Source organism: Bos indicus x Bos taurus, chromosome 7 (genome assembly GCF_003369695.1).
Source record: "Bos indicus x Bos taurus breed Angus x Brahman F1 hybrid chromosome 7, Bos_hybrid_MaternalHap_v2.0, whole genome shotgun sequence".
Lineage (NCBI taxonomy): Eukaryota > Metazoa > Chordata > Mammalia > Artiodactyla > Bovidae > Bos > Bos indicus x Bos taurus.
In genome coordinates this window covers 100,476,805-100,537,752 of record NC_040082.1, presented here as the reverse complement: position 1 = coordinate 100,537,752, position 60,948 = coordinate 100,476,805, and the positions used below count along the sequence as shown (strand labels likewise).

Here is a 60,948-nt window from a genome sequence, read left to right as displayed (position 1 = left end):
TGAAATATATATAAATTCCAATTTATCTCATGAGACTTCACCCATTTCTTAAGAATAAATTCTTCTGAAATGATCTACTTTTTACTGAGTAAATTTTATTTCATTTTACTAAAGAATTATCATGAATTTTGCTACTTCTATGGAAAAAAACTGTATACCCAAACCTATTACATAATATCATAGAAGAGAAAAATATGAAACTACATTTTATCACATTTTGGTTCTTCATACCTTGGAACATCGCCACTGTAATTGCTCTTTCTGAAAATGTAGACATTAACAAATAGTGTGTTTCATAGTATGTCATCTGCTTTTACACCCTCACAGTGTACTGTTATCCATGTAGCTCAATGTCCACTTTACCTACATGAATCACTGGCAAAGTGAGCATCAAAATCATACCTCTAATTGGTGTGTATGTGAAACAAAAATTTCAATAATGAGTTTGGCATTATAAGATGTGGACTCAGAGGGGACCTTAAGTATGATGTAGCACAAATTCATGTCAGATTATTTCTATGCAAACTGTTTTTCATGGTCCCATTTACTTATTGGTGTATGTGATTTCCTTGTTTGTGTGTAAAGAGATTTATCACTGGAGCAAAGGATTGTTTGGTGTAATTATATCTTTGTGCTTCTGCTTGAAGAAATTCCATTGCTGCTGCCTATGAATATGATTCTTTCCAATTCTCTAAATGAAATATTTCCCCCTTCTAATTTCTTTCATAATCAATAAAAGTCAATGGATAATATAAATATCATATTTAAATGATATATGTGATATAAACTATATAAATAAAACACTTTGACACTTTTCTTTCTTCCTAAAAGAGCTATCTCAATCACTTTTAGGTGTGACTCAACTACCTGTGCTTAGCATATTACCCTAAACCATGCAGCATGGTTTAATTCAGAAATGTTTAATTTTTAGCTAATTCATTAACATGTAATTACATACAGTAAACTGCACATTTTTAAAATATACAGTTTTTTTATTTCAAAAATTAAGAGTATATTACATGGTTCCATTTGTGAATAATTTAAAAAGGTGCACACATCAATATAGTATACTAACGCATATATATGGAATTTAGAAAGATGGTAACAATAACCCGGTGTACGAGACAGCAAAAGAGACACTGATGTATAGAACAGTCTTATGGACTCTGTGGGAGAGGGAGAGGGTGGGAAGATTTGGGAGAATGGCAATGAAACATGTAAAATATCATGTAGGAAACGAGTTGCCAGTCCAGGTTTGATGCACGATGCTGGATGCTTGGGGCTGGGGCACTGGGACGGCCCAGAGGGATGGTATGGGGAGGGAGGAGGGAGGAGGGTTCGGGATGGGGAACACATGTATACCTGTGGCGGATTCATTTTGATATTTGGCAAAACTAATACAATTATGTAAAGTTTAAAAATAAAATAAAATTAGAAAAAATAAAAAATAAAAAGGTGCACAATAAGTTTTAATTTCTTTGTAATGTTGTTAACAATATAATTGCCCTGAGTCTCAGTTTTCATTTCATAAGGAAATATGAGATGATAAATTCTAGCTTCACTTGGATGTTGTGAGGTATGGATGCTGCAATGCATAGAAATATTTGCTGAGTCCACAAACCATGTTCAAGGTTAGGAGTACATATATGTTTATATGTGCCTTCATCTGTATCCACCAGTCTCTGAAATAAACCCACTCACACATATATATATATATTGCACACAGTCTCATTAGTAATTTCACCCATTGTGTTGAAGGAAAACTTGAGAGAAAGTTGGAAGGATAGAGTAAGAAAAAAAAAAAGAATGCTGGAATTAACACAAACTAGAAAGAATGTAGAAATGTTAACACAAAGATTTAAAGTAGGATATTAATTTCAATAATGAGGTACTTTTTCTATCTTAAATTTCAAAGGCCTCAAAATCAGAGCCACATTTACATTTAGATAAATAAAAATTCTCTGTATAAATTAATGGGAAAAACATCTTTAAATTGACTCTGATTTCCTCCTATATATGGTAGGAGTTCAACACAAAATGCCCTATTTAAGAGAAGCTTATTGTGTGAATTGAAAATCTTTAGCTCAGGTCCTAGAAACAGTAGATGATTGAACAAATATATTTTAGATTCCTATTGATGAAAGTGAAAGTGGAGAGTGAAAAAGTTGGCTTAAAGCTCAACATTCAGAAAATGAAGATCATGGCATCTGGTCCCATCACTTCATGGGAAATAGATGGGGAAACAGTGGAAACTGTGTCAGACTTTATTTTTCTGGGCTCCAAAATCATGGCAGATGGTGATTGCAGCCATGAAATTAAAAGATGCTTACTCTTTGGAAGGAAAGTTATGACCGACCTAGGTAGCATATTCACAAGCAGAGACATTACTTTGCCAACAAAGGTCCGTCTAGTCAAGGCTATGGTTTTTCCTGTGGTCATGTATGGATGTGAAAGTTGGACTGTGAAGGCTGAGCACCGAAAAATTGATGGTTTTGAACTGTGGTGTTGGAGAAGACTCTTGAGAGTCCCTTGGACTACAAGGAGATCCAACCAGTCCATTCTGAAGATCAGCCCTGGGATTTCTTTGGAAGGAATGATGCTAAAGCTGAAACTCCAGTACTTTGGCCACCTCATGCGAAGAGTTGACTCATTGGAAAAGACTCTGATGCTGGGAGGCATTGGGGGCAGGAGGAGAAGGGGACGACAGAGGATGAGATGGCTGGATGGCATCACTAACTCGATGGCTGTGAGTTTCAGTGAACTCCGGGAGTTGGTGATGGACAGGGAGGCCTGGCGTGCTGCGATTCATGGGGTCACAAAGAGTTGGACATGACTGAGCGACTGATCTGATCTGATCTGATCTGTTTGCTCCAATAACAAATTACCATACCAGTAGGTAAAAAAGTACCTGTCATAAAATTATGTAAGGTCAGAGGCCTGAAGTCTAATTGAGCAAAAATTTAGATATCTACAAGGCTGTGATCCTTAAGGATATCCAGAACAGGTTGCATTCAATTTCCTGTTTTACTTCTAGTGGCTACCACCATTCCATAGTTCACGGTCCTTCCTCCATATTCAAATCCAGGTGTATGGCATTTTAACCCCCTCTCTAATTCCAATTCTTCCCCTCTCTTGAATGGTTAGAAAAATCATCATAATTGTATAAGTTTGACCTGGATATCTGTGCTAATATTCTTTTTTGTGTGTGTGATGCTTTCTTTTTTTTTCAGTGTTTTATTTATTATTATTATTATTTTAATTTAAATTTATTTATTTTAATTAGAGGCTAATTACTTTAAAATATTGTATTGGTTTTGCCATACATCAACATGAAATGGAATATTACTTGGCCATTAAAAAGAATACATTTGAATCAATTCTAATGAGGTGGATGAAACTGGAGCCAATTATACAGAGTGAAGTGAGCCAGAAAGAAAAACACCAATACAGTATACTAACGCATATATATGGAATTTAGAAAGATGGTAACGATAACCCTGTATGTGAGACAGCAAAAGAGACACAAATGTATAGAACAGTCTTTTGGACTCTGTGGGAGAGGGAGCAGGGGATAATTTGGGAGAATGGCATTGGAACATGTATAATATCATATAAGAAATGAATTGCCAGTCCAGGTTTGATGCAGGATACAGGAAGCTTGTGGCTGGTGTACTGGGGTGTGCTAATATTCTTATATCAAGATAAATGATCAGCAACCTTATTTCCTCTGCTATTGTAATTAAACTAGTTATGTAAACTAGGCTATTCCAAAGTTCTTGAGATTTTTCTGTAGAAATCTTTTGGAGGATCTTATTGTGACTACTGCAAAATATTATCCTAATAGAAATTATTTGATGTCACTTTGGTGGCTCAGAGGTTAAAGTGTCTGCCTGCAATGCGGGAGACCTGGGTTTGATCCCTGGGTTGGGAAGATCCCCTGGAGAAGGAAATGGCAACCCACTCCAGTATTCTTGCCTGGAGAAACCCATGGACAGAGGAGCCTGCTGGGCTACAGTCCATGGGGTCGCAAAGAGTTGGACACGACTGAGTGACTTAACTAATACTTTTATAAAAAATCAAACACAAATTTATCACAACCTAACAGGTGACCAAAAATCTTTTCTTTCAAAATTAAGAAAGATTGGAGGATTCTGGGTGAAGGCCTAAAACTACTTACACCTGATCTAACACAGACCACTTTCTTGCTACTCAAATTGTCATCCACAGGCCAGGACCTGTACTATCAAATAACACTTAGAGTCTTGTTAGAAACACAGGTCCCTGGGCCCCTGATCTGGCCTGCTGCTGCTGCTAAGTCGCTTCAGTAGTGTCCGACTCTGTTGGACCCCATAGACGGCAGCCCACCAGGCTCCCCCATCCCTGGGATTCTCCAGGCAAGAACACTGGAGTGGGTTGCCATTTCATTCTCCAGATCTGGCCTACTGAATAATAATTTACATTTGAAATACAATCCTTGGTAATTTGTAGAAGCAGTGGATTTAGAGAAGTGCTAGTCTAGAATAGGTTTCATCACTTTCTCAGTGTTGATACTTGGGAAGTATGATTACTTGCATTGGATGATGTCCTGTATGTCAGAAGAGTTCAGTAGGACCCCTTCAAATATTGCCAAATATCTTTAATTGCAAAATCACTCTTGGTTGAGAATCACTGCTCCAGTGTTTGAAAACTGGGAGCCTCCTGAGAGATTCCAATCAAGACTCCATCTCTTATTTGGTTTAAAATATTGAGCACTTCCCCAGTGGCTTAGATGGTAAGGTGTCTGCCTACAATGCCAGAGACCTGGATTCAATCCCTGGATTGGGAAGATCCCCTGGAGGAGGAAATGGCAACCCACTCCAGTACTCTTGCCTGGAAAATCCCATGGACAGAGGAGCCTGGTAGGCTACAGTCCATGGGGTCCCAAAGAGCTGGGCATGACTGAACCACTTCATTTTCACTTTTATTGAGCATAACATTAAAGCCTTCTGAGTATCATTAACATAATGGGGAATGAAGTGCATAAGGGGACTACATCATAAATGTAGTATGAGAACTACATTTATTTATGACTACATCATAAATAAATTTTTTTGCAATCACTATAATGTTCTAAGGTAGGTTATGGTATGTTGTTACTCTTGTTCACTCACTAAGTCGAGTGCTTGGTTTTCATATTAATTAGAAAGATCCTGACCAAGTTGTTCAATCCCACAGTCATGTCTGGCTCTTTGAGACCCCATGGACTGCAGCAACCCAGGCTTTCCTGTCCTTCATCATCTCCTGGAGCTTGCTCAAAGTCATGTCCATTGAGTCAGTGATGCCATCCAACCATCTCATCTTCTGTTGTTCCCTTTTCCTCCTGTCTTCAATCTTTCCCTTCTGCTTCTGTTAAGTCCATACCATTTCTGTCCTTTACTGAGCCCATCTTTGCACAAAATGTTCCCTCAATATCTCTACTTTTCTTGAAGAGATCTCTAGTCTTTCCTATTCTATTGTTGTCCTCTATTTCTTTGCATTGATCAATGAGGAAGGCTTTCTTATCTCTCCTTGCTCTTCTTTGGAAATCTGCATTCAAATGGATATATCTTTCCTTTTCTGTTTTGCCTTTTGTGTCTCTTCATTTTTCAGCTATTTGTAAGGCCTCTTCAGACAACCATTTTGCCTTATTACATTTCCTTTTCTTGGGGATGGTTTTGATCACTACCTGGTGAACAATGTTATGAAGCTCCATCCATAGTTCTTCAGGCACTCTGTCTATCAGATCTAATCCCTTGAATCTATTTATCACTTTCATTGTGTAATCTTAAGGGATTTGATTTAGGTTGTACCTCAATGGTTTAGTGGTTTTCCCTACATTCTTGTATTTAAATCTGAATTTTACAATAAGGATTGCAAAAATAAATCCTGACCAAGGGATTTATGCAAATACATGCCTACTGCAGCATTACTTGGAATTTATATATCTCAGTATCTTTTCTATCTCTGGATATTCACATAAAAAATGTTTTATGTGAAAATGGGCACACTAAAGAGCTTTAATTATTACTAATTATAATACTTGCAATTATTTTATTACCAATGATGTTATATATATATTTCCATTTTTTAGTCATTTACTTTCTTGATAAAATATATTGTCTGTGAGAGTCTTTTGTTTTGTATGTTCTGGTTGGATTGGTTGGATTCCCATGTTTGATCCTACTTTTCAACAAAAATTTGATGTTTCATTTATTCACAATTTTTTTTCCTTTTTTTTAAATTTGGTTCTATTATTTATTTATTTATTTTATTTTTTACTTTACAATATTGTATTTGTTTTGCCACACATCAGCATCTACCATGGGTGTACACGTGTTCCCCATCCTGAACCCCACTCCCACCTCCCTCTCCATACCATCCCTCTGGGTCATCCCAGTGCACCAGCCCCAATCCTCCTGCATCCTGCATCAAATCTGGACTGGCGATTCGTTTCCTGTATATTATACATGTTTCAATGCCATTCTCCTAAATCATCCCCCGCCTCCCTCTCCCACAAAGTCCAAAAGACTGTTGTATACATCTGTGTCTCCCTTGCTGTCCCGCATACAGGCTTGTCATTACCATCTTTCTAAATTCCATATATATGCGTTAGTTTACTGTATTGGTGTTTTTCTTTCTGGCTTACTTCAGTATGTATAATAGGCTCCAGTTTCATCCACTGCATTAAAACTGATTCAAATGTATTCTTTTTAATAGCTGAGTAATACTCCATTATGTATATGTACCACAGCCTTCTTATCCATTCATCTGCTGATGGACGTCTAGGTCGCTTCCATGTCCTGGCTATTATACACAGTGCTGCGATGAACAATGGGGTACACGTGTCTATTTCAGTTCTGGTTTCGTCATTGTGTATGCCCAGCAGTGGGATTGCTGGGTCATATGGCAGTTCTATTTCCAGTTTTTTAAGGAATCTCCACATTGTTATCCATAGTGGCTGTACTAGTTTGCATTCCCACCAACAGTGTAAGAGGGTTCCCTTTTCTCCACATCCTCTCCAGCATTTATTGCTTGTAGACTTTTGAATCACAGCCATTCTGACTGGTGTGAAATGGGACCTCATCAGATCAGATCAGTCACTCAGTCATGTCCGACTCTTTGTGACCCCATGAATCGCAGCACGCCAGGCCTCCCTGTCCATCACCAACTCCCAGAGTTCACTCAGACTCATGTCCATCGAGTCAGTGATGCCATCCAGCCATCTCATCCTCTGTCGTCCCCTTCTCCTCTTGCCCCCAATCCCTCCCAGCATCAGAGTCTTTTCCAATGAGTCCACTCTTCGCATGAGGTGGTCAAAGTACTGGAGTTTCAGCTTTAGCATCATTCCTTCCAAAGAAATCCCAGGGCTGATCTCCTTCAGAATGGACTGGTTGGATCTCCTTGTAGTCCAAGGGACTCTCAAGAGTCTTCTACAACACCACAGTTCAAAACCATCAATTTTTCGGTGCTCAGCCTTCTTCACAGTCCAACTCTCACATCCATACATGACCACAGGAAAAACCATATCCTTGACTAGATGAACCTTTGTTGGCAAAGTAATGTCTCTGCTTTTGAATATGCTATCTAGATTGGTCATAACTTTCCTTCCAAGGAGTAAGCGTCTTTTAATTTCATGGCTGCAATCACCATCTGCAGTGATTTTGGAGGCCAGAAAAATAAAGTCTGACACAGTTTCCACTGTTTCCCCATCTAGTTCCCATGAAGTGATGGGACCGGTTGCCATGATCTTCGTTTTCCGAATGTTGAGCTTTAATCCAACATTTTCACTCTCCTCTTTAAATTTCATCAAGAGGCTTTTGAGTTCCTCTTCACTTTCTGCCATAAGGGTGGTGTCATCTGCATATCTGAGGTTACTGATATTTCTCCCAGCAATCTTGATTCCAGCTTGTGTTTCTTCCAGTCCAGCGTTTCTCATGTTATGGTACCTCATATTGGTTTTGATTTGCATTACTCTGATAATGAGTGATGTTGAGCATCTTTTCATGTGCTTGTTAGCCATCTGTATGTCTTCTTTGGAGAAATGTCTATTCAGTTCTTTAGCCCATTTTTTTATTGGGTCGTTTGCTTTTCTGGAATTGAGCTGCAGGTGTTGCTTGTATATTTTTGAGATTAGTTGGTTGTCAGTTGCGTCATTTGCTATTATTTTCTCCCATTCTGAAGGCTGTCTTTTCACCTCACTTATAGTTTCTTTTGTGGTGCAGAAGCTTTTAATTTTAATTAGATCCCATTTTTTTATTTTTGCTTTCAACACATTAAAAAGATCATACACCGTGACCAAGTGGGCTTTATCCCAGGGATGCAAGGATTCTTGAATATCCACAAATCAATCAATGTAATATACCACATTAACAAATTGAAAAATAAAAGCCATATGATTATCTCCATAGGTGCAGAGAAAGCCTTTGATAAAACTCAACATCCATTTATGATAAAAACTCTCCAGAAAGCAGGAATAGAAGGAACATATCTCAACATAATAAAAGCTATATATGACAAAACTGCAGCAAACATTATCCTCAATGGTGTTCCTAAAGTCAGGAACAAAACAAGGGTGCCAACTCTCACCACTACCATTCACAAAATTATTGCATGCAATTTTATTATTTTAAGTATGTAGATATATTAGAATGTTTGATAACATATACTCAGTCATATGTTGTTCTTTATATTACTCAGTTCAGCTAAGTCACTCAGTCGTGTCCAACTCTTTGCAACCCCATGGACTGCAGCAACCCAGGCATCCCTGTCGATCATCAGCTCCAGGAGCTTGCTCAAACTCATGTCCATTGAGTTGGTGATGCCATCCAACCACCTCATCTTCTGTCATCCTCTTCTCCACCTGTTTTCAATCTTTCCCAGCTTTTCTAAGGACTCAGTTCCTTGCATCAGCTGGCCAAAGTATTGGAGTTTCATTTTCAACATCAGTCCTTCCAATGAATATTCAGGATTGATTTCCTTTAGGATTGACTGGTTTGATATCCTTGCAGTCCAAGGGACTCTCAAGAGTCTACTTTAATACCACAGTTCAAAAGCATCAATTCTTCAGCGCTCAGCCTTCTTTATAATTCAAATCTCACATCTATACCTGACTACTCAAAAACCCATAGCTTTGACTATGTGGATCTTTGTCAGCAAAGTAATGTCTCTGATTTTTAATATGCTGTCTATGTTGCTCAGTTTTTCTCCCAAAGGGCAAGTGTCTTTCATTTTCATGACTGCAGTCACCATCTGCAGTGATTTTGGAGTCCAAGAAAATAAAGTTTGTCACTGTTTCCATTGTTTCCCCATCTATTTGCAAAGAAGTGATGAGATTGGATGCCATTTTTTGAATGTTGAGTTTTAAACCCGCTTTTTCACTCTCTTTCACTTTCATCAAGAGGCTCTTTAGTTCTATATCACTCAGTTATATGGTTGTTTTTCCATTGCTTTTCTACTTTTTAGCTTTTTTTTTTAAACTGCAATAATTGAACTGTCACTTTAATACTTGTCACTTGCAAATCCTTGTTATAAACAAAAACAAGAGTGAATGTTCTCTTGCATAGTGTGAATAAATAAACTTTTATACATTTATATACATGGAAATCTGTTATTGGAAATGGAAATACATGGAAATACTCGTTATTGCTCTTATCAGCCTTTCTTGATTAAACATATTTCTAAAAGTTGTATCACTTTTGGTGAGCACTTGGAAAGCATTCTTCTTTACCATTTGAAAATGTCAACTTCATCTTTCATATGCATATTTGAATCCAAATATATTAAAATGAGAACAAATTGTAATTTGAGTACTCCTTTATTCTAACATTTTAAAATCCTTTAAGATATTTTATTTCTAAGTCTTTGGGAATTTAAGTTGAAATAGTAGCTCATGTTGGTATCATTAAATTGTTAATATTTTATGTCCTTATATAAGTTAATTGTAGATTTTTGTTCAATATTGTTGCATTCAGTTATCTTGAAATCACTATGAAAAGTGAAAGTGTTAGGCAACGAAAGTTGCCTAGTCGTATCTTACTTTTCGGGATTCCAGGGACTGTAATCCATCAGGCTCCTCTGTCCATGGAATTCTCCAAACAAGAATACTGGAGTGGGTAGCCATTCCCTCTCCAAGGGATCTTCCTGACCCAGGAATTGAATCTGGGTCTCCTGTATTGCAGGTGGATTCTTTACTGGCTGAGCCAGCTGGAAAGCCCAATGTGCATCTCTACTGTACCTGATTCTTGATTCATTCAACAAATAATTGAACATCTACTATGTGCCACTGTTTCTAGGAACATTGAGTATTACATTCAGTTAAAAGTCATCAGTGGCCACAGGAATGGAAAAGGTCAGTTTTCCAACCCCCAAAAGGGACAATACCAAAGAATTTTCAACTTACCCCATGATTGCACTCATTTCACACTCCAGCAAAGTAATAATAAAAATTCTCAAAGCCAGGCTTCAACAGTACATGAACCGTGAACTTCCAGAAGTTCAAGCTGGATTTTGAAAAAGCAGAGGAAAAAGAGATCAAATTGCCAAAATCCGCTGGATCATAGAAAAAGCAAGAGAGTTCCAGAAAACATCTACTTCTGCTTTATTGATTACACCAAAGCCTTTGACTGTGTCAATAACAACAAACAATGTAAAATTCTTCAAGAGATGGGAATACCAGACCATAGACCATCTGACTTATATCTTGAGAAATCTGTATGCAGGTCAAGAAGCAACAGTTAGAACTGGACATGGAAGAAGAGAGTGGTTCCAAATTGGGAAAGAATTATGTCAAGGCTGTGTATTGTCACCCTGCTTATTTAACTTATATTCAGATTACATCATGCAAAATGCCAGACTGGATGAAGCACAAGCTGGAATCAAGATTGCTGGGAGGAATATCAATAACCTCAGATATGCAGAGCACCACCCTTATGGCAGATAGTGAAGAGGAACTAAAGACCTTCTTGATGAAGGTGAAAGAGGAGAGTGAAAAAACTGGTTTAAAACTCAACAGTTTAAAAATAAAATAAAAGTAAAAACAAAACAAAACAAACAAACAAACAAACAAAAAACAACACACTGGTTTAGAGAGAGCCTTCAGAAAGCAGCTAATCTCTTTCCTGAGGGGAGGGAGAAATTAACAGAATCATCCTTCTCAGGTTAACTGGAATTAAAATCAAAACTGTACAAGCCAGTAGCTTCTTGGCCAGAATGGAGGAGCTACCTCACGGGTCTGAAAGTACATTAGAGGGGAGCTAAATACTTCAGGGGTATCCATTTAGAAGGTACTCTGATGAGAAGGATACAAAGGAGAAAGAATCATTAGATATACTCAAATCTAATAATTTACATTGGAATTATAACTGTATAATGTTTTTATACTGTTTTATGCAAAATGTAAATTTTCATGTTTGAAATAAATTGAATATTTAATGTCAAAAAAAAAAAAAAAAAGTAACTATGATCATGGCATCCGGTCCCATCACTTCATGGCAAATAAATGGAGCAACAGTTGGAACACTAAGAGACTTTATTTTTGGGGACTCCAAAATCACTGCATATGGTGAATGCAGCCATGAAATAAAAAGACCTTTGCTCCTTGGCAGAAAAGCTATGAGCATTCTATACAACATATTAAAAAGCAGAGACATTACTTTGCCAAAAAAGGTCCATCTAGTCAAAGCTCTAGTTTTTCCAGTAGTCATTTATGGATGTGAGAGTGGGACTATAACGAAGGCTGAGTGCTGAAGAATTGATGCTTTTGAACTGTGGTGTTGGAGTAGACTCTTGAGAGTCCCTTGGACTGTAAGGAGATCAAACCAATCCATCCTAAAGAAAATCAGTCTTGAATATTCATTGGAAGGACTGATGCTGAAGCTCCAATACTACAGCCACCTGGTGCAAAGAACTGACTCCTTAGAAAAGACCCTGATGCTGGGAAAGATTGAAGGCAGGAGAAGGGGACGACAGTGGATGAAGTGATTGGATGGCATTGCTGGCTTGATGGACATGAGTTTGAGCGAGCTCCAGAAGTTGGTGATGGACAGGGAAGCCAGGGTTGCTGCAGTCCATGGGGTTGCAAAGAGTCAGATACTACTGAGTGACTGAACTGAAGTGCATGTCTACTCTTTTGCCAATTTTATTGCTAATCTATGTCAGATCATTAAGTCAATACCATTTTTTTGTTCAAGTTATTTTTTCAATTGAAGTATAGTTGATATGGGCTTTCCTGGTGGTGCTATTGGAAAAGAACCCACTTTATAATGCAGGAGACATGAGATGTGGGTTTGATCTGTGAGTTGGGATGATCCCTTGGAGGAGGGCATAGCAACCCATTTCAGTATTCTTGCCTGGAGAATACATGGATAGAGGCCCCTGGCAAGTTACTGTCCATAGGGTTGCAAAAATTGGACACAACTGAAGTGACTTAGCACACACAAGGATCAAGTACAAGGAGATTAGACCTCTGGAAGGCAGCCAAGTTCATGGGAAGAGGGTAATAAAAACTAGATTCATCTTACTTCTAATTAACCTTCTGGGGAAAGAGACTCATCAGGAAAATTTTCCTATCTAGACCAGTGTCCCACAGGGAAGTGTTGTGCTCAGATGTGGGAGTAACAATGGAAACAGTGCCTAATGAACAGATATGGAGAGCTGTAAATTCTCCTTGGCTGCATCCCTCAGTCTATACAACCTTGAGCTGCACAGGGCATGGTTATTGGTTTTGGAGTCCTACATTTGAATAAGGATCAATGCTTCCCTCTTTCCTTCTGACCTGCCTGAGAACAGAGCTTCAGCCTGCATCATCAACCATCCACGGAGAAACATGGATATCCACACAGGGGCTTTCCCCCTGTCATCCCCATCCAGGTGAGTGTGAGAGTTCTATAGGTACTTCAAGGAAGTTTGAGAGAGAATACAAGTGGAAAACTTTTTTCTCAGGTCACTTGAGAGCCTAATCGGCCCACACCAGGGCTGAAATATTAGCCATGGTTGTTCATTAGATTGACTAATTAACTTATAATTCATTTATTTTATATGTTAAAATTTTTCCAGAAATGTCTGATGAACTCAGCAGCACAAGAATCAATGTTGACAATTAAGTGATGGGAATGGAAACCCAATTGGATGAGAATGAGGAAGCAATGAGGAGCATCAAGTGGTTCCAGTAAAATCAGAGCATATTAGAGGAGTTATACATTTAAGGAGAGTAAGAAAAGTGGGTTTGGAGGCATATGAAATGAAATATCCACATTTACAAAAAGACTTTTGAATTTGGGAAGTACTTGAATACCTTCCATTTTTATTAGAACGACCCACATCTATGGAATTATATACTGCCTTGCAACAGTGTTCTTGAGACAAACATTTCACAGTATCTTTCCTCAGGTTATATATTCACAGGAAAATATTGTGCTTAGAATGAAAACAGGGGTATGAAAATGAGTCTTACTTTGGAATTCTTAAATACCAAGAGGTAGGGAAGCAAGGGAAGCATTTGGAAGGTAGAAAGAAAAAACAAGCAAATTCACATCTCTGTGATACCTGCTAATTTAGTATGAGAAAGGAACTATGCTGAATTTTTACATGTATTGACTAAATTTGCCTTCCAACTTAGGAGGATAGATACCACTATCCCCACTATTTGAATTAGGTCATTAACATTTAGAATGGGTCTGTAGATCCACTACATTCAAATGGCTAATATGTGATAACAGTGAGTTTCAAAAGTCAGTTTTATGAATCAAAAGCTTTGTATTCAAGATCATTTACAAAAGTCTGTTACCATTTATCTTTTTTTTTATTTTTTTCAGTTTTATTTATTTATTTTCTTTACAATATTGTATTGGTTTTGTCATACATTGACATGAATCGCCATGGGCGTACATGTGTTCCCCATCCTGAACCCCCCCTCCCACCTCCTTCCCCATCCCATCCCTCTGGGTCATCCCTGTGCACCAGCCTAGAGAATTTATCTTTTAAAATCCTCATCTATAATTGTGTATTGTCTATTTTCTGTTGTCATTTGTGGGTTTATTCCCTTGGAAGTGTTAGTTGCTCAGTTGTGTCCAACTCTTTGTGAACCCATGGACTGTAGCCCACCAGGCTCCTCTATCCATGGGTTTCTCCAAGCAAGAATACTGGAGTAGGTTGCCACTTCCTACTCCAGGGAATCTTGATGATCCAAGGATCAAACCTGGGTCTCCTGCATTTCAGGCAGATTCTTTACCATCTGAACCACCAAGGAAGCCTTATTCCCTTTGCTTACTTTCTACTGGAATGCTCCTGTTGTCCTAAAATGATTACTCCTTCCTGCTTTGATAAATTGCTCTAGAATATTTTATGAGATATTTTGAGTATCAAGGCAATATAACTGTCATTGGAAAGCTATCAGAATCAAGGAATCTTTCTCTTTTCCATGGTCTGTTAGGGACCAGCTGAGTTTATTAGATTTTGCTTTGAAAATGAAAGTATTCAATGCAGGTTTGTAGGGGAGACCATGGTGTAAATCCCTGATGCCATCAGACTTGTCATAGAGGTTGAAATGTCTGCATAAGTGAGGTATACATACTCCAAGGCCTGTATCCTAGGACAAGGCAACCACCAAGGAATGTGACCCACAGGTAGACCTTATTTTCCTCCACAGGACTTTTCATTCTATCAGTTTTTTGAACTCCTTTTTTTTTTTTTTTAATGCATGCATGCTTGTTCAATTGCTTCAGTCATGTCCAATGCTTTGCAAGTCCATGGACTGTAGCCCACCAGGCTCCTCAGTCCATGGGATTCTCCAGGCAAAAATACTGGGGTGGGTTGCCATGCGCTCCTCAAGGGGATCTTCCCAACCCAAGGATTAAACGTGTGTCTCTTGCATCTCCTGCACTTCAGGGGGATTATTTACTGCTGAACCACAGGGGAAGCCCAATACAGGGCACAAAGTAGTCACATTTAAATGGAATACAGTTCATAGGAAGCTTACCGTCTAGAACTTGGGTACTATTTCTGCATTTTCTTGGGCAAAAACAACATAGTGTTGATGACTATCTTTCATCGCTGCTTTCGTAATTACTGTAGCCCAAAGTGAGAAAAGTCAGAGAGTTACAAGCCCAGTAAGACATGATGTGTGTAAGTGTGTGTGTTGTGTGTGTGTGTGTGTGTGTGTGTGTGTGTGTGTGTTGTGGGGAATGAGCAGTTCTCTGGAAAGTGATTCTTAAATTATCAACTCAAAAATGTTACCCTTAAAACACAGACACAATAATGTCAACCAGAAGATGCAAATAAAGGAGTCAATTCATTTTAATTCACAGGAATCAAAACAAATGTAAAAATGTGAAAGTAACAACATGTGGATGAAGTACTTCTTGTGTCTTGAAAGTTCAGCTGTAGCAGGAAAACCTTATTCCTTATCATCCTCTGATACTATTTCTCCTCACACTCACTCTTGCTTGTTTCCCTTGACACTTTTGCTGCTTTTTAAGTCTTGAATATTTGAAACAAGCCCTGCCCTCAGGTACTTTGCAGACTCTTTTCCCAATAGGGAACACTGGTTCCCCAGAGACTGATGTCTCTGCTTTGTCTTGCTTCGGGTCTCTGTTCAAATGTCTCTTTTTGCATATCTTCCTGAACTCTCAGTAAAATGTAACATATCCATGCATGGATATTTTATTACATTTATACCTGCCTTTTCCCCCCCATATCATCTGTCACCACATGAGATGATATATATATATATATATATATATATATATATATATATATATTTCATTTGCTAGCTCATATTCTTTCTTCATCATTGCATTGTTGGAAGTTTTGTTCTCAGCATCTCACACATTTACCCTAGAAGATGGTTGATACTCAACATGAATTTCTAGAATATGTGAAAGACATTTGATTTAAAACAGTATAATCATGACCTCTTGGGGAAACGGTTGAGTGTTAGACAGGAATTTCTAATCACAGATGACACAGTAGATTACTTAAAGATGATTAAATATTGTAATTCATAGCATTTTACTGTGTTAATGTGCACACATGTAGAAATTAATCATGCTATATTTTTCTTCCCTAGTAGTGATCACCACCACGTGGTACAAGGAAATGATACAGGGATGGCACAATTTATTCTTCTGGGATTATCAGAGGAACTAGAACTGCAGCCTATCATATTTGGACTTTTCCTCTCCATGTTTCTGATCACTGTGTTTGGGAATCTGCTCATCATTCTTTCCACAATCTCAGACTCCCACCTCCACACCCCCATGTACTTCTTCCTCTCCAACCTGTCCTTTGTAGACATCTGTTTCATCTCCACCACCATCCCAAAGATGCTGGTGAACATACAGACACAGAGCAAAGCCATTTCCTATGGAGGCTGCATCACCCAGATGCATTTTTACATACTATTAGTAGAGCTGGAGAACTTAATTCTAACTGTCATGTCCTATGACCGCTTCATAGCCATCTGTGACCCCCTGCATTACACAGTCATCATGAGCCCTATTCTCTGTGGACTGATGGTGCTCCTGTCCTGGATTATGAGTGCCCTGAATTCCTTGGTACAAAGCTTACTGGTACTGAGACTGTATTTCTGTACAGTCTTGGAAATCCCCCACTTTTTCTGTGACTTGAAAGAAGTACTCCGACTTGCCTGTTCTGACATCGTTCTTAATAATGCTGTGATGTATTTTGCAGTTGGGCTTTTCGGTGCTGTCCCCCTGGCTGGTATATGTTACTCGTACTCTAGGATAGTTTCCTCCATATGTAGAATCTCATCAGCTGAGGGGAAGTATAAAGCATTTTCCACCTGTGCATCTCACCTCTCTGTTGCTTCCTTATTTTATTTTACGGGTTTAGGATTGTATCTTAGCTCTACTGCTACCCACAACTCACACTCAAGTGCAATAGCCTCGGTGATGTACATTGTGGTCACACCCATGCTGAACCCTTTCATCTACAGTCTGAGAAATAAAGACATAAAGAGGGCTCTGAGAAGATTCTTTGGAGTGGCAGCTATGAAAGGGCCATTTGTCCTGGGGCTGAGGAAGTGCTGGTAATTGCAGTGCTCAAAGCATTAGAGTCAGAAATTGTGATTCTTGATCAGATTGTTGAAAGAGCATTTGTTCCTTTTATGAATTGCCTGGGTTTTGCACTCTTTGATTTAAATTCAGCATATAATTTAAGTAACTCAATTAAGCTTTCTTAATAGCTGATGCATGGACAATTTTCCATTTTTTTTTCTATATTTCTACTTTCCCTAAATTTTTCCCAAACATGGGTGAGAAATATTTGGAAACTTCCATTTATTTGGTAGGAAAAATTGGATTTCTTAAGGCCTTTGTCTTAAGAAATATCCATCTTCTCAAGTATTTAAAATAATTCTTCTCTACTCATGAGGAAAAAATGCCTTTGGCAGCTAAAGTAACTTATAGAATTCAACTGTAGAGTAAAGTCTGAAACCAGTGTTTTTATTTTGGCTCTGTAATTTTTCTGTATCACCAGTTTAACTGTCCTTCCTGATAATATCGACTTTATTCATGCCACTGAGTTTTAGAACTGGTCTTTTGGTGTCATACAATTATTCAGCCTGTGTCCCCAATATCTACCATGTGTTGTTGCTGTTGTTGTTTAGTCGCTAAATTGTGTTTGCCTCTTTTGCAATCCCATGGACTGTAGCCTGCCGGGCTTCTCTGTCCATGGGATTTTCCAGGCAAGAATACTGGAGTATCCCTCTTGAGCCTCCCTCCCACACCATACTACTCCTCTAGGTTGTCACAGAGCATCAAGTTGAGCTCCCTGTGTTATTCGTTTTTGGCTAAAAAAATTCTATGCTGCCTACAATTATGGCTTCTCTATCGCATATAAGTTAAGTAAGCAGGGTGACAATATACAGACTTGATGTACTCCTTCCCCAATTTGGAACCAATCCGTTGTTCCATGTCTGGTTCTGTTGCTTCTTGACATGCATACAGGTTTCTCAGGAGGCTACTAAAGTGGTCTGGTATTCCCATATTTTTAAGAATTTCCCACAGTTTGTTGCCATTCACACAGTCAAAGGCTTTAGCATAGTCAATAGAGCAGAAGTGGATGTTATTCTGGAACTCTCTTTTCTCTATGATCCAACAGATGTTGGCAATTTGATGTCTAGTTCCTCTACTTTCTCTAAATCCAGCTTGTGCATCTGGAAGTTTTCAGTTCATGCATTGTTAAAGCCTACCTTGGAGGATTTTGAGTATTATTGTGCTGGCATGTGAAATGAGTACAAATGTATGGCAGTTTGAAGATTCTTCTGCATTGCCTTTCTTTGGTATTGAAATGACAACTGACCTTTTCCAGTCATGTGGCCACTGCAGAGTTTTCAAATTCTGCTGGCATATTGAGTGCAGCACTATTGCAGCATCATATTTTAGGATTTGAAATAGCTCAGCTGGAATCCCATCACTTCTACAAGCTTTGTTCACAGTGATGCTTCCTAAGGTTCACTGGACTTCACACTCCAAGATGTCTGGCTCTAGGTTAGTGGTAATACCACTGTGGTTATCCAGATCATTAAGATCTTTTTTTTGTATAGTCTTTTTGTGTATTCTTGACACTTCTTCTTAATATCTTCTGCTTTTGTTGGGTCCATAGCATTTCTTTCCTTTTTTGTACCCATCTTTGCATGAAATGTTCCCTTGTAATCTCTAATTTTTTTGAAGAGATCTCTAGTCTTTCCCGTTCTGTTGCTTTCCTCTGTTTCTTTGCATTGTTCATTTAGGAAGACTTTCTTTTCTTTCTTTCTTTTTTTAGTTGTGCTTTTAAATAGTTTATTTATTTATTAATTTATTTTTTTAGGAATTTTTCTACTTTATTTTTTCCCACATAAAATCAATTGAAAAAGAAGCAATTATCAAGATCATTTAAGTATCAGTTCAGTTGAGTTGCTCAGTAGCGTCTGACTCTTTGCAACCCCATGACTAAGCACACCAGACTTTCCTGTCCATCACCATCTCCCAGGGTTTGAACAAACTCATGTCCATCGAATCAGTGATGCCATCCAACCATCTCATCCTCTGTCAATCCCTTCTCCTCCTGCCTTCAATCCTTCCCAGCATCAGGGTCTTTTCAAATAAGTCAGCTCTTTGCATCAAGTGACCAAAGTATTGGAGCTACGGCTGCAGTATCAGTCCCTCCAATGAATATTCAGGACTGATTTCCTTTAGGATGGACTGGTTGGATCTCCTTACAGTCCAAGGGACTCTCAAGAGTCTTCTCCAACATTGCAGTTCAAAAGCATAAATTCTTCAGTGCTCAGCTTTCTTCATGGTCCAACTCTCATATCCATACATGACTAGTGGGAAAACCATAGTGTTTACTAGATGGAGCCTTGTTGGCAAAGTAATGTAGGAAGACATTCTTATCTCTCCTTGTTGAACTTGCATTCAAATGGGTGTAACTTTCCATTTTTCCTTGCATTTTGCTTCTCTATGAAAAGGCAAAAAATATGACACTGAAATAAACTCCCTAGGTTGGTAGGTGTCCAATATGCTACTGGAGAAGAAGGGAGAAATAGCTCCAGAAGGAATGAAGAACCTGAGCAAAAGTGGAAACAGCACCCAGTTGCACATGTGTTTGGTGGTGAAAGTAAAGTCTGATGCTGTAAAGAACAATATTACATCAGGTCAGTTCAGTCTCTCAGTCGTGTCTGACTTTTTGTGACCCCATGAATCTCAGCACACCAGGCCTCCCTGTCCATCACCATCTCCCAGAGTTCACTCAAACTCATGTCCATTGAGTCGGTGATGCCATCCAGCCATCTCATCCTCTGTCTTCCCCTTTTCCTCCAGCCCCCAATCCCTCCCAGAATCAGAGTCCTTTCCAATGAGTCAACTTTTTGCATAAGGCGGCCAAAGTACTGGAATTTCAGCTTTAGCATCATTCCTTCCAAAGAAATCCCAGGGCTGATCTCCTTCAGAATGGACTGGTTGGATGTCCTTGCAGTCCAAGGGACTCTCAAGAGTCTTCTCCAACACCACAGTTCAAAAGCCTCAATTCTTCGGTGCTCAGCTTTCTTCAGAGTCCAAATTTCACATCCATATATGACCACTGGAAAAACCATAGCCTTGACTAGACGGACATTTGTTGGCAAAGTAATGTCTCTGCTTCTGAATATGCTATCCAGGTTGGTCATAACTTTACTTCCAAGGAGTAAGTGTCTTTTAATTTCATGGCTGCAGTCACCATCTGCAGTGGTTTTGGAGCCCCCTCAAATAAAGTCTGACACTGTTTCCCCATCTATTTCCCATGAAGTGATGGGACCAGATGCCATGATCTTCGTTATATGAATGTTGAGCTTTAATCCAACATTTTCACTCTCCTCTTTAAATTTCATCAAGAGGCTTTTGAGTTCCTCTTCACTTTCTGCCATAAGGGTGGTGTCATCTGCATATCTGAGGTTATTGATGTTTCTCCCAGCAATCTTGATTCCAGCTTGTGTTTCTTCCAGCCTGGCATTTCTCATGATGTACTACGCATAAAAGTTAAATAAACAGGGTGACAATATACAGCCTTGACGTTCCTATTTGGAACCAGTCTGTTGTTCCATGTCCAGTTCTAACTGTTGCTTCCTGACCTGCATATAGGCTTCTCAAGAGGCCAGTCAGGTGGTCTGGTATTCCTATCTCTTTCAGTATTTTCCACAGTTTATTGTGATCCACACAGTCAAAAGCTTTGACAGAGTCAATAAAGCAGAAATAGATGTTTTTCTGGAACTCTCTTGCTTTTTTGATTTATCCAGCAGATGTTGGCAATTTGATCTCTGGTTCCTCTGCCTCTTCTAAAACCACTTTGATCATCTGGAAGTTCATGGTTCACGTATTGCTGAAGCCTGGCTTCAAGAATTTTGAGCATTACTTTACTAGCATGTGAGATGAGTGCAATTGTGCAGTGGTCTGAGCATTCTTTGGCATTTTCTTTCTTTGGGATTGGAATGAAAACTGACCTTTTCCAGTCCTGTGGCCACTGCTGAGTTTTCCAAATTTGCTGGCATATTGAGTGCAGCACTTTCATAGCATCATCTTTCAGGATTTGAAATAGCTCAACTGTAATTCCATCACCTCCACTAGCTTTGTCCGTAGTGATGCTTTCTAAGGCCCACTTGATTTCACATTCCAGGATGTCTGGCTCTAGGTGAATGATCACACCATCATGATTATCTTGGGTATGAAGATCTTTTTTGTACAGCTCTTCTGTGTATTTTTGCCACCTCTTCTTAATATCATCTGCTTCTGTTAGGTCCGCACCATTCTGTCCTTTATTGAGCCCATCTTTGCATGAAATGTTCCCTTGGTATTTCTTATTTTCTTGAAGACATCTCTAATCTTTCCCATTCTGTTGTTTTCCTCTATTTCTTTGCATTGATCGCTGAAGAAGGCTTTCTTATCTCTCCTTGCTATTCTTTGGAACTCTGCATTAAGATGCCTATATCTTTCCTTTTCTCCTTTGCTTTTCACTTCTCTTCTTTTCACAGCTATTTGTAAGGCCTCCCCAGACAGCCATTTAGCTTTTTTGCATTTCTTTTCCCTGGGGATGGTCTTGATCACTGTCTCCTGTACAATGTCATGAACCTCAGTCCATAGTTCATCAGGCACTCTGTCTATCAAATCTAGTCCCTTAAATCTATTTCTCACTTCCACTGTATAATCATAAGGACTTTGATTTACATCATACCTGAATGGTCTAGTGATTTTCCTTACTTTCTTCAATTTAAGTCTGAATTTGGCAATAAAGAGCTCATGATCTGAGCTACAGTGTGCTCCTGGTCTTGTGTTTGCTGACTGTATATAGCTTCTCCATCTTTGGCTGCAAAGAATATGATCAATCTGATTTTGATGTTGACCATCTGGTGATGTCCATGTATAGAGTCTTCTCTTGTGTTGTTGGAAGAGGGTGTTTGCTATGACCAGTGGGTTCTCTTGGTAAAACCCTATTAGCCTTTGTACTGCTTCATTCCATATTCCAAGGCCAAATTTGCCTGTTACTCCAGGTGTTTCTTGACTTCCTACTTTTGTATTCCAGCCCCCTATAATGAAAAGGACATCTTTTTTGGGTGTTAGTTCTAAAAGGTCTTGTAGGTCTTCATAGAACCATTCAACTTCAGCTTCTTCAACATTACTGGTTGGGGCTTGACTTGGATTACTGTGATATTGAATGATTTGCCTTGGAAACGAACAGAGAGCCTTCTGTCATTTTTGAGATTGCATCCAAGTACTGCATTTTGGACTCTCGTTGACCATGATGGCTACTCCACTTATTCTAAGGGATTCCTGCCCACAGTAGTGGGTATAATGCTCATCTGAGTTAAATTCACCCATTCCAGTACATTTTAGTTCGCTGATTCCTAGAATGTCGATGTTCACTGTTGCCATCTCCTGTTTGACCACTTCCAATTTGCCTTGATTCATGGACCTAACATTCCAGGTTCCTATGCAATATTGCTCTTTACAGCATCGGACCTTGCTTCTATCACCAGTCACATCCACAACTGGGTATCGTTTTTGCTTTGGCTCCATCCCTTCATTCTTTATGGAGTTATTTCTCCACTGATCTCCAGTAGCATATTAGGCACCTACTGACCTGGGGAGTTCCTCTTTCAGTATCCTATCATTTTGCCTTTTCATACTGTTCATGGGTTTCTCAAGGCAAGAATACTGAAGTGGTTTGCCATTCCCTTCTCCAGTGAACCACGTTCTGTCACACCTCTCCACCATGACCCGCCCATCTTGGGTGGCCCCACATGGCATGGCTTGGTTTCCTTGAGTTAGACAAGGCTGTGGTCCGTGTGATTAGACTAACTAGTTTTCTGTGATTATGGTTTCAGTATGTCTGCCCTCTGATGCCCTCTTGCAACACCTACCATCTTACTTGGGTTTCTTTTACCTTGGACGTGGGGTATCTCTTTGTGGCTGTTCCAGCAAAGCCCAGCTGGTGCTCCTTACCTTGGATGAGGGGTATCTCCTCACTGCCACCCTTCCTGACCTTGAACATGGAGTAGCTCCTCTAGGCCCTCCTGAGCCCACACAGCCACTGCTCCTTGGAAGTGGGGTCGCTTAAATGGCTGCTTCCCCTGATCTTGGGTGTCAGGTAGCTCCTCCTGGCCTCTGCCCCTGGCCTTGGGTGGGCATAGCTCCTTTCGGCTACTCCTTTGCTGTCGCAGTCTGGCGCTCTCGGTCGCCGCCCCTGACCTCGGGTGCGGTAGCTCCTCTCCGCTGCGGCCTCTGACCTCAGACGTGGGGTAACTCCTCTCGGCCGTGCTTGTGCGCTGTCGCAGCTGCCTGTGCTTATTCCTATTGCAATATTGCATAGGAACCTGTAATGTTAGGTCCATGAATCAAGGTAAATTGGAAGTGATTAAACAGGAGATGACAAGAGTGAACATCAACATTTTAGGAATCAGTGAACTAAATGGGAATGGGTGAATTTAATTCAGATGACCATTATATCTACTACTGTGGCAAATAGACGGGGAAACAATGGAATCAGTGAGAAACTTTATTTTGGGGGGCTCTAAAATCACTGCAGATTGTGACTGCATCCATGAAATTAAGACACTTGCTCCTTGGAAGAAAATTATGACAACCCTAGGCAGAATATTAAAAAGCAGAGACATTACTTTGCTGACAAAGGTCCATCTAGTCAAAGCTATGATTTTTCCAGTAGTCATGTATGGATGTGAGTTGGACTACACAGAAAGCTGGTCTCTGAAGAATTGATACTTTAGAACTGTGGTGTTAGAGAAGACTCTTGAGAGTCCTTGGACTGCAATGAGATCCAACCAGTCCATCCTAAAGGAAATCAATCCTGAATATTCATTGGAAGGACTGATGCTGAAGCTGAAAAATCCAATTCTTTGGCCACTTGATGAGAAGAACTGACTTATTGGAAAAGACCCTGATGCTGGGAAAGTTTGAAGGCAAGAGGAGAAGGGGACGACAGAGAATGAGATGGTTGGATGGCATCACTGACTCAATGGACATGAGTTTGAGTAAGCTCTGGGAGTTGGTGATGGACAGGAAAGCTTGGCATGCTGCAGTCCATGTGGTCCCAAAGAATCAGACACAACTGAGCAACTGAACTGACAGTGGGCAAGAATCCCTTAAAAGAAATTGAGTAGCCCTTATAGTGAACAAAGAATCTGGAATGCAGTACTTGGGTACAATCTCAAAACACCACAATAATCTCTGTTCATTTTCAAGGCAAACCATTCAATATCAGAGTAACCCAAGTCTAAGCCCCACCCACTAATGCTGAAGAAACTGAAGTTGAATGATTCTATTAAGACCCTCAAGACCTTCTAGAACTAACATCAAAAAAAGATGTCCTTCTCATTACAGGGAACTGGAATGCAAAACACATGTATACCTGTGGCAGATTCATTTTGATATTTGGCAAAACTAATACAATTATGTAAAGTTTAAAAATAAAATTAGAAAAAAAAAAAGTAGATAATCAAGAGATACCTGAGTAAGAGTTAAGTTTGACCCTGGAGTACAAAATGAAGCAGAGCAAAGGATAACCGAGTTTTGCCAAGAGAATGCACTGGCTATAGCAACACCCTCTTCCAACAACACAAGAGATGACTCTACACATGGACATCACCAGATGGTCAATATTGAAATCAGATTGATTACATTCTTTGCAACTGAAGATGAAGAAACTCTATACAATCAGCAAAACAACTTTGGGAGCTGACTGTGTTTTAGATCATGAACTCCTTATTAACAAATTCAGACAACTGGAAGAAAGTAGGGAAACCTACCAGGCCATTCAGGTAAGACCTAAATCAAATCCCTTACAATTATAAAGTAGTGAATGTGACAAAGATTCAAAGAATTAAATCTGATAGACAGAGTGCCTAAAGAACTATGGACTGAGGTTCATAACATTGTACAGGAGGCGGTGATCAAAACCATCCCCAAGGAAAAGAAATGCAAAAAGACAAAATGGTTGTCTGAGGAGGCCTTACAAATAGCTGAGGTTTTTATACTTATTTAAATACAAGACAGAAAATGGTCACACTTTAATGAAGCACCAAGTTCACATGTCCCAGGCAGGCCCACCAACTGGACTATGAATGTTATTTCTTTACTCTTTAGGGTAAAGATAATTTGATTGACAGCTTTATTTCTAGAGGGTTTTTTTTTTTATTTTTTTTTCCCCCTAATTTTGGTGGTTAGGAATGAGAAGATGCTTCCTTGGTGGCTTAGACAGTAAAGACTTTGCCTGCAATGCAGGACACCTGGGTTTGATCCCTGGGTTGGGAAGATCCACTGGAGAAGGCAGTGGCAGTGCATACCAGTATTCTTTCTGGAGAATCCCATGGACAGAGGAGCCTGGTGGGCTACAGCCCATGGGGTCACAAAGAGCCGGACACAGCTGAGTAACACTTTCACTTTCTTTTAGGGATGAGAAAAGCCTGGGTGTATTGTGCCCCTAACAGGACAAAATATGCTCTGTGTTGTGTGTTGTGTGTCTTGTGGCTGATGCAGTTCTGAGTGTTGACTACTTGAACCCACATACAGTAAAGTGACCTTTAAAAGACAGAAACCAGAATGTTAACCAACATATGAAGATAAGGAGAATCCTTGTGACTAGGATCCATACCTAGTCACAGGATGCCTTGAAATCAAAATTGATGATGAGTAATCAACAGAATTTAACAAAGGGACTCCTTGTGCCCTGAAGTCCCAGTTGTGGTAAGGAGTCCACTCTCTGACACTATCTGTCATCACTCTCCCTGTGATCTTTGCTCACCACACTGGAAATATATTGAGCCTGGAATGTCTGAAATAAGAACCTTCCTCAGATCCTTTGCACTAACTTTTTTCCCTGCAGGGCACACACTTCCCCAGATAACTCTTTGTTTGCCAACTATTTTTCCTTAAGGTTTATGTACAAATATACCCCTGTTTTTCAGTCTTCCTGAACTTCCAATGAAAATAACAAAACCACCCACTCTCTCTTATGTTTGCTTTTGCTTGACATACAATTGTAATTGCAGCATTTTCAACATGTTACTGAAGTCCATTTATATAAAAATTAATCATAGTATTTTAAAATTTTAGTCTTTACCATCAAACATGTGACCAGGCAATGATACCCAATTTTCAGGATTTCTTCTGGGATTATCAAAGGAACCAGAACTGCAGCCCGTCATATTTGGGCTTTTCCTCTCCATGTACCTGATCACTGTGCTTGGAAACCTGCATATCATCCTGGCTGTCAGCTCAGACTCCAACCTCCACATCCGCATATGCTTCTTCCTCTCCAACCTGTCCTTTGTAGACATCTGTTTCACCTCCACCACCATCCCAAATGTGCTATGGAACACCCAGACCCACAGCAAAGGTATCACCTATGAAGGCTACATCACCCAGATGTATTTTTCCATACTCTTTGGACAACTTTCTCCTGACTTTGATGGCCTATGTCCACTTCTTCACCATCTGTCACCCCCTGCACTACAATATCACCCCAAGTCCCCAGCTCTGTGGACTGCTGATGCTGGTGTCCTGGATCTAAGTGTCCTAAATTCCTTGTTACAAAGTTTAATGATGTTGTGATTGTCCTTCTGTACATGGAAATATCCCACTTTTTCTGTGATCTCAATCAGATATTCAAACTTGCCTGTTCTGACATTTTTCTTAAAGATGCTGTGTTGTATTTTTCAACTGGGTGCTGGCTGTGGATCCTTTGCTGGTATCCTTTACTCTTATTCTCAGATAGTTTCTTCTATATGTAGAATCTCATCAGCTCAGGGGAAGAATAAAGCATTTTCCACCGGTGCTTCTCACCTCTCAGTTGTCTTCTTGTTTTACTCTTCTGTCCTAGGAGTGTACCTTAGCTCTGCTGCTATACAGCTCACCCTCAAGTGCAATAGCCTCAGTGATGCACACTGTGGTCACACCCATGCTGAACCCCTTCATCCACAGTCTGAGGAATGAAGATATTAATGGGGCTCTGAAGAGATTATATGGGATGGCAGGTATAAAATGACCAATCATTCTGGAGGTGAATAAGTGTCCTTGATTGCATGACTCAAAACTTCAGAACATAAAATTGTGATTATTTGAGCACTGTGGAATATAATTTGTTGCCAATTATTTCCTGGGATTTCTATTTCTTTGAATTCAACCTTTGTATTCAATTTCAACAATTCAATTTATTAATCTTTCTGCTCTGTCTGGTATACAGACAGTTTTCTTTGGGGCCATTTTCATATATTCCCAAAGTTTTCTCTACTTTGTATCAGATATATTTGTAAATTAACATATATTTCATGGAGAGATTTAGATTTCTTAAAAATATTTTCTTCTCAAAATAGAAAGCCCAGAGATAAATCCACGCACATATGGACACCTTATCTTCGACAAAGGAGGCAAGAATATACAATGGATTAAAGACAATCTCTTTAACAAGTGGTGCTGGGAAATCTGGTCAACCACTTGTAAAAGAATGAAACTGGACCACTTTCTAACACCATACACAAAAATAAACTCAAAATGGATTAAAGATCTAAACGTAAGACCAGAAACTATAAAACTCCTAGAGGAGAACATAGGCAAAACACTCTCCGACATACATCACAGCAGGATCCTCTATGACCCACCTCCCAGAATATTGGAAATAAAAGCAAAAATAAACAAATGGGACCTAATTAAACTTAAAAGCTTCTGCACATCAAAGGAAACTATTAGCAAGGTGAAAAGACAGTCTTCAGAATGGGAGAAAATAATAGCAAATGAAGCAACCGACAAACAACTAATCTCAAAAATATACAAGCAACTCCTACAGCTCAACTCCAGAAAAATAAACGACTCAATCAAAAAATGGGCCAAAGAACTAAATAGACATTTCTCCAAAAAAGACATACAGATGGCTAACAAACACATGAAAAGATGCTCAACATCACTCATTATCAGAGAAATGCAAATCAAAACCACTATGAGGTACCATTTTACACCAGTCAGAATGGCTGCGATCCAAAAGTCTACAAATAATAAATGCTGGAGAGGGTGTGGAGAAAAGGGAACCCTCTTACACTGTTGGTGGGAATGCAAACTAGTACAGCCACTATGGAGAACAGTGTGGAGATTCCTTAAAAAACTGGAAATAGAACTGCCTTATGATCCAGCAACCCCACTGCTGGGCATACACACTGAGGAAACCAGAAGGGAAAGAGACACGTGTACCCCAATGTTCATCGCAGCACTGTTTATAATAGCCAAGACGTGGAAGCAACCTAGATGTCCATCAGCAGATGAATGGATAAGAAGGCTGTGGTACATATACACAATGGAGTATTACTCAGCCATTAAAAAGAATACATTTGAATCAGTTCTAATGAGGTGGATGAAACTGGAGCCTATTATACAGAGTGAAGTAAGCCAGAAGGAAAAACATAAATACAGTATACTAACGCATATATATGGAATTTAGAAAGATGGTAACAATAACCCGGTGTACGAGACAGCAAAAGAGACACTGATGTATAGAACAGTCTTATGGACTCTGTGGGAGAGGGAGAGGGTGGGAAGATGTGGGAGAATGGCAGTGAAACATGTAAAATATCATGTATGAAACGAGTCACCAGTCCAGGTTCGATGCATGATGCTGGATGCTTGGGGCTGGTGCACTGGGACGGCCCAGAGGGATGGTATGGGGAGGGAGGAGGGAGGAGGGTTCGGGATGGGGAACACATGTATACCTGTGGCGGATTCATTTTGATATTTGGCAAAACTAATACAATTATGTAAAGTTTAAAAATAAAATAAAATTGGAAGAATAAAAAATAAAAAAAAATAAAAAAAAAGACTTATACTGTCCCACACAATTGCCCCTAGTTTCCATGAAAGAGCAATCATGAGTTGTTATACTGATATGAATAAAACTATACTTGGCATCTAAGATCATTTATGCAATGCCTTTGTAGGGGGAAAGATGAAACCACAGTTTAACTTTGGTATTGTCACTCTGCTTTACATCATTATTTTAACCACTCTTCCTGATAATGTGGACTGTCTCATGAACCCAATTTCAGTATCTATCTACTGATATGATGCCGTTGCCTAAGAATGCCTGGGGGGCATTGCCCAGGCCCATAATGTTTGTGATTTTGATCTGAACAAATGTTTTGACTAAACCAGCCCTTATGTTGTTGTTGTTTTAAATGAAACATAACTGATATTACCTTATGTTAGTTTCAGGTGTACAACATAATGGTTTGATCATTTGTGTATATCACAAACTAATCACCACAATAAATCAAGTTAGCTTTCATCATGATGTTGTTTTCATTTGCTAAGTCATGTATGACTTTGTGATGACATGGACTATATAGCACACCAAGTCCTCCACTATATCCCAGAATATGCTCAGATTCATGTCTATTGAGCTGGTGATGCTACCTAAACATTTCATGCTCTGCCACCTCCTTCTCCTTTTGCTTTCAATCTTTCCCAGCATCAGGGTCTTTCCCAGTGAATCAGCTCTTCACATCAGGTGGCCAAGGTATTGAAGCTTCAGCTTCAGCAACAGTCCTTCCAGTGAATATTCAGGATTTATTTCCTGTAAAATTGACTGCTTTGTTCTTCTTGTTGTCCAAAGAACTCTCAGGAGTCTTCTAGAGCACCACAATCTGAAAACATAAAGCTTTCTTTATGATTCAACTCTCACATCATTACATGACTACTGGAAAACCCATAGCTTTGACAACATGGACCTTTGTCAACCAAGTGATGTCTGTGCTTTTTAAAATGCTTGTCTGGAGAGGGAGGTGGGGGGGGAGTTCAGGATGGGGAACACGTGTACACCTGTGGTGGATGCATGTTGATGTATGGCAAAACAAATACAATATTGTAAAGTAAAAAAAAAATAATAAAAAAATTAAAAAAAATAAATAAAATGTGTGTCTCAATTTGTCACAGCTTTTCTTCCAAGGAGCAAGCATCTTTTAATTTCATGGCCTCAGTCACCATCTGCAGTGATTTTGGAGCCCAAGAAAATAGAATCTGTCACTACTTCTACTCAGATTACAACTGGGAGATCACTAATCCCTACGAGCCCCATTTCTACAATGGAAAACCGAGTTCATAATAGTACTACCTCACAGAATAAAGTTTTCCAAAGATAAATCATACAATCTCTAGGAGGTGCTAAGATCTAAATATACCTCTTACAATTAAACACTTTCTTGTGAGGAACAAAATAACCAGTCTTGTGCTGGAATTATGAAATGTGTAATTGTTTTGGCAGTATTGTCATAAATGCAAGCTGTGTACTGTCTAAGGTTTTATACTAAAATGACACTGTTAACCCACTTCTTAAAGATGGTGATAGGATTTTAGGGGCTGTGACCCACTACAGTTAGTGCTTGATTAGGGCCCTAATCAAGACAAAATACCAATCTTGAATTATAGATAAAGATGGATTCATGGTTGGGATAAGTTATTGGGAAACTTAAGGTTTATTCCTCTGGGTAGACACGACAGTTCATGTAAAGAGTAATAAATGTTGAATGCATCTGACTTGTAACATTGTCTCCTAAACATAGAAAATGAGCAGGAAAATTTTTTTATCTGTGCAGACCAGTGTCCCTCAGGGAAATCAGTTATTAGAGGTGGTGGAAACAAGAGAGAAACATGGTAATGAGTAGACACAGGGAGCTGTAAATATCTCCTCTGCTGCATCCCTCAGCCTGTGCATCCTTGGTCTGGACAGGACTTGGTTGTTGTTTTTGGAGACATAACTGACTTAGGGGACTGATGCTTGACTGCATCTCACTGTCTTGTCTGGGAACAGAGCTCCTATTCCCATCATCAACCATTCAAGAGGAATTTGGACATCTCCGTTGAGACCTTCCTCTCAGAGACTCGCCCAGGTGAGTCAAGAACCAGATAAATACTGCAGAGTGTCAAAGGGAATAACAATCAAAAACATTCACCCGAGTTCACCTGAGAGCCAGTCCAGGCTAACCCAGAGGCAAAATCACTGAAATTGTTTGTGTGCTTGATTAATAATATATTAATTTTTTATTCCAAAAATAGAAGTGAAAATTGAACTAATAATGCAAGGTCAAGGTTGACCATTAAAAGATGAACATGAAAGCCCAATGAGAAGAGGGAATAGGAGGTATAAAGTGCTTCCAGTAAAAGTAGAATCTAAGTTCAAGGAGTTTGCAATTAACTGGAGTAGAGACAAAGGGTATTAGCTGGGGAAGGATGTACAGAGATGCAAGGACTTTTGTATTTTTTTTAATATGGAGCATATTTGACTATGATGAGAAGTATCCAGATTAAGGAATGCCTCCATATATTTTCTTAAAACAGCAGTTCATGAGATATATATATTTCACAGTATTTCTCCTCTCAACGTAGAAAATAAAACACATTATCATGTGAAAAATGGTGTAGTAATGTGTTTCATCAGTAGTTATTTCCTTTAAGAGTGAATACATGTGTAGATTAGCTAACCAATCGCTTTCTCTGTTGAAAATATGGAGACATGACTAATCAGGACCTTTCCTTTTTTAATTTATTTTATAGAAATTTATTTACTTATTTTAATTGGAGGATAGTTACTTTATAATATTGTGATGGCTTTTGCAATGCATTAACATGCATTGGCCATAGGTATACATGTGTTTCCCCAGCTGACACCCCCTCACACCTCCCTCCCCACCCCATCCCTCTAGGTGAATCCAGCATGTTTTATTACCATTTTATATTTTATTCTTCCAAACAATTAAATTTTTTCATCAAGCTTGCTGCTTGCTATTTACTTATTTTTTGTATATATAAGACTATATATAATGTGTGAGAATTTATAAATTTTGTGTGGTAAAATCAGTGTCAATTCATCTTGTTGCTTTTCATTTTTTGCAATTCATCTCTATTGCTTTAAAAAAAAAGTTTAACTGAAGGAATAGAGTTGTCACTTAAATATTCTTTACTTAGAAAACCCTTGCTTTAAATAGAAATGAAAATGTTCTTCTGTATATTAGGTGCTAATAAATCATGCTTTTAATGCATTTCCAACTACCTTTCCTATCTCTTATCCCTTATTGTTTATTTTATTTCGATCAGATCTATCTATGAGAGTTGCACATATTCAGCCACTAATATTTGGAAGGCATTCTCCTTTACATTTAATCAAAGACAACTTTGTACATACCTGAATTTGAGTCCATATGTCCCCATGGAAGAGGAAATTATAACTTAGGTACTGCTTCCTCCCCACATTAAAAAAGACTTTCTGTCATATTCTTTCATTTCCAAATCTAAACTTGAATAGTAACACACTTGATATTATTAAATTACAATTATTGTATATCATTTCTTTGAGAAGTAATTTCTAGATTTTCCTTAAATTTTGTTTCCTATAGGCATTTTTAAAGGTATCTTTTATTGAGTTGTAATCAACGTATGTTATATTATATTAGTTTCAGGTTTACAACATATTGATTCAATATATATATATACATATATTGTGAAATGGTTACCAAAATGAGTCTAGTTAATACAAATCACCAAGTGTAGTTATAATTTTTTGTTTTTATAGAAACTTTTAAGATTTACTCTATTAGCAACTTTCAAATATGCAGTGCAGTATTATTAACTATTGTCACAATACTGTATATTATAGCCCCATGACTTATTTGTCTTATAACTGGAAGTGTGTACGTTTGACCCCTTTCATCCAGTTTACCCACTCCCACTCCCTGCTCCTGCCTCTGGCAGCCAGAATCTGTTCTCTCTGTCTATGAGCTTGGCTTTTGGCTTTGTTTTTTTGATTCCACATATAAGCAAGATGTTACAAGTGTTTGTTTGTCTCTGTCTGACTTATTTCACTTATCATAAAAGCCTGCATGGCAATGAAGACCCAGGACAGCCAAAATAAATAAATAAATAATTAAAAAAATAATAAAGAAATAAAACAAGTAGGATATAAATCTGTAATATGCAGTATAGGGAGTATAACCAATATTTTGTAATTCTTTTAAATGGAGCATAATCTATAAAAATATCAAATCACTATGTTGTACACCTGAAACTAATAAACAGTTTAGCTCAACTATATACCAGTTCTAAAGAAAAGAGTGAAATCTTGCCATTAGCAACAACATGATTGGAACTTGAAGCCATTATGATAAATGAGAGAAGTCATATAGGCTTTTTAAAATATGGAGTTTCCTAAAGCACTGAAGAAAATTTATGACCAACCTAGATAGCATATTGAAAAGCAGAGACATTGCTTTGCCAACAAAGATCCATCTAGTCAAGGCTATGGTTTTTTCCAGTGGTCATGTATGCGTGTGAGAGTTGGACTGTGAAGAAGGCTGACCAGTCCTGGGTCACAATTACCACACAATTGGAAGGATTGATGCTGAGGCTGAAACTCTAATACTTTGGCCACCTCATGCGAAGAGTGACTCATTGGAAAAGACTCTGATGCTGGGAGGGATTGGGGGCAGGAGGAGAAGGGGACAACAGAGGATGAGATGGCTGGATGGCATCACTGACTCGATGGATGTGAGTCTGAGTGAACTCCAGGAATTGGTGATGGACAGGGAGACCTGGTGTGCTGCAATTCATGGGGTCTCAAAGAGTCGGACACGATTGAGCGACTGAACTGAACTGACTGAAAGCACTGAAGACACATGTGGACTTCATAACTTGAAGTTTCAGCAGTAACACGGAGGCTACATAATTTTTCAACCTTCTCTGACAATATCTCTCCTTACTAATCCTCCTGCTCATTTTCCCTCACCACATTGGCTTCCTTTTATCAACTGGGTCATCTTAAGCAAGCACTCTCCTCACAGCCTGTGCACTGGCTGCTCCCTTGTAAGGACACCCTTCCCCAAGTCTGTTCATGACAGTCACCCTTCTCTGAAGTCCGTTCAAATAACATCTTGTTTGTAGTTCTTGTCTAAACATGCCTAAAATAGTATTTCCTTTTCACCCTTGCCTTTATGCCAGCTTTCTATTCTTTTTATTTTATGGGTCTCTTTTTAAGAGACCCACAAGCATAAGACGTGCTATATATACATTTAAATTTCTATGTAACTTTTTATTTGCTTATATGCTCTCTGCACAGCCAGATTTTATGAGCTTTTGTTTTCCAACACCCTAACTCCCTGCATAGATAGTACCTGGAATATTGTCACAATTCAATTTATATTCCTCAAAGTATGAAAGGATCTCTCATTAAAATTGTAGTATTCATAACATGTTGGGGGAAACTGACCATGAGACAACTTTGCTAACTAGAGATGACACAGGAGGTTCCTTCAAGTGCACAAAATCCATGAACAAAATGTTGAAAGCAATTATTGATGGCAAAATATAAATGGTAGCATTTCTACCACATGAGTAATGATGCTTCTTTTGTGAAAATAAATCATGCTATTTTCCTATTTTTCTATAGTCACCATCAACACATGGCAATAAGAAACCTAACAGGAGTTTCACAATTTCTTCTTCTGGGAGTCTCAGAGGAATTAAAATTGCAACACTTCATATTTGGTCTTTTCCTCTCCATGTACCTGATCACTGTATTTGGAAACTTGCTCATCATCCTGGCCATCAGCTCAGACTCCCACCTGCAAACCCTCATGTACTTCTTCCTCTCCAACCTGTCCTTTGTAGACATCTGCTTCACCTCCACCATCCCAAAGATGCTGTGGAATATCCAGACACAGAGAAAAGTCATAACCTATGAAAGCTGCATCACCCAGATGTATTTTTTCACACTCTTTGCAGGACTGGACACCTTGCTCCTAACAGTGATGGCCTATGATCACTTCATGGCCATCTGCCACCCACTGTACTACACAGTCATTATGAACTCCCAGCTCTGTGAACTGTTGGTGCTGGTGTCCTGGGTCATCAGTGTCCTGCATTCCTTGTTAGAAAGCTTAAGTTTGTTGAGACTGTCATTCTGTACCTTCTTAGAAATCCCCCACTTTTTCTGTGAACTCAATTGGATGATCCAACTTGCCAGTTCTGACACCTTTCTCAATAATGTGGTGATGTATTCTGGAGCTGTGTTGCTGGCTGGGGGTTCCCTCATGTGTATTCTTTACTCTTACTCTAGGATAGTTTCTTCCATAGGCAGAATCTTATCATCTCAGGGGAAGTATAAAACATTTTCCACCTGTGCATCTCACCTCTCAGTTGTCTCCTTATTTTACTGTACAGGTTTAGGAGTGTACCTCAGCTCTGCTGGTACCCACAGATTCCACTCAAGTGCAACAGCCTCGGTGATGTACACTGTGGTCACACCCATGCTGAACCCATTCATCTATAGTCTGAGTAATAAAGACTTAGAGAAAAGTCTGAAAAAACTCTTTGGAAAGAGAATCATAAAAGGTCCTATTGGCATAGGTTTTAAGTGCTTAGTCGCTCAGTCACGTCCAACTCTTTGCGACCCTTTAGACTGTAGCCCATCAGGCTCTGTCCATAGGATTTCCCAGGCAAGTATATTGGAGAGGGTTGCCACACCTTCCTCCAGGGGATCTTCCTGAACCAGGAATCGAACCCATATCTCCTACATCTCCTGAATTGCAGGTGGATTCTTTACTCGCTCAGCCATCAGGAAAGCCCAATAGATCTGAATTCTCCTGGCTTATAACCCGATCTCTTGAGAACAGAGAATCAGCAGGAAAAATTTCTTTCTGTCCAGACCAAGTTCCGTAGGGAATTCATGTGCTTACAGGCCATTGTAAAATAAGAGAAAAGTACATAATGAGCAGACAGAGAGAGCTGTAAGTCTGGCTCAAGTTTCGATAGTTTAATCCTTCCTGCTGTCTCGTCTGCACACAGAGCTTCAGTCTCCATCATCAACCATCCAGGAAAGGATTCAGACTTCTGCCTAGAGAACTACCTCTCAGAGTTCCCGTGCTGGTGAGTCCAAGAGCCCAAAGACACTGCAGGAACAGGTCATAGAGAATGAAAATCAAGAATATTTGTCTGAGGACACGTGAAAAATAATTCAGTCTATCCCAGAGTACAAAGAATACTGTGGTGGTTTGCTTGTTTGATTGAAATATCAAAGTATTTTTTAGATGCTAAAAAGAGAACTCAGTAAGGCAATGCTCAGTGATGACAATTAAATGACAGGAAAAAAAGCCCAATTACAAAAGGGAAGAGAGACATAAAGGGCTTCCAGGCAGAATATAATAGAATGTATATCCAAGTATCTTACAAATTTACTGGAAGAAAGAGGTAAGGCATTAACTGGAGGGACATAAAATGAAGTGAAGGCATTTTTTTGAACTTTCAAAATAGGGCATATTTGACTATATTTCCTTATTGATGAGAAAGGTCCACACCAAAGAAGGCCTGCAAACACATCCTTGCAACAGCAGCATCTTCTATGGAGAAGAAAAAGGAAGGAAAATAATTGATTTGCATAAAGGGGAAGGCTAATCAACTTGAATTATTCCATTACTTGTGATGCTTGAATATGTAAGTGGATTTGATAACTATTTACTTTCTGTATCTCAAATTATCTTTGTGACTCCTTTCCTTGGTAGAATAGAACTGGAGAATTTCTATTCTTGTTTATAATTGCTGCTGCTGATAAGTCGCTTCAGTGTTGTTCGACTCTGTGCGACCCCATAGATGGTAGCCCACCAGGCTCCCCTGTCCCTGGGATTCTCCAGGCAAGAGTACTGGAGTGGGTTGCCATTGCCTTCTCTATGTTTATAATTATGATCTTTCAAATAAAGAGGTGGAGGTTACCACTACCCCCTCATACTGGTTATTTGTCATTTTGTTCTTTATTTATGTATATATGTATTTGAGGGGAATTGTGAATATATATCAATTTGGTGTGGTCAAATTTCTCAATTAATCATATTGTATATTCTCCATTGCCTTCTATTTATTTATTTATTGGCGTATAGTTGCTTTACCACATTGTGTTAGTTTTTGTAGTGCTATGAAGTGAATCAGCTGTATGTATACATACATCCCCTCCCTCTTGGACCTCCCTCCCATCCCCTATACCATCTATCTAGGTCATCATGGAGCACCGAGCCGAGCTCCCTGTACAGCACAGTAGGTCCCCACTAGCTATCTGTTTTACACATGGCAGTGCACCTGCGTCAGTCCCAATCTCCAAATTCATCCCCCTTCACCCCTCCAGCTGTGTCCATGTGTTTTCCTGACATCTGTGTCTCTATCCCTGCCCAACAAAAAGGTTCCTCTGTACCATTTTTCTAGATTCCACTTACATGCATCACTATATATTTGTTTTTATTTAAATATTTTTTTCTGAAAGAAATTGAGCTGTCAGTTTAATATTCTCCACTTGTCACTTTTTTTCTGTTCATTTTTATTTTTTAAAAAAATATTATAATTATTATTTTTCACTTTACAATATTGTATTGATTTTGCAATACATCAACATACATCTGCCACGGGTGTACACGTGCTCCCCATCCTGAACCCCCCTCCCATCTCCCTCCCCATACCACCCCTCTGGGTTATCCCAGTGCACCAGCCCCAAGCTTCCTGTATCCTGCATCAAACCTGGACTGGCGATTTGTTTCTTATATGATATTATACATGTTTTAATGCCATTCTCCCAAATCATCCCCCCGCCCCCCCACCCCCAGAGTCCAAAAGACTGTTCTATACATCTGTGTCTCTTTTGCTATCTCGTATACAGAGTTGTCATTACCATCTTTCTAAATTCCATGTTTTAGACAAAAATGAAGTTGAAATTTCTGTATCCTTTGTGCTAATAAATCACCAATTACAGTTTTTCCAACATGCATTTACATCTCTGCTGTTTCTAATTGGTCCTTTATTTATTTATTTTTGGCCACCCTACATGACATATGGGATCTTAGTTCCCTGACCAGGGGTGGAACTTGTCTCCTCTGCAATGGAAGTGCTGATTCTTAATCACTGGATCACCAGGGAAATCCCTAATTGCTCCTTTTGATTAGACTTATGTTTAAAAGTTGCTTCACATCAAGCCATCATTTGGAAGGCATTCTTGTTTATCATTTGACTAATGGTCACTATACCTTCTGTGAAAATTGAAAGCGAAAGTCACTCAGCCATGCCAGACTCTTTGTGACCCCATGGACTCGTCTGTCCATGGAATTCTCCAGGCAAGAATACTGGGGTGGGTTGCCATTCCCTTCTCCAGGAGATCTTCCTGATCCAGGAACTGAATCCAGGTCTCCTGCATTGTAGGCAGATTCTTTACCATCTGAGCCACCAGGATACACTGAAATCCACAACTATTCATATAAGGTAGAATTATAACTTAAATACTGCTTTCTCCTTACATTTAAAAAGTCATTGTTTCATTCTTTTTTTCCAAGTCATTGGCAACTTAACTTTATATTAATGAGCCATGTTGATTTTGTTAAATTGTTACTATTTCGCATTTTTATATAGCATAGATTTTCATTCCATTTTGTAACATACAGTTGTTTTGAAACTACTCTACTTGACCTAGTCTCATTCAAGTTAATGTTTCTTTTCCATAAATTCTTAGATTATTTTAAAACTTCTCTTTCTGTATTATGCATGAAGTCTTAACTACCAGACTGCTAGGGTTGTTCCCAAAAATTAGCATCTTGTTTGTACTGTCCACTTTGGATATATTCTTGACTATGATAATTGTTAAAGATGTTTGTCAGCCTGAAAGCATTTAAATTCCTAATGGAAAAAAAATCTTACTCATTATTAAAATAAAAATTGATTGAAAGTGAAAAAAGAATATCTGTAGTTTGACTATTAATAGCTATCTTCAGATTGTTTATCAGAGACTGCTTTTTTACTACTACTAGCACATTTGGGGGTAATTATTCTTACCCCAAAATCTGAAAGGCCTTTAAGTTTATCCCAGGACAATGGTATTAAAAATATTTTTTGTTTCCCTCTTAAACTATATACTGAGTTCAAGCAAAGATTTTTATGCTTGGTCATGATTTTGATTTGCCTAGTATTATTATTATGTACCCACATATTATATGTCCATTTTTCTATAGATATCAATATTTCAAATACTTTTTACAAAAGATTGTTTTTGAACTGACTTTAACTACATGCTTTTGGTCATAAATTAAAAAAATTCTCTCTAGTTAAAAATGTCTATCATCTTACTTCTGAGTATCTTGACTTATTTATCATGATTTTGCCCACACAAAAACTTTATAGGTATAAGATGTTTATCTATGAAGTGTCTGTTACACTTACACTGAGGTCATAATCTTTCTAATTTTTTGCAAGATGTTTTAGGGTGAGAAACTACAGACTTGGCAAAATAAATAGACATTTGTGTTTAATTTTATCAACAATTCACTTCTTCCAAATAAAATGAAATACAACCTTACCACATATTAAATGTCCATAAATAGAGACCTAAGTCCTAATGTATCCAACAAATAACTGAGAATGTGCTATATACCAGATCATTCTAGGAAGATTATGTTTTATGTTATTTGACATCTAGGTCATTGTCAATTTAATTAATCCATTTTTATATCATGAGTCAGAAAGTCACTCAGTCATGTCGAATCTTTGCGACCCATGGACTCTACATATAGTCTATGGCATTCTCCATGCCAGAATACTGGAGTGGGTAGCTGTTCCCTTCTCCAAGGGATCTTCCCAACTCAGTAATAAAATCCAGGTCTCATGCATTGCAGTTGGATTCTTTACCAGCTGAACCACAAGGAAAACCCATAAGTTATTGCTATTATATTTCTTATACAATTAGTTTTCAACGCTTCATTCAATTTTGTTTGCTAAAATGGTATTGAAACCATACTATTTAACCTGGTTTCATTCTCCTTTCCCCAACTTTTCATTTTTTCTAAATTCATTTTTGTACAAGCACATATATATTCACACATGGTTAAAATACAAAGTTGAACATAACAGGTGAAGTCTCTGTCTGCTTGGACTCTGTTCATTGAGAAGATGAGTACAATGAAAGAAATGTATGAATAACACAATGTCTCAGACAACTAATACAAAGAATGTTACTCAGAAGGTTGGAAACATCATGACATGTATATCTGACGTGTATGGACCTTGGAGGTCACTGATGGTTGGGCAACCTAGGACCAAAGTGCGTATACAAGAATTAACAGAAAAATGGTGAAAACCCAAGGATAGCAAAGAGAAGGGGCCACATATGAAAAGAGAGAAAGAGGACTGCCTAGTCTGCTATCAGGCCACATAAAAACAATTAAACAAAAAAATATAAAACAGGCACAGGAAAAACAGATTTTACTGCCTCATCTTAAAGATGGGCTTTCCAGGTGGCACTTGTGGTAAAGAACCTGCCTGCTGATGCAGGAGACATGAGTTGTGGGTTCGATCCCTGGGTCAGGAAGATCCCCTGGAGGAGGAAATGGCAAGCCACTCCAGTATTCTTTTTTTTTTTTTTTTTCACTTTTCTTTTTTTTAAATTTTATTTTATTTTTAAACTGTACAATATTGTATTAGTTTTGCCAAATATCGAAATGAATCTGCCACAGGTATATGTGTGTTCCCCATCCTGACCCTCCTCCCTCCTCCCTCCCCATACCCTCCCTCTGGGTTGTCCCAGTGCACCAGCCCCAAGCATCCAGTATCGTGCATCGAACCTGGACTGGTGACTCGTTTCATATATGATATTATACATGTTTCAATGTCATTCTCCCAAATCATCCCACCCTCTCTCTCTCTCCCAGAGTCCAAAAGACTGTCTGGAGAATCCCAGGCACAGAGGAGCCTAAAGGGCTACAGTCCATGGGTTTGCAAAAAGTCAGACATGACTAAAGTGACTAAGCACAGGATACCACATTAAAAGTGGCCAACATTCATTTTACATTATGTATTCTACTTTATATACATCCTTTTATAAGCGTTGTTTTTTTTGCCTTTACTCATTTTTATCTTGAGTGGTATAATCTGCAAATGTTTTAAAGCATAAAGACATCACTGCTTTATCTTTGGGGTAAGTGTATTTTTTTTTTTTTATCATTTTTCCTGTGTGTCAAGGGAGTATTCAGTTCAGTTGCTCAGTCGTGTCTGACTTTGCAACCCCATGAAACACAGCATACCAGGCCTCCCTTTCTATCACCAACTCTCAGAGTCCACCCAAACCCATGTCCATTGAGTGGCTGATATCATCCAACCATCTCATCCTCTGTCGTCCCATTCTCCTCCTGCCCTCAGTCTTTCCCAGCATCAGGGTCTTTTCAAATGAATCAGCTCTTCACATAAGGTGGCCAAAGTATTGGAGTTTCAGCTTCAACATCAGTCCTTCCAGTGAACACCCAGGACTGAACTCCTTTAGGATGGATCTCCTTGCAGTCCAAGGGACCCTCAAGAGTCTTCTCCAACACCACAGTTCAAAAGCATTAATTTTTCAGCGCTCAGATTTCTTCACAGTCCAACTCTCACATCCATACATGACCACTGGAAAAACAATAGCCTTGACTAGATGGACCTTGGTTGGCAAAGTAAGTCTCTGCTTCCGAATATGCTGTCTAGGCTGGTCATAATTTCCTTCCAAGGAGTAAGCATCTTTTAATTTCATGGCTGCAATCACCACCTGCAGTGATATGGAAGCCCAGAAAAATAAATTCAGCCACTGTTTCCACTGTTTCTCCATCTATTTGCCATGAAGTGATGGGACCACCAGATGCCATGATAATCATTTTCTGAATGTTGAGCTTTAAGCCAACTTTTTCACTCTCCTCTTTCACTTTCATCAAGAGGCTTTTTGGTTCCTCTTCACTTTCTGCCATAAGGGTGGTGTCATCTGCATATCTGAGGTTATTGAGATTTCTCCCAGAAATCTTGATTCCAGCTTGTGCTTCTTCCAGCCCAGCATTTCTCATGATGTACTCTGCATAGAAGTTAAACAAGCAGGGTGACAATATACAGCCTTGACATACTCCTTTTCCTAATTGGAACCAGTCTGTTTTTCCATGTCCAGTTCTAACTGTAGCTTCCTGACATGCATATATTTTTCTCAAGAGGCAGGTCAGGTGGTCTGGCAGTCCCATCTCTTTCAGAATTTTCCAGTTTATTGTGATCCACACAAAGGCTTTGGCATAGTCAATAAAGCAGAAATTGATGCTTTTCTGGAACTCTCTTACTTTTTCGATTTATCCAGCGGATGTTGGCATTTTGATCTCCTGGTTCCTCTGCCTTTTCTAAAACCAGCTTGAACATCTGGAAGTTCATGGTTCACATATTGCTGAAGCCTGGCTTGGAGAATTTTGAGCATTACTTTACTAGCCTGTGACATGAGTGCAACTGTGTGGTAGTTTGAGCATTCTTTAGCATTGCCTTTCTTAGGGATTGGAATGAAAACTGACCTTTTCCAGTCTTGTGGCCACTGCTGAGTTTTCCAAATTTGCTGGCATATTGAGTGCAGCACTTTCACAACATCATCTTTCAGGATTTGAAATAGGTCAACTGAAATTCCATCACCTCCACTAGCTTAGTTCGTAGTGAGGCTTTCTAAGGCCCACTTGACTTCACATTCCAGAACGTCTGGCTCTAGGTGAGTGATCACACCATCATGATATTCTTGGGCATGAAGATCTTTTTTGTACAGTTCTTCTGTGTATTCTTGCCACCTATTCTTAATATATTCTGCTTCTGTTAGGTCCATACCATTTCTGTCCTTTATCAAGCCCATCTTTGCATGAAATATTCACTTGGTATCTCTAATTTTCTGGAAGAGATCTCTAGTCTTTCCCATTCTGTTGTTTTCCTGTATTTCTTTGCATTGATTGCTGAGCAAGGCTTTCTTATCTCTCCTTGCTATTCTTTGGAACTCTGCATTCAGATGCTTATATCTTTCCTTTTCTCCTTTGCTCTTTGCTTCTCTTCTTTTCACAACTATTTTTAAGGCCTTCCCAGACAGCCATTTTGCTTTTTTTTTTTTTTTTTTTTATACTCAAGGGAGTATAGAAACACATGAAATGTCACCAGAACCAAAGAAGGTTTTCTTTACCACAATCTGTCAGGGACCATTTGAGTTTATTAGATTTTTCTTTTCTCTTATGTCCAGTTCCCGTCTCTCTCCCTTGATACATACATACATCATTTTCCAGTTTTATCTATTTATTTATTTTTGCCTGTGCTGGGTCTTCATTGATGTGTGGGCTTTTCTCTAGTTGGGCAAACAGGGGCCACTTTCTAGTTGCACTGTGCAGACTTGTCATTGTGGTGGTTTCTGTTTGGAGGAACACGGGCTCTAGGGCACTCTGGCTCAGTAGTTGTGATGCATGGGTTTAGTTATCTGGCAGCATGTGGAATCTTCCTGGACCAGGGATTGAACCTGTGACCCCTGCATGGACAGCCAGATTCTTAACCATTGAACCTCTAAGGAAGTCCATATATATATTTGAGAAAGAAAATCATATATATATATATATATGTGTGTGTGTGTGTGTGTGTGTGTGTGTATACACACACACACAAGCATATAGCATCATAGACTCAATGGACATGAATGCGAGCAAACTCTAGGAGATAGTCAAGGACAGGGAAGTCTGATGTGCTACAGTCCATGGAAAGTATCAGACATGACTTATTGACTGAACAACTACATGAGTTTATGTAATACATTTTCAACATAAGTTTAATACAAAGCATAAAATGGCTATACCAAAACAGAGCTCCAAGTTTACTGGTACTGTGCTCAGTTGTTTCAGTTGTGTATAACTCTTTGCAACCCTATGGACTGTAACCCACCAGGCTCCTCTGTCCATGGGATTCTCCAGGTAAGAATACTGGAGTGGGTTGCCATGCCCTTCTCCAAAGCATCTTCCCGACTGAGGGATCAAACTTGGGTCTCTTGTGTCCCCTGCATTGCATGCAGATTCTTTACCCATAGAGCTATCTTGGAATGTTGGACAATTTACAAATTGGAATTTCTGAATGCCATTTCTAGATAGTTTGCCATGATCATCTTGAGTTATATCAACATCTAACTTAATAAGGGTAGTTAGGGGTGAAAAAGACATGGAAGTTACACAGCATAGGAAAGAAGATTCTACTGTGTGTGTGTGTTTTCATGCCCTGTGAAGTGTGTGAAGTCATCCAAGCAGGAGTACTGAGCACATATATTCCAAGGTGAATCTTATAACAGAGTTCTAAACTCAACTGATAGAAAGGATTCATTAGTATTTACAAGCCAACTTTGCAACAATTTCCTAAAGTTCTAAAAATACATAATGTATATAAGGGACTCCTTGATATTTGATGTTTCAGCAGCAGCAGGGAGGCCACCTTGCTCCTCAGCACCCTATGACATCATTTCTCCTCACTTTCCCTCCTGCCCATTACCTTTCCCATACCGCACATCTTAAAGAAGTACCTCTCTTTGCACTGCTGTTCTCCCTGCCTGGCACACATTTCATCTGATATGTTCATGGAAATGTCACCTTGTTTTTCAAGTTTTCAAGCCTTAGCATGAACATCCATAAAAAATAGCACCCCTTCTTTACTCATTCTCTTATACCTGCTTTCATTTTCTTCATAACATGTGTCACGGTCTGAGAAGATATACATACTTTTTTTTTTTTAATTCTCTGGATATTTCTCTGTAGATGGATAGTAAGAGCTTTTATTTTTAAGCTCCCCATACTCATTGACTAGACAGCACCTGGAACATTGTCAGCACACAATTTAAATGCCCTGAAAAAATGAAAAAAATTCTCCTTAAATATGAGAAATATTTGACTTGCCAGGGAAAATGCTGAAAGTTGAACAAGCTTGCTAATTAAAGATGACGTAAGAAATTCCACCAAGGGGACTGAATTGATAAACAAATTTTTGAAATTAATATTTTGATAAGTAATTATAAATGGCAGCCCTTCAACAATGTGAGTAATATCTGATTGTGTAAAAATCAGTCATGTTATTTTCCCCTTTTCTCATAGTTACCTTCAGCCCATGGTACCAAGGAACCTAACACATGTTTCAGGTTTTATTCTTCTGGGATTTTCAGAAGAACCAGAACTGCAGCCCCTCATATTTGGACCTTTCTTCCCCATGTACCTGATCACTGTGTTTGGAAACCTGCTCATCATCCTGGCCGTCAGCTCAGACCCCCACCTCCACACCCCCATGTACTTCCTCCTCTCCAACCTATCCTTTGTAGACATCTGTATCACCTCCACCATCACCCCAAAGATGCTGTGTAACACCCAGACACAGAGCCACATTATAACCTATGAAGGCTGCATGATTCAGATGTATTTTTTTCATGCTGTTTGCAGGGTTGGATGACTTCCTCCTGACTGTAATGGCTTACGATGGCTTTGTGGCCATCTGCCACCCCCTTCACTACACAGTCATCATGAACCCACAACACTGTGGAATTCTGGTTTTGGTTAGCTGGATCATTAGTGTCCTACATTCCTTGTTAGAAACTTTAATGGTATTGACACTGTCCTTCTGCAGAGAGGTGGAAATCCCTCACTATTTCTGTGAGCTCAAGCAGTTTATTCAACTTACGTGTTCCAACAACTTTCTTAATGAACTGGTGATGAATTTTGCAGCTGGGCTTCTGGGTGGTGTTCCCCTTGCTGCTATCCTTTACACTTACTGCAAGATAGCTTCCTCAATATGTAGAATCTCATCAGCTCAGGGGAAGTATAAAGCATTCTCTACCTGTGCATCTCACCTCTCAGTTGTCTCCTTATTTTACTGTACATGCTTAGGAGTGTATCTTAGCTCTGCTGCTCCCCACAACCTACACTCAAGTGCAACAGCCTCAGTGATGTACACCGTGGTCACACCCATGCTGAACCCCTTCATCTACAGTCTGAGGAACAGAGACATTAAGAGAGCCCTGAGAGCGCTCTTTCAAATGTGAGCTATAAAAAAACGTAATTCACCTGGGCTGAAGAAAGGTCTCAGAATCATAGATTGCCAGTCTTTGATCAGGCTGTGGAAGTTGAACTTGCTCTTTCAATTTATTTCCTGAAATTTTCCTTTTTTTGACTTCAGCTTCTTCATACGATTTATATACCTTAGTTAAGGCTTGTGATATCTCTCATAATTCAAACATTTTTTTTTTCATTTTATGGTTTTCCTACTTTCTCAGATTTATTCTTAGCCTTGGATCTGGATAATTTGGGAATTAATCCTTTTTTCATATAACTAGATGAATTTCTTAAAATTACATGCATGCTAATTCACTGTAGTCAAGTCCAACTGTTTGTGACCCTATGGACTATAACCTGCCAGGATCCTCTGTCCATGGGATTCTGCAGGCAAGAATACTGGAGTGGATTGCTGTGCCTTCCTCCACGGGATCTTCCTGAGCCAGGGATCTAACCTGCATCTCTTATGTCTTACCTGCAGGTTCTTTACCACTAGCGCCACCTGAGAAATCCTTCTTAAAATAATTTATTTTCTGATCATCTGTTTTACATATGGTAATATGCATGTTTCAATGGGGAGGGACGTGGGAAGGGGTTCAGGATGGGGGTACATATTGCACCTGTGGCTGATTCATGTTGATGTATGGCAAAACTATCACAATTTCATAAAGTAATTATCCTCCAACTAAAATTAATTTATTAAAAAATAAAAAAAAATTGTTCTCAAATAAAACATATAACATCAATGACTTTTTTGTTGTTTGTATAAAGAATAGTCATGAGTTGTAGTTCTGCTATGAAGAAAAACTACTCTAAGCATTTATGTCTGTTCATGTATTTGTAAAGATTAAAATCTCAGACAACATATCTGATTTTTGTTTGTATCATTTCTTTGTATATAACTACCTTAACTCTTTTTCCTGATACTCTAGACTTTTAAAATTTAGTGTCATTTGTAACGTGCAATTTAATTTCTTTCTCCTCTTTAAGTTCCTATTATCTTGTTCACATACCTACCATGTGTGTGCATGCATGCTCGGTTGCTTGATTTGTGTCTAACTCTTTGTGACTCTATGGACTGTAGTCTGCCAGGCTCCTCTGTCCATGGCATTTTCCAGGCAAGAATACTAGAGTGGGTTTCCATGCCTTCTCCAGGGGATTTTCCCAACCCAGGGATTGAACCTGTGTTTCCTGGGTCTCTGGCATTGCAAGCAGATTCTTGACCCACTGAACCACCTGGGAAGCCCCATACCTACCATAGTTAATGGCAAAAATAGATCATCAAATGCCTGTATCCATGTAGTATCCCCAAGGCAATGCACTTTTGGAAATTTTTTCCTGGTTTTTAAATCTGAAGTAGAGTTGATTCACAATATCTTATTTATTTCAGGTGCATAACACACTGATTCAGTATTTTTACAGATTATTTTTTGCCGGGGTCCAGCCCCGGCTGATCCAGGGTATTTGAAGGGGAGACAGCGTTGGTGACTATTTAAATATTCATCAAAGATATAAAGAGTAATAGAATGAGGATAGCTCAGTAGGAAAATTCAGTGGAGAAAAGAGGCTGAGTGGCTTGGTTTACGCGGGAGACCAATAAAACTTCAAGACAAGAAGCTTGCACCACTTACGTAGGCCGCAGGAGTCCTTCCGTTCTCCCAAAGGAGAGGAGACACTGAGGCCTCCCTGGTCGGATCTTAGAAGCCCAGGAATAATTAGTAAGCATGGCAGGTTCCGTGCTCCAGATGGAGAATCAGCCAGAGTTTGAGAGAGAGAGAGACATGGGGAGATCAGTATTTAGAGGAACTGATCCCAATTCTTTATTTTCCAGAGTCTGTTTTTATACACTGAGATGTTATACAAAAGTCACGCGGGGACAGCAGTCCTGACTTTTATTAAAGTCAGGTGCTTCACACAAATGTATACAGCGATCTTAGGGGTGTTACATCATCTTCTGGCCAGGGGGGCCTGCTGACAATTTAAGACCCTCTCCTTGTGACAGCGGTCAGTCAACACTTATTTCTCCAAAGGTGATTATTCTTAAAACAGATGTCGCTCAAATAAAGTTACATTCCTATAGGGTGAGGGTGTAGTGGGTTTTAGTTAAGGAAAGAATTTACTTGTCCTAAGGTCTAACATGATTTATATCAAAGGTTAATACTTATTTCTTCTATATATTCATTAACGTGTGTAAGGGCAGGGGATGTGGAGTCTTAGCAACAAACATTGGCTCAACAAATGAAAAACCCTTCACCAATACAATTTCTAATCAGCCCACTATATGTATACTAATGGTTTTCTAACTTTTCTAAGGAACCTGTTTTTAGAAGGTTTAAAGGATCTCATGCCTCTCAGGGTTGGGAGGCTGTGAGCAATCACATGTGGCCGGACAAGCCTGTCAGGCAGGCTAGAGAACCTTCAGAGGAGTTTTTAGGTTGAAACACTCCTATCACACCCAGGAATTATTATTAACTGGAGCTCTAAGTTAACTCCTTCTCCAAAAGAGGTGGTGGGGGACAGCCCCCCATAAAGTCAGAGGTGTAGGGGAGAGCACAAAGTAGTAAAGTAGGCAGGATCTGGTTATGCGGGTAGATGCTCGAGAATTTCCAGGGGGACTCCTGAGGCTCGATCCCGCCTTTGCATATGTCAAGCCTCCTTCCTCATGACCTTTGCCATGGGTGGAGTGCCTCACGCTGGCCCCCAACAATTTTTCACTAAAAGTTAATAAAAGATAATGTCTATAATTGCCTGTGCTACACAATATATCCTTGTTACTTGCCTATACAGTAACTATCCTCTCTTTTTCCCATACTGCTAATTTGCTCATACCCCACTCTCTTTACAGTCTGGTAACTTTTAGTTTGTGTTCTGTATCTGTGAGTATATCCCTGTTTGCATATATTCTTCTTGTATTATTTTTAAGATTCCATATGATCATTTACCATACTTCATAAGTTATATCATACACTATTTTTTCTCTCTCTGACTTATTTCACTAAACCTAATAATAACTAAATCCATCCACATGGCTTCAAATAGCAGAATTTCATTCTTTTTAATGTCTGAGTAACATTTCATTATTTATACATATTAATGTTTATTTATTTGTGGCACATATTCTTTATACTCTTGTCTATTGTTGGACATTTGAGTTGCTTCCATATTTTGGCTATCGTAAACAGTGCTGCCATGAACATTAGGGTGCATGCATATTTTCAAATTTGTCCTTTTATAGTTTGGGTGTATATATTCCCACAGGACTGGAAAAGGTCTGTTTTCATTCCAATCCCAAAGAAAGGCAATGCCAAACAATGCTCAAACTACTGCATAATTGCACTCATCTCACATGCTAGTAAGTAATGCTCAAAATTCTCCAAGCCAGGCTTCAGCAATACGTGAACTGTGAACTTCCTGATGTTCCAGCTGGTTTTAGAAAAGGCAGAGGAACCAAAGGTCAAATTGCCAACATCCGCTGGATCATGGAAAAAGCAAGAGAGTTCCAGAAAAAACATCTATTTCTGCCTTATTGACTATGCCAAAGCCTTTGACCGTGTGGATCACAATAAACTGTGGAAAATTCTGAAAGAGATGGGAATCCCAGACCACCTGACCTGCTTCTTGAGAAACCTATATGCAGGTCAGGAAGCAACAGTTAGAACTGGATCTGGAACAACAGACTGGTTCCAAATAGGAAAAGTAGTACATCAAGGCTATATATTGTCACCCTGCTTATTTAACTTATATGCAGAGTACATCATGAGAAACGCTGGACTGGAAGAAACACAAGCTGGAATCAAGATAGCCTGGAGAAATATCAATAACCTCAGATATGCAGAGGACACCACCCTTATGGCAGAAAGTGAAGAGGAACTAAAAAGCCTCTTGATGGAAGTGAAAGAGGAGAATGAAAAAGTTGGCTTAAAGCTCAACATTCAGAAAACGAAGATCATGCATCCAGTCCCATCACTTCACAGGAAATAGGTGGGGAAACAGTGGAAACAGTGTCAGACTTTATTTTTGGGGGCTCCAAAATCACTGCAGATGGTGACTGCAGCCATGAAGTTAAAAGACGCTTACTCCTTGGAAGAAAAGTTATGACCAACCTAGACAGCATATTCAAAGACAGAGACATTACTTTGCCAACAAAGGTCTGTCTAGACAAGGCTATGGTTTTTCCTGTGATCATGTATGGATGTGAGAGTTGGACTGTGAAGAAGGCTGAGCACTGAAGAATTGATGCTTTTGAACTGTGGTGTTGGAGAAGACTCTTGAGAGTCCCTTGGACTGCAAGGAGATCCAACCAGTCCATTCTAAAGAAGATCAGCCCTGGGATTTCTTTGGAAAGAATGATGCTAAAGCTGAAACTCCAGTACTTTGGCAACCTCATGTGAAGAGTTGACTCATTGGAAAAGACTCTGCTGCTGGGAGGGATTGGGGGCAGGAGGAGAAGGGGACAACAGAGGATGAGATGGCTGGATGGCATCACTGACTCAATGGACATGAGTTTGGGTGAACTCTGGGAGTTGGTGATGGACTGAGAGGCCTGGCATGCTGCAATTCAAGGGGTCGCAAAGAGTCAGACATGACTGAGTGACTTAACTATATAACTATTCCCAAGAGTAATTTCCAGGGTCATATAATAGTTCTATTTTTAGGTCATTGAGAAACCTCTCTGCTGATTTCCAGAGTGAATGAGTGAGTGAAGGTTGTTCAGTCATGTCTGACTTTGTAACCTCATGGAGTATACAGTTGATGGAATTCTCCAGGCCAGAATATTGGAGTGAGTAGTCTTTCCTTTCTCCAGGAAATCTTCCCAATCCAGCGATCAAACCCAGGTCTCCCACATTGCAGGCAGATTTTTTACCAGCTGAGCCACAAGGGAAGCCCAAGAATACTGAAGTGGATAGCCCATCCCTTCTGCAGCAGATCTTCCCAACCCAGGAATCAAACCAGGGTCTCCTGCATTGCAGACAGATTCTTTACCAACTGAGATATGAGGGAAGCCCATTTTCCTTAGTGGCTGTACCAATTTATAAACCCAACTATATTAATGGACAGATGGTCCAAACAGAAAATCAATAAGGCATTAGTTGTCTTAGATGACATAAGTCACTTAAATAAACCAGTTGGATAATAGGTAACACAAATTTGAATAAATATTTGACATAAAGAATGTGACCTCTCCTTTCTGGAGAGGACATATGTATGCCTATGGCCCATTCATGGTGATGTATGCCAGAGGCCATCACAATATTATGAAATACGACATAGCAAAATCTTTGTTATATGTCAACTCCTTAAATTATGGAAAATCAATATTCAAGTGAGAGGAGGTTTATATGTTGGAGTGAAGGATTCAATGGCTTATTTTATGTGCTTTTATTAGATTATCTTCTGGTTTCTGGTTGAAAACTTAGAGTGCTGCCTATACATGAATTCTGCTGCTGCTCTAAAGAAATATCTTCCTATTTTCTAAGTTAGGCATAATACTAACTTAGGAGAAATGCATGTACATTACAAATAATAACCATTTTATCTCCTCTCTATGGTAAAGAATCTCTTCAGTCTTTATAATAAAAGGGTGACTCACAAGAACAATTGAATTCCTGTCTAGTCCTGTGTTTTAGGGTCATAAGTTTTTATCCACAAACATTCATTTTCTTTCAAACTCCTCTGGTTACCTGAAAGGGAACTTTAATGGAGTTACATTTTAATAATGTCATCTAAATTAAACTTGAATTACAAAATGGTGATTAATGTTGTCTTGATAGCAAACCAAATGTCAAAAGTCTTCACTTCTGCTCATTTTGGGCTGTTGTATCAGTAAGCTCTTGTTGCATAACAAGTCATTTTTTTTAATAGTTTATTGAGGTATAGTTGATTTACAATGTTGTGTCAATTTCCGCTATATAGTGAAGTGATTCAGTTATACACAGATATGCTTTATTTTTAAATCCTTTTTCATTATGCTTTATCACAGAATACTGAATATAGTTCCTGTGCTATAGTGTAGGACCTTGCTGTTTATTTGTGCTAAATATAATAACTTGTATCTGTTAATCCCAAACTTTCAATCCATCCCCTCTACACTCGCTCTCCCTTGGCAACTGCCAGTCTGTTCTCTACGTCTGTGAGTCTGTTTCTGTTTCAGAGATAAGGACATTTGTTACGTTTGTGTCATATTTTAGATTCTTCATATAAGTGATATCATATGGTGTTCACAGCAAGCCATTATAAAAGCAAACAGTTTGACATGTTTTGCTAACATGAAATTGTATGGTGATCTTTCTTCTGGTGCAAATAAAAATTGTTTACCTTGAAATTTTCTTGTGTCTGTATTGCCTGTATTGCCAAATATTTCTATCTTAGTTCAGTTTTAGTATATCTCATAGATTTAAGTATGTGATATTTTTATTTTCATTTGTCTTCAGGTGATTTTCTATTTCTCCCTTGGTATTTTTATTGACCTCATAGTTGTTCAGTAGCATGTGTTTCAGTTTTCACATAGTTCTGTTTTTTGTTTCCATCTTTCCTCTTTTATTTGATTTCTAGTTTTATATATTAGTGATTGGAAGAGAAGCTTGATGTGATTCAAAATTTCCTAAATTTATTGAGGCTAGTTTTGTGTCCCCAGAACACGGCCTATTCTTGAGAATGCCCCATGTACACTTGAGAAAAAAATGTATATTCTTATACATTAGGATGGAATGTTCTATATAAATATATCAAATGCATCTGGCCTTTTTTTTTGTTTGTTTGTTTTAATTTTATTTTATTTTTAAACTTTACATAATTGTATTAGTTTTGCCAAACATCAAAATGAATCCACCACAGGTATACATGTGTTCCTCATCCTGAACCCTCCTCCCTCCTCCCTCCCCATACCATCCCTCTGGGTCGTCCCAGTGCACCAGCCCCAAGCATCCAGTATCGTGCATCGAACCTGGACTGGCAACTCGTTTCTTACATGATATTTTACATGTTACAATGTCATTCTCCCAAATCTTCCCTTATATTTAATTTGCTGCTACTGCTGCTAAGTTGCTTCAGTCGTGTTCGACTCTGTGTGACCCCAGAGACAGCAGCCCACCAGGCTTCCCTGTCCCTGGGATTCTCCAGGCAAGAACACTGGAGTGGGTTGCCATTTCCATCTCCAATGCATGAAAGTAAAAAGTGAAAGTGAAGTTGCTCAGTCGTGTCTGACTCTTAGCAACCCCATGGACTGCAGCCTACCAGGCTCCTCTGTCCATGGATTTTCCAGGCAAGAGTACTGGAGTGGATTGCCATTGCCTTCTTTTCTCTATTTAATTTAGCTCATACTTATTTTTTGACTTTCTAGTTGGATGATATTTATTCATATATCAAGATTGTTAAAGTCATGGGCTATTATTGTGTTACTGTCAATTTCTCCCTTTAGGTCTGTTAACTATTGTTTTATATGTTTGGTGCTCCTATTTTAGGTGCTTGTAAATAAAAAAACAATTATGTGTTCTTGATGAACTGTCCCCTGTAGCACTGTATTCTGTCCATTTTTGTCTTTTGTTTCCTCTTTTATCTTGAAATCCATTTTTTTCTGGTATGATTATGGCTACATCTTTTATGTTGCCATTTGCTTGGGCTATCCTTCTCCGTCACTTAATTTTAAATCTATGTCTTTAGACATGAAGAGTCTTTTGGGTTTAGTATGTATGTGGGTCTTGTATTTTAATCCACTCTGTATTTTTTATAGGTGCATTCAACACATTTAGAATGATTATTGACAGATGAGGATTTAGTACTGCTATTTTATCTTTTCTATTCTGGTTATCCTATTCCCCACCCTCCTTTTTTCTTTTTCCTGAGTTTCTGTCTGCCATTTGAATTTGGTCATTTTTCTATGATTTGTTTTAATCAACTTCCTCTTTTTTGATGTTTTGAGTCATTAGTCTAGATTTATGTTTTGTGGTCACCATGGGTTTATGGTAAACATCTCATAGGTAAAAATAGTCCTTTTCCTACTGATAGCCATCTTATTTTTGTTGCACACATGGGTTCCTTAGTTTCCCTCTTCCCCTTTTTGTGTTTTAGTTGCCTTTTTATGTTGTGAGCTTGTTACCTAATTGAAGTAGCCATAATTGTTTTCTGCTTTTTCTCCTTTTTGCACATTATGTGATAATAAGGTATTTAAAACTCTGTTCTGTAGCATTTTATAATTTTATGACTCTATTTGTCACCTTACTCAAAGTTTTGTGTGTTTTTGCCTTTTTTGTTTCATGTTGAAGAGCTTCTTTCTACATTTCTTGTAGGTTAGGTCTAGTGTTGCAAAACTCCCTTAGCATTTGTTTGTATGAAAAAGTATTTCTCCTTAATATCTTAATGATAATTTTTATGGATAGAATATTTTGGGGTGAAAGTTTTTCTCTTCCAGAATTCTGAGAATGCCATTCCATTCCCTCCTGGCTTGTAGAATTTCTGCTGTGAAATCTTCTTTTAGCCTAATGAGTGTTTCATGAAGGCTACTATCAACAATTATATGCCAATAAAATGGACAACGAGGAAGAAATGGACAAATTCTTAGAAAAGTACAACTTTCCAAAACTGGACCAGGAAGAAATAGAAAACCTTAACAGACCCATCACAAGCACGGAAATTGAAACTGTAATCAAAAATCTTCCAGCAAACAAAAGCCCAGGTCCAGACGGCTTCACAGCTGAATTCTACCAAAAATTTAGAGAAGAGCTAACACCTATCCTGCTCAAACTCTTCCAGAAAATTGCAGAGGAAGGTAAACTTCCAAACTCATTCTATGAGGCCACCATCACCCTAATACCAAAACCTGACAAAGATCCCACAAAAAAAGAAAACTACAGGCCAATATCACTGATGAACATAGATGCAAAAATCCTAAATAAAATTCTAGCAATCAGAATCCAACAACACATTAAAAAGATCATACACCATGACCAAGTGGGCTTTATCCCAGGGATGCAAGGATTCTTCAATATCCGCAAATCAATCAATGTAATACACCACATTAACAAATTGAAAAACAAAAACCATATGATTATCTCAATAGATGCAGAGAAAGCCTTTGACAAAATTCAACACCCATTTATGATAAAAACTCTCCAGAAAGCAGGAATAGAAGGAACATACCTCAACATAATAAAAGCTATATATGACAAACCCACAGCAAACATTATCCTCAATGGTGAAAAATTGAAAGCATTTCCTCTAAAGTCAGGAACAAGACAAGGGTGCCCACTCTCACCATTACTATTCAACATAGTTTTGGAAGTTTTGGCCACAGCAATCAGAGCAGAAAAAGAAATAAAAGGAATCCAAATTGGAAAAGAAGAAGTAAAACTCTCACTGTTTGCAGATGACATGATCCTCTACATAGAAAACCCAAAGGACTCCACCAGAAAATTACTAGAACTAATCAATGAATATAGTAAAGTTGCAGGATATAAAATCAACACACAGAAATCCCTTGCATTCCTATACACTAATAATGAGAAAACAGAAAGAGAAATTAAGGAAACAATTCCATTCACCATTGCAACAAAAAGAATAAAATACTTAGGAATATATCTACCTAAAGAAACTAAAGACCTATATATAGAAAACTATAAAACACTGGTGAAAGAAATCAAAGAGGACACTAATAGATGGAGAAATATACCATGTTCATGGATTGGAAGAATCAATATAGTGAAAATGAGTATACTACCCAAAGCAATTTATAGATTCAATGCAATCCCTATCAAGCTACCAACAGTATTCTACCCTGTTTTTTCTGTCTCAGCCTCTAAATGATTTTTTGTTCATGATTTTTGACAACTTTAATATGCTGTGTCCTGGAGAAGGTCTTTGTGCATTGAGGTAATAAGATGATCTTAACTTTATGGACTTGTATTTCCAATTCTTTGCCCAGGTTTGGGAAATGTTCAGCTTTATTTATTTGGGTAAACTCTCTACACTTTTCTTTTTTCTCTTCTCCTTTTCAGATACTCATTACCTTAAAGTGGCCCTTCTTTAACGAGTCAGTTACCTCTCCTTGAATTTCCTCATTTTTTAATATCTCATTTCTCTTTCTTCTCCTATTTGTGTCATGTCTAGCTTTCCATCTACAAACTCACTAACTCTGTCCTGCTTCCAGTGATTTCTAATGCATTCTTCATCGGGCTTATTGTTTGCTTTTCAGCTCTAGAATTTCTGTTTAGTTTTATCTTAAAGTTTCAATATTTTGGAAAAGCATTCCTTCTGGTCATTAATTTTATTCCTGGGTTCATTCAGCCGCCTTTCTCAGTTTTCTTATATTGAATTTCTTCATGATAGTGTTGGAGTTTGGCTGTTGGACAGTTATTGTTTTCTTTGGGTGGTAATGTTTCTGTGGTTCTTTCTCCTGTTTGATATGTGCTGTTCCTCTCAGGTGGTGCCTTTGAAAAAGGGAGGAGTTTTCTCTTTCCTTCTAAATTAAAAATGTGTTGCTTTTTTAATCCACTAGGTGGCATACCTTTTTCTTTTTTTCTTTTGGTTTTTCAATCTTTCTACCTGAGCAGCCCTTCATTATCATTTGATGCACTGGGATGACCCGGAGGGATGGTACGGGGAAGGAGGTGGGAGTGGGGTTCAGGATGGGGAACACGTGTATACCTGTTGCAGATTCATGTTGATGTATGGCAAAACCAATACAATATTGTAAAGTAATTAACCTCCAATTAAAATAAATAAATTTATATTTAAAAAAGAACTTAAAAAAAATAAAATAAAATGCAGTCCAGATTGTGAGGTGGACTCATGCAAAAAAGATAAAATAAATAAATTTAAATTAAAAAAAAAAAGTATGCACTTTCCAACCTCTGTCAAAGATGTTCTCTTTCATCCTAATTATAGTTTCCTGTGCCTCTGGGATTGTTGGTACCTTGCTTGTTGCCACTGTTACCGATATGCTGCCTGGGCCACTGGGATTAAGGCTTTTCTAAAGGGTCTGAGAAATACTGAGTCACAGGCTCTATCACCCTCTTGTATGTAGTTGGCACCTCCTATATGTCCCCACCTTGGAAGTACAGGTTTGTGGAATTCTCTGATAACCTGGTATGTTGTGCAGAGGCACCTTTGTTGTGTTGTAGACGTTATCTTGGCTGTTGATTGAAGGGGAGAGACAAAAAGGAGTCTTTCATTAAGCCATGATGTAGAAGACAAAATAATTTAAATAGAAAAACCCAAAGTCTCCACCAAAAGTGTATTAGAACTATTAAATGAAATCAGAAAAGCTGCAAGATAAAATTTTAATATACAGAAATTTAGAGCTCCCTATACACTAATAATCAACTATAAGAAGGAGAAAGGTAAAAATATATATATATAGTTAAAATCAAATTTAAAAATGCCTAGAAATAACCTTAACAAATGAGGTGAAAGATCTGTATTGCAAAATGTATAAAACATTAATGAAATAAACCAAAGATGATACAAAGAAATGAAAAATAAAAAACATTCCTGTGCTCTTGGAGTGGAAGAGATAATACTCTTAAAATGACATACAACCAAAAGCAATCTACAGATTTCATGCACTCTGAATGAAAATACTCATGATATTTTTCACAGAAGTAGAACAAAATCCTAAAATTCACATAAACTACTAGAGACCCAGAATTGCCAAAGCAATCCTAGGAAAACAACAGCAACAACAACAAAGCTGAAGTCATAAGGATCCCAGACTTCAGACCATACTATCAATACCAAGATATGATAATCAGAACTGCATGGTACTGGTGCAAAAACTAATGCATGAATCAATAGATCATCCAAGCAATAAATCCAAACAGTTGTGACCAATTAAATGATGGCAAAGGAGGAGGCAAGAATGTACCATGGAGAAAAGATCAGTCTCTTCAACAAGTTGCACTGCCAAAACTGAATGAACATTTGTGCATGCTCAGTCATCTCCAGCTCTTTGCAGCCTCGTGGATGAGCCCTCCAGGCTTCCCTGCTGGTGGGATTTCCCAGGCAAGAATACTGGAGTGGATTGTCATTTCCTTCTCCAGGGGATCTTCCTGACTCAGGGATAGAACCTGTGTCTCCTGTACTGGTGGGCAAGATTATTTACCAGTGAGCCACTTGGGAAGCTGGTGAAAACTAAATGGCCACATGTGAAACAATGAAATTAGAACATTTCCTCACATCCCATACAAACAAAAAAAATTCAAGATGGATTATGGACCTAAATGTAAGACCTGAATCATAAAATTCTGAGTAGTGAGAACATGGGGAGAATATGTTTTGACATAAATCATAGCAATATTGTTTTGGATCTCTGTCTTGTGCTTAAGGAAATAAAAGCAAAAATAAACAAATGGAACTTAATTAAATTTAAAAGTTTTTTCAAGCAAAGGAAACTAAAAAATGAAAAGATATCTATGGAATGGGATAAAATATTTGCAAATTATATCACTGGCAGGGATCAAAATCCAAAATATATAAAGAGCTCATACGGCTCAATATAAAAATAAACAACTCAATAAAAAGTAGGCAAATGACCTGAATAGACATTTTTTTTTCTAATGAAAACATACAGATAGATAACCAAAACATGGAAAGTTGATCAATATCACTATTTCCTACAGAAATGCAAACCAAAAAAGAATGAGATGTCACCTTGCACTTGTGAGGATAGCTATTATTAAAGAGTCTACTGCTGCTGCTGCTAAGTCGCTTCAGTCGTGTCCGACTCTGTGCAACCCCATAGACAGCAGCCCACCAGGCTCCCCCGTCCCTGGGATTCTCCAGGCAAGAACACTGGAGTGGTTGCCATTTCCTTCTCCAGTGCATAAAAGTGAAAAGTGAAAGTGAAATCATTCAGTCGTGTCTGACTCTTAGCGACCCCATGGACTGCAGCCCACCAGGGTCCTCCGTCCATGGGATTTTCCAGGCAAGAGTACTGGAATGGGGTGCCATTGCCTTCTCTGATCAAAGAGTCTACAATTAATGAATTCTGAAGAGGATCTCAAGAAAAGGAAACCCTGTACACTGTTGGTAGGGGTGTAAATTGGTGCAGACACTATAGAAAATAGTACAGAAGTTCCTCAAAAGCTAGAAATAGAACTAGGCTGTGATTAAACAATTCCACATGTGAGTATTTATCCAAAAGATGTAAAAACACTAAATAATATGTATTACTAAATTCACTGCCACAAAGTTAAGATAATAAACTTATGGTTTCAACCTAAGTGTTCATTGGCAGAAGACTGGACAAAGATAATGTGTTCTATACAATAGAATACTACTTAGGTATAAAACAGTGAAATCTCACTATTTACAACAATATGGCTAGACCTAGAGGGTATGGTTGTCTGAGGAGGCCTTACAAATAGCTGAGAAAAGAAGAGAAGCTAAAGGAAAAGGAGAAAGAGCTTGCTCAAATTCATATCCATTGAGTCAGTGATGCCATTCAACTGTCTGATCCTCGGTCTTCCCCTTCTCTTCCTGCCTTCAATCTTTCCCTGCATCAGGGTCTTTTCTAATGAGTTGATTCTTCACATAAGATGGCCAAATTATTGGTGTTTCAGCTTCAGCATCAGTTCTTCCAATGAATATTCAGGATTGATTTCCTTTAGGATGGACTGCTTAGATCTCCTTGCAATCCAAGGGACTCTCAAGAGTCTTCTCCAACACCACAGTCCAAAAGCATCAATTCTTCAGTGCTCAGCTTTCTTTAAGTCCAACTCTCACATCCATACATGACCACTGGAAAAACCATCGCCTTGACTAGATGGACCTTTGTTGGCAAAGTAATGTCTCTGCTTTTTAATATGCTGTCTAGGTTGGTCATAGTTTTTCTTCCAAGGAGCAAGTGTCTTTTAATTTCATGGCTGTAGTCACCATCTACAGTGGTTTTGGAACCCCCCAAAATAAAGTCTGTCACTGTTTCCATTGTTTCCCCATATATCTGCCATGAAGTGATGGGACCAGATGCCATGATCTTATTTTTCTGAAAATTGAGCTTTAAGCCAACTTTTTCATTCTCCTGCTTCACTTTCATCAAGAGGCTCTTTAATTATTCTTCATTTTCTGCCATTAGGGTAGTGTCATCTGTGTATCTGAGGTTATTGCTATTTCTCGCAGCAATCTTGATTCCAGCTTCTCGCAGCAATCTTGATTCCAGCTTGTGCTTCATCCAGCCTGGCTTTTTACATGATGTACTCTGCATATACATCATTACATGATGTACTCTGCATATACATGCATACTGTGGGCAGGAATCCCTTAGAATAAATGGAGTAGCCATCATGGTCAACAAGAGTCTGAAATGCAGTACTTGGATGCAATCTCAAAAACAACAAAATGATCTCTGTTCGTTTCCAAGGGAAACGATTCCATATCATGGTAATATATGTCTTTGCCCCGACCAGCAACACTGAAGAAGTTGAAGTTGAACAGTTCTATGAAGACCTACAAGAGCTTCTAGAGCTAACACCCAAAAAAGATGTCCTTTTCATTATAGGGGACTGGAATGCAAAAGTAGGAAGTTGAGAAACACCTGGAGTAACAGGCAAATTTGGGCTTGGAGTACACAGTGAAGCAGGGGAAAGGCTAATAGAGTTCTGCCAAGAGAATACACTGGTCATAGCAAACACCCTCTTCCAACAACACAAAAGAAGACTCTATACATGGACATCACTGGATGGTCAACACCAAAATCAGACTGATTATATTCTTTGCAGCCAAAGATGGAGAAGCTCTATACAGTAAGCAAAAACAAGAGCAGGAGTTGACTGTGGCTCGGATCATGAACTCTTTATTGCAAAATTCAGACTAAAATTGAAAAAGTGGAGAAAACCACTAGACCATTCAGGTATGACATAAATCAAACCCCTTATGACTATACAGTGGAAGTGAGAAATAGATTTAAGGGATTAGATCTGATAGAAAGAGTGCCTGATGAACTATGGATGGAGGTTCATGACATTCAACAGGAGACAGGGATCAAGCCCATCCCCAAGAAAAAGAAATGCAAAAAAGCAAAATGGCTGTCTGAGGAGGCCTTA

The 60,948-nt window shown here is 38.7% G+C and overlaps 2 protein-coding genes and 1 pseudogene across 2 annotated transcripts; all 3 read left to right on the top strand.

The window, feature by feature from the left end:
- The first annotated feature begins 16,034 nt into the window (after window positions 1–16,034).
- LOC113896417 (olfactory receptor 7A17-like) lies at window positions 16,035–17,066 on the top strand. Its single transcript, XM_027548610.1, has one exon. It carries the CDS (start codon window positions 16,035–16,037, stop codon window positions 17,064–17,066), a length of 1,032 nt encoding a protein of 343 aa, XP_027404411.1.
- A 17,420-nt stretch (window positions 17,067–34,486) lies between these two features.
- LOC113896416 (olfactory receptor-like protein OLF4) lies at window positions 34,487–35,923 on the top strand. The gene is made up of 2 exons (XM_027548609.1): window positions 34,487–35,360; window positions 35,871–35,923. Exons 1-2 carry the CDS (start codon window positions 34,487–34,489, stop codon window positions 35,921–35,923), a joined length of 927 nt encoding a protein of 308 aa, XP_027404410.1.
- Window positions 35,924–44,981: 9,058 nt separating this feature from the next.
- On the top strand, window positions 44,982–45,906 carry LOC113896415 (annotated as a pseudogene).
- The last annotated feature ends 15,042 nt before the right edge of the window (window positions 45,907–60,948 follow it).

Bases quoted from the DNA above. Each gene is read 5' to 3' on its own strand.
- LOC113896416 (XM_027548609.1), top strand. From the start codon at position 34,487: ATGGCAATAAGAAACCTAACAGGAGTTTCACAATTTCTTCTTCTGGGA. The intron at 35,361-35,870 runs GTAATAAAGACT...GTCTGCACACAG, and splicing joins CCCATTCATCTATAGTCTGA to AGCTTCAGTCTCCATCATCA.
- LOC113896417 (XM_027548610.1), top strand. From the start codon at position 16,035: ATGTGCACACATGTAGAAATTAATCATGCTATATTTTTCTTCCCTAGT.